The sequence below is a fragment of the Mytilus edulis genome, chromosome 1 (assembly GCF_963676685.1).
Source record: "Mytilus edulis chromosome 1, xbMytEdul2.2, whole genome shotgun sequence".
Classification (NCBI taxonomy): Eukaryota; Metazoa; Mollusca; class Bivalvia; order Mytilida; family Mytilidae; genus Mytilus; species Mytilus edulis.
This window is the reverse complement of record NC_092344.1, coordinates 66,636,186-66,708,274: the sequence shown is the minus strand read 5'-3', so window position 1 is coordinate 66,708,274 and position 72,089 is coordinate 66,636,186. Positions and strand designations below refer to the sequence as shown.

Here is a 72,089-nt window from a genome sequence, read left to right as displayed (position 1 = left end):
AGTGGACGAGTCTATAACGTTTTTGACACATGTGTTGAAACTTATTTTGGTACGAAGATTTTACATTTTTTTTTTTATCATTTATCGTGCTTTTATTATTATTCACCAAGTTTTGATAAAGAGCTTCGGACGTTCATCTGTTGTTCTTGTTTGTGAAATGACGATTTAATTTCGTCTTTGACCGTGTACGTACCCCCCCCCCTTTTCACAGGAAAGTATTAGACAATTTCATTCGAAGTTTACAGCTGAGCAATAATATTTCATCAAACTAAAATTTAAGAATGACAAAATAGTATGTCAAACATATTATTAGAAAGGTGAAATCTATTTTTATTTTGCATATCAGGTTTCTGTCTTGAAAGATTTTTTTTTCTTTTTTTTCCCGACCGACCAACCCGACTTTTTCATGGAGAAAATCAGTAAACCAACAAATTAAAAAACCGTGGCCTAATGATTATTATTTGAGAATCTGTCATCACCTTCAGGATATTTTGACTAATCACAGTGAGTTAAATTAAAACTAATTTGAAGCTACTACGGTAGCCGAGAATGACTGTTTGCACCTGACAGTATAACACCCTCATGTATGTACATGTTTAATATCAGCTTTTCTACACATAAGCCAGTGAGCCGCAATGAACTTAATGGCGAGTGAGTGTAGCTAATGAGGTAATGTGAATCAAATTGTGTACTCAGTGGGGGATATATTAAGGGATCTATATACGAAGAAAAACTGATAATCTGCTTATCATTCTGCCTCACACACTTGTACAATGATGTATAGATTTTTAGCTTATCTACACATGAATATCATAAAATATTTGCCAGTGAACCGCAATGAACATTTAAGGCAAGTGAGCCCAGCTAATGAGCTAAAATGAATCAAACTGTGTGCTCAGTCAGAGTTGGTGATATTTTAAGGTATCTTTACGAAGAAAACCTGCAAATCTCAGAGGTGGATACAGAACTTTTCATAACTCCCATCATGCTTCAAAGATTTCTTACATGTATATAATCAACTAAATTTTCCACATCCCCTTTGTCTGTCTATGCATCTGTTTATCGTTCTGAGATATACATGTAGCACTAATACTGGTTTTTTCCCTCCCTTACTTGGCCCTCGACAGTTGCTTACATGTTTTTCTTTCTATCACTGGCATTTTTAGACTAGAGATTTCATGCATGCGTTTAAACCCGACATAAAAACCCATGTTCTATTGACCCTTTCGGGATCCGGGGTGTGTCTTTATTTGAAGTTCTCAATCTGGAAGTCTGGATTTGATATTTTCTAAATTCAGGACTTTATAAGGATTTCATCTTTTTAATTTCATGATTTCGGGATCAGGACAACTCCGATCCCACTCTTAAATAATGACTTATTTTGACTTACCTTCTAATTTTATTATAAAAAATCACTACTCAGAACAGGAACAATGACACAGTGACTTTATTTAATCTACTTCAACTACTGATCACCAGATATGCAAAGCTAAAAACAGACACATAAATAACATAAAATAGTAATTGAAAGATTAATTGCACTTTAAATGTAGAATTCAGACACGTGTTACATGAGAAGCCGGTTTGGTTACAAATAATTATGTCACATGAAGGGCACTGATGCCACAATTTGCATTGATTTTGCAATACACTACAGTCCACTCATACAGAACCCATTATCATGCAAACATGCAACGTGATTGGTTATCAAATAATACAGAATTAATGCATGTACAGTTTTAGAAGAAATTAGTACGTCAAAAGTGAGTTCGTTGTCTTGTGGTTAAGACCGATGGCTACAGTGCTGAAGGTCCTGAGTTAGATTCTCACTTGGGGTGCTAAAAATATCAGTACATCAGAAGGGTAATTTTCACCCTCTCACACACATCTCTGCGGGAGATTTTGCGGGATTGTTGAAAACTTGCATATTCATCACTATCTGATTTTGTGGTTTTAACAATCCAGACAGACAAATAGCAATAAGGTGTTTAGGAAAACATGACCTAAAACCTCCTGCATATAAGACAAAAAACATGGGAACTCATACTGAATGGTCAAATGTGTTGAATATGAAAATTGCAGTTGAGATGGTAAAATCACAAATCAGCCGTTAATGTAAATGGACTAAAAGTATGACTTTTGCGCAAATTTAAAGGGAAATGACAGGGAAGGGGCAAATTAGCGTTCAAGGGGAGCAAATGCTGTTTGAATTAGTAACGGGTTTTAAATGTAGAAGGAAAGTGGAGTCATCTTTTTAGACTCAAGTATGTAGACTTACCTTCTAATTCTATAAAAAAAACCACACAACTCAGAACTATATCTAATCCACTTGGACTACTGATATGCAAACCTAAAAACAAAAAGAAATATATCATAAAATAGTGATTGAAAGATTCATAACACTTTAAAAGGATAATTCAGACACGTATTACATGTTTGTTTACAAATAATAATGTCACGTGATCGCGCACTGACCTCGCATGTTGCATCCCCCTTACAATTCACTAACACATAACCATTTTCATGCAAACATGCAACGTGAATGTGATTGGTTATCAAATAATACAAAATAATGCATGAACCGTTGAAGAAGAAATTATTTCATCAAATAGATGCGATTTTCCCTTTCGACACGAATCAATGGGTCGAGTTGACATTTCTGTCTTCGGAGATAGTATTGAGATAAATGGGATAAAACGGACCGTCAAAAAGGTCTAGAGAAGCACATTAGTAGAACCTGAACATTAATAAGTAATACTTACCAAAATTTCTCTAATTGATAAACTATATAACTGAAATTTCACAAAAATACCGCTAAATAATTTTGTTGATGGTGATGAAAACTGGTTAAATTGGCGCGTAAAAATATTCTTACTTTTATTGCTTCACGTAAAAAAAATGTATAGAATTGAATTCGACTACAGTTCAGCATAAAAAAACGTGAATATGCAAAAGCCTGGTAATATGTTGATGATAAAGTGTGTATAAATTTTCGTAAACGAGGTTACCCGTATACTTCACCAAGAATTACATTTGAGCGCAAAGATCTGTATGTGTGATTCGGTTTATGTAACATCGTAGAACAATCGGAACTACTCGGCCTTTCTGGTGTACTGCATAGCGAGAATGGCCGAGTAGTTACGATTGATCGTAGAACTCAAGGTCAAGGTACAACATGTTTATATTAACGGATTTTTTTGCGTTGCTATTAAATCATTGAGGCCACGTGATTGAAGCCATCTATTTTTATTGCGGGTTCCACATATTTAAATCGGAATTATAGAAAAAATGGAATGTTGTGAGCAGAATCAAAACAGAAATGATGAACACTGCAACATTTCCAGCAAAATATAAATAGGATGGAGGATCTGTGTATTCACATTATTTGTAAAACTCGCCTTATTCCTGTGAAGCGTGTGCTTTACATCGAGGCTTATTATGCTAATCATCGACGCCACGGTACTTCAACCAATCAGACAATGTTTATTTTGGGCATTCGATCTTTTTTAACTCAGATTTTGGAATATTTTAATCGAAATCATAGAAAAATGGAATGTTGTTAGTACATATAAAATAGAAAATGATGAATACTTTTAGCTAAAGATAATTTGGATGGGGGTTCTGTGTATTCACATTATTTGCACAACTCTCCTTACTGATGCCATATTTTGGAATTTCCGTGACCTAAATGGTTCGCGAAAATTAATATTTTTATATATAGTATAGTAATCATAGATTCCATTGTACAATGTACATGTATGTGCGTATCTATGTGTATACAAATAAATCCACACCTGGCCATGGTGATTTATTTGATAATCGCTTTTTTACAAAATTTTAATCTTGACGTTATATAAAATGACTAGACAATTCCCTTTTTCATTTTGGGTTATTTATAGAAAAAAGTATAAGTGAAATAGTAATATGGATGAATTTATTTTCTCTTTCATAAACTTATAAGATATGAAAGATAGAATAAATACTTTCAAATAAACATGTTTAACCCAACCGCATTTTTGCGCCTGTCCCAAGTCAGGAGCCTCTGGCCTTTGTTAGTCTTGTATTATTTTTAATTTTAGTTTCTTGTGTACAATTTGGAGTTTAGTATGGCGTTCATTATCACTGAACTAGTATCTATATTTGTTTAGGGGCCAGCTGAAGGACGCCTCCGGGTGCGAGAATTTTTCACTGCATTGAAGACCTGTTGGTGACCTTCTACTGTTGTCTGTTCTTCTATGGTCGGGTTGTTGTCTCTTTGACACATTCCCAATTTCCATTCTCAATTTTATTTTAGATTACGATTGTACTGATTATATTCATCGAGCAAATTTTGTAATGCCTTAGATAGAGCAATTAAAATAAGTGCCAGTGTTAACTATGTAGTTAGATTGTGCATCATTGGTACTAAATAATGAGCTTGTGATTACTAATATAATGAAACTATATATATATACATATGCAAATATACACTGTTGTTTTGTGTTACATATATTACACCAAATTCGGTATAAGTAAGGGAAACTCACCAAAGTATACCACAGCACAAAAAGCAACATAACAAACACATTGGCCAAATCAATAATGTTGATTCTTTTATTTTCGTGCGTCCCATGTTTGTGGTTTCAGGAAATCTAGCATTCTCGTGAATATAAGATTCCATTGTATATGGAAAAATATATATATTTGAAAATTTTAATTCGTGTTTCCCTGAAGGAACAAAAAACTACGAAAATTGGTACCCGACGAATAATTACGAATCTACAGTATTAGAAAGCATAATTCATACTCGATTGAAAATATAGGATGTAGCTGTTTAAAAAAAATTCTCGTCTATGACTTCCTAATGACACATTTGAAGATTTTTATTTATAGTGGACTTTGGTGTTGATTGTCACTTTTTAATAAATTGACAACTTTCATTTTACAATCAATTGGGATACTTCGTACTTTGCTTGATGTTAAGTATAAACCTCAGTTTGTAGTCGAAGGCCATAATAATACATGTGAATGGTTTTGGTTTTTTTATGATACGTTGTTCTTATGTTGCGTCGATAGAAAAAGTCAGCTTGGCATTTTTTTCAAATAATTGAAAACGTGATTCTTTGTGCCTAACTTGTATGCATTTCGAAGCGTATTTTGGGCTTTTTATAATAATATTACTGGCGTATTCCTTCCTTTTAATAATTGAATAATTATTTTTCTTTCATGTAATATGATAACTTTAGCCATACGTTTACAAATACACATCATGATGTTCGTGAAGATATATCAAATTGGAGACCAATGGAATTCATTTTTTGATTTGAATACTTGTGTTCTTATTCTACGAAACTATTTAAAATAGCAATCAAAGTGCAAAAGGTATACCTGATCATACATTGGCGATTTCACATATTTAAACATGTGTCAAAGAAGTTAGCGACCATAGACTGCCTCTTTCAATCTAGAACTTTTTCAAAATGTGAAATGTGAATCGTATTTGCGCTGATAGACACACTGTCATGTTTTTGTTTTGTAAACCCCTAAAAATCCCTAGATAAATCAAAACATTGATTATTATCAATATTAATCGTATCATGTACAGATACTGAGAACTAAAGAGTCATATAATAAAGCAATTGTTGACTTTTGTTTTAGGTTATTGCTTTGTTTTTTCGTTCCATCTTGTGTTTCAATCAAATACTTACTTGTAATAAAATTGGCAAAATAGACAAAACAGGTTTCTGTACTCCAGTTATTATATATGAAATATCTCAGATAATGATCTGTTAACTCATCAGATAAAACTAAACAAATTAGCCTTGTATCTCCAGTTCGCGACTAACAACTGATTATTTAAACCACTATAATGAATTGACATAGGATCTCTTAGACCATCAATAACTGTCAATATTTCTCTATGGTGTTTTTCATCAGGGGAGATAACTACAACGTTCTACACATGACCATAAATCGCTACATCAATACCCTGAGGATAATTCAGAACGCTTTCATTTGTGAATATCCATTGCAGTTTACCTTGTAGATTATAACACGTAACTGTGTATGTTTCAGTATTTGTATGATATATTTTGTCCTTAAATGTTGCAATGTAACAGGATTCGGGCATTTGGTCTCGAACTATGTTACTTTTAGACTCGTCTTGCAGATCGATCATTCCAATACAATGTACCTTTGTCTCCACCAGAATAAACCAATCGACTATCTTTCAATGCTATGCCATAACTGGACGAATCAAGAGAAATTGTTTTCTTGATTTTTGTCCTCTCCAAATCTAGGATGCAAATACATTGTTTCTCTGATGAACCAGATGTAACAGCCAATGTATTGTCCTCATTGATGAATACTATATCAAATGGGTTAACACGCAACTTCACCTCGAAGTCTTTTAATCCTTTATCCTTGAATACGTTTACTGTCTGTTTATTGTAGAAAGTAAACGCCATTCTACCATCCAACAGCATGCAACATCCGTATATGTGTTCTCCGTGAATGTCAATTGTCTTGTGTAAAGTTGGCTTTATATGTTTAATAGATATTGGTTGTATCATCATTTGGGCTTGTTAAGCCTTTTTCTTGATCAGAACAATATCGTAAGGTTTAACTCCAATGTGCACTTCTCCAGTTGTTTTTACATCGGACATGATTTTCTGGAAAGCTGTGTTGATCTTATATGAAAGAAAAACTTGTTCCTCGCTTTCTACGAGCGATTGCAGTAATTTGTCTTCGATTAACCTGTGTGTCAGTGAACTTTGCACTACCCGGTATTAAATATTAATAACATATATATAACGGTAACAACAATTTTAGCTAAGGACACATTCCCGGACTCTAAATAACTTTCAACGTAAAATCCTAGATTCCGTTATTTTCAAGTCGCGAACTTCATCGTTTAATGACTTAAAAATATATAAGAATATAGGCAATAATTATCTACTTAAAAATATTAACCTTATTTAAATTCTTTAACCAATATTTAAACCAATTTCTTAAAAAGATGAGGAACTCAAAGTTTTACGTCCGAGTTCTGGGCAATCTAAAGTTTGCTTACCGTTTTGTTTTTCTTCCGTTGATTGACGACGTAATCACGACCCATTTCTCGTTATGCAAATCATTTCGCGGAAGTAATAGCCGTGAAGACAAAGTGAAATAATAACCTTATTTACGTTTCATCATAAGATATTACCTTATTATACAATTCAGAAATAATCATATACAACCTTATATTGAACACATACATCTTAATAATAAAAAGTCAAGAGATTAATCTTTTCAAAGAACGATAACTCAAACGCAAGAGTTCAAGATGTAGATTGGCGGAATTTTAGACACGAACATGAAACTATTAATTTAGTTATAAAAATCCCTTTTAAAGTAAGTTTCAAGAATACACATAAGTTCCACTTTATTTCATTTATCATATCAGTTAAAGAGAACCCGATAAAACTAGTTCAATTTATTACTATTATGTTAATTCCCAATAAATCACTGTTGGTAAGCGGATGGTCGTAACTAAAAGTTACGACCATCTGAATATGGGAGACAACTCTAGGGATAAGTTTTCTTTTCCGATTTTCGTGCAGTAAAAGGTTCATTTGAGTCAAACCGCTTGTGTCATATACACATATCGTGAGTGCGTTGTTATTGAAACCAAATTTGACGCATAAAATCATTCCAATTTTCGTAAAATAGTCATTCAAAAATTCGAGCATGATGGTCGTAACTCTAACTTGTGATGGTCGTAATTTCAACTATAGTATTTTGGATGATGGTCGTAACCGACAAAAGATGGTCGTAACTTTGAAAGATGACCGTAACTCAAGTATTTAGACGAACTTTTATCAAACTATTTTAAAAGTACTGTGCACATGCATAACCATGTCAATAAACTCAGTTGTTATATAAACTTTACTACAAAAAATATTATTTCATTTGTTACTCTGATAATGGTATGCAGAAATTAAGTTAAAGAATTATCAAACATACATTTTTTATATGTTCCAAACGACCATCATTTAGGAGAAACATTGAAAACTAATCAACTCGCATTAAACCAAATAGTATGTTAGGGTTGAGTATTAATATATTTTTTACTGTACGTTAAGGCTTAAAATTGTTGCTTTCAAATTTTTTTTATTTACTACTTTTTATTACCTGCAATCATGTCGGCAGATGAAATTATTGAACGTACAATTTTGAACAATCTTCTTTAATTTTTAATCAGCTATTGCAGTTTTTATAAACTATTGGTTTTCAAATATTCGGCTTTTGGTGAATCATGATTAATGAAAATCCACAAATGCCTGGTGTTTTTAACGTGTTGTCTTTATTTTTTTATCGATTGCATGACGATCTTGCGATATATCATTGATATTTGTTCTAAGTATTGGTTTAGAATAAAAAAAAACTTAATCCATGGTGTCGCAATGAACATTGTGTTAACCTAGAAAGTATGAATAAGGTTGGTATATATTTTACAATGCTACACGCGTTGAATTTAAGAGTACTTAGATCAAATATTAGTAGTTTGTAGACAGGCTTGTAGCCAGGATAATATTACAAGGTAGAAAAAAATGTACTGCGGCAAATATTACATACATATGCAGGTATATATTTTACAATGCTGCACGCTTTGAATTTAAGAATAAGATCCAATATTAGTAGTTTATAGCCAGCCTTGTAGCTAGGATAATATTACAAGGTAGAACTAAATGTACTGCGGCAACTATCACATACATATGCAGGTTGAAAATAATGTTTATGTAATATGTTTATATTGTATGAATGTACTCAGATTTAAAAGACCAGCACGCTGAGTTGAAGCATAAAGTTCTATCTTTTAAATATTATCCTGGCTACAAGCTATGTATGAATACTGTTTGCTGAAATTCAAAAAAATACATTATCATCAGCATATAGTAAACAATGTAAATTGCTAACCCCTTTGATATTCTTTAGAAAGAAGATTAAGGATTCATACTGTGAAGGATTTTTTTTACTCGTGTAGTAATTTTGACTCTAAATATGGCTCCTCTAGTAGTGGAAAGATGATTCCAAATTGCCAAGTCTGTGCCAGTATCTGATCATAGACTTTGCAATGTCAAAATACAGAGTGAATCTACCGAGTTAAGAAAGATTGGCAAAATGTGTTGCTCTTTTGGTAACACCAAGTAAATGTTTACAAAATTCAATGCGTAGTCTTTCTGAAAGAATCTTAGGATAAGCCTGATCTACATTTGTAATCATAGATTTTTTTTTTTTTTGAAAGGGTTGAAATATCCCCAAATTTTAGTACTATATAAGAGAATACATGTAGGTTTTATTGTATGCTCAAAAACATGAAGGCTGTTTTTTAAACTTGGATTCAGTGACAGAATGTTCTTGTGTAGCTTATAGTAGGCTTTTAACGCCTTATTCTCTCTGAGCGAAGGAAAAAAATTCAGATGCACTAAAAGTTATTCCTTAATATTTACAATGTTGAGCACAATCAATAAGTCTGTTATTAAAATAAAAATCATGTTTGATATGTCTGCCTGTCTTGTTAAATACAAGCACCTTGGTTTTAATGGGATTCATTTTTAAACACCGATCTTAATCCATCAAGTTTACTTTGAAGTCCTTTTGCTGAAGTTGAAAAAATGGCAATATCATCAGCATATATATAGTAAAGAATAGACTGGTCGTGAATAAACAACAGCTTGATCAGGGGAACTTTTAATACAATCAGGAAGTTCATTTATACAAATTTTAAACAAATTTGGACTCAAATGTCTCCCTGTTTTACTCCAACTTTAGTTCTAGAGAGAGATCTTACCATACTCTTTAACTATATTCAATAGCTTAAGTTTTATCCCTGGGAGAATGACAGTATCAAAAGCCTTCTGGAAATCAACAAAGCAAGCAAACACTCTACCTTCTTTTGTATTACAATACTTATTAATAATAGTTTTTAGAATGAACTTATGGTCAGCTGGTCGTGTTTTTTTTTTTTGGTAAACCCAATTTGGCTATCATCAATGATATGATATTTATATAAGAATTTACAAAGACGTGTATCTTATTAAAAAAGCTTCCCCAATGAATCAGTAATTGTAATTCCTCGATGGTTATTAAGACCGGATGCATCATTCCCTTTATGAATTTGGAATAAAGAAAACCTGTGGTCCAGGGTTCATGGTATTTTCCATAAGAAAGACAAAGATGTATAGCGGATAGCATGGTACCAATAGGCGTATTCAGAACTTTCTAAAACCACGGGTAATAATTATACCTGAACTTCGAAATTGCACCTTATAATCAGCTTGACTATATATACCAAATGACAATACGACTTCTCAAAATCCAGGCTAAGAATAAGATGTACTGTGGATTCATTTATTTTCGTGGGTACCAATTTTCGTGGTTTGAGGAAAACTTGCATATTCGTAGGTGTTTAATTTCGTGGTTTTGACAAAGTATGCATATATTCCTTTAGAAAATTTGCAATTCGTTGAATATTTAAATTCGTGGTTTCCCGGTACCCACGAAATCCACGAAAATTGGTATCCAACGAATAATGATGAATCCACAGTATGTTCTTTAATTCGATTACGGACCTGCGAATTCGCGGATATGGTCTTGTCTCGATAACGACCCCATACAATTATTTTGATTCCTTACTGATGCTATCTCGACTTAAAGTATCAATTTTAAATTGTAGATTTTTCTTTTAAATTCCACCTTGTAAGTACATACTAGTTTTTAAAAAGTTTATCTTTTCAATACATGGAAAATATAAAGAAAATAAATCAGGATACTGTTATTTCATGTGATGTCAAATTTGTTAAAAGCGCCTTTTCTTAATTCGTAAATAAGAATCATCGGATCATAACCAGAGCTGTGTTTTAAAATGAATTCTCCACTTTTGAGAAATTTATATTGTTATTAAACTTAACCGCTTATAGGTTGCAATTTGTAAATACAGCTGTTTCTCAAAACACGCCTCTTTGGAGGCGTATTCAGAACTTTCTAAAACCACGGGTAATAATTATACCTGAACTTCGAAATTGCACCTTATAATCAGCTTGACTATATATACCAAATGACAATACGACTTCTCAAAATCCAGGCTAAGAATAAGATGTACTAGTATGTTCTTTAATTCGATTACGGACCTGCGAATTCGCGGATATGGTCTTGTCTCGATAACGACCCCATACAATTATTTTGATTCCTTACTGATGCTATCTCGACTTAAAGTATCAATTTTAAATTGTAGATTTTTCTTTTAAATTCCACCTTGTAAGTACATACTAGTTTTTAAAAAGTTTATCTTTTCAATACATGGAAAATATAAAGAAAATAAATCAGGATACTGTTATTTCATGTGATGTCAAATTTGTTAAAAGCGCCTTTTCTTAATTCGTAAATAAGAATCATCGAATCATAACCAGAGCTGTGTTTTAAAATGAATTCTCCACTTTTGAGAAATTTATATTGTTATTAAACTTAACCGCTTATAGGTTGCAATTTGTAAATACAGCTGTTTCTCAAAACACGCCTCTTTTGGGGAGTAATTGAATATTCATAGAAAATTCATTTTGTTTACATACTGGTTCCCAGTTATGCTCTCTGTGTTCCATATCGCAGAGACAGAACTTGGGAATGTTACCAGTAAATAAACACGTGCATATTGTTTACATTGAAATCTGTGGTAACCTTTCATTCGAGGTAGGAAAATTAGTGTAAGTTTAAACTCTGAGAAGTTCAGGGCATATAAACGTTGAAAATATGCCGCACAGCCCTATATTTTGACCTTTGAAAAAAATTGTGGTGCATATGAACTTTCAATTCTAGGATAAGATTTTTTTCAAAACTTCATAGTAAAAGTGGTACAGTTTTAGCCGTAAAAGGAGTTCCTATGGGAAATTGCATTGTCAATATTTACAGAAATGCAACCTATAATTAGTTGCCTCTTGGTGAATGGTCGATTTTATACATTATATTTTAAGTAACAGTGACTGGTCATATCATTTTGTATTGGATTTTTTTTCGATTCATTTCAATTTTCTTTCCTTTCGCACTTTACAGGTATCCCTCTCTTCATCCCTTTTTGTTTATATCATTTAGTGAAATCAACTTCACAAATATATTATATAATATATTCATATAACAAAAGACACATTTAAAACTCTTGACTTGTCTTATTCTGTCCTATTTAATAAAGAGTTACGACCATCACAATTTTAAGTTACGACCATCCTGAACATTTTTGTTTTTTTAGTTACGACCATCATGCTCGGATTATTAAATGATCATTTTACGAAAATTGGAATGTTTTTATGTATCAAATTTTGTTTCAATATCAACGCACTGACGATTAGTATGTATGAGACAAGCGGTTTGACTGAAACATTTTTTTTACTGCACGGAAATCGGAAAAGAAAAAATTATCCCTAGAGTTGTCTCCCATCTTCAGATGGTCGTAACTTTAAGTTACGACCATCCGATTACCACCAGTGAATAAATGAAAAGGCTCGCGTTAATTTTACAACAATACGACTAATAACATTAATGTCAAATACTTATATGACTAAAACTATCAGTTGTTATCTTATAGTTGTTATTTCCTTTCAATAATCGTCCTTATCATGCATGAAATATTTGCTACTGGACGTTAAGTTGACATCAATCAATTGTTCAATCATCCTTATGACATGTGAAGTCTGTATAAGGGCATGTTTTACTAATGTGTACTGATGCATAATTTTTTTGAATGAAACCAATTTTAAAGTATATTTTAAGAAAAATGTGTGTGGCCAACACGTCTATTGTATTATGAGGGGGGAATAATTGTGAGAAATCCATCATATACATACACAGAATTACGGGAAGTCCTATGAATTTAACACACTCTTAAAATGTTTCATGAAGTAACATCATAAAATTTAAGATGATTTCGGCAATATTTGTATGAGATGTTTATGTTGAACGAAAGCAGAGATAGGTAAAAATTTGTACAATGTTTTTGATAAATATTTTAACGTATGTTTAATGCAAATAAATTTGAATGTGCACCAAAAGAAATGGGTTTTTTTCTTTATGTTGTTAGGAATATATAAAAACTCCTGTCGGTCTGTATTTTGTGTTAGATGGTAATATGCGTTGTATCGACCTGATAGGTTAAGCCCCTTGCAACTAATCTTTATAGGTTGTTCTTATTTATGCTGCAAAACCACTGTCCAAGGTTATGTGATGGTTGAGCACTCACAATCATGATTAACCCCGCCACATTTTAGGTGACTGCCTAAAGTCAGGAGCCTGTATTTCAGTGTTTGTCGTTTGTTCGAATTTATGTCTGTCATATTTGTTTTTCGTAAATTGTAATGTTATAAATAAGACCGTTAGTTTGTTTTCTGAATTGAACTGTTTCATATTTTTTCATCTCGGAGTCTTTGATAGCCGACTATACAGTAGATGTTTTCTCATTGTTGAAGGACATACGGTTGCCTATGATTGCTTACATCTACTCCATTTTAATTTTAGTGGATAGTTGTCATATTGGCAATCCTACATGTACCACATCTCCTTATTTTTATACATTTTTTTTTAAAGATTTTCAAGAAATTGATATTTTTTTTAATTTTTTATAGCTATTTAAAGCATCATTGGGTATACCTGGCGATATTTGATAGCTTATCGAATGGTTAAGTGGACGTAGGACCTTTGTTTTATATGTCATTTTGAGTAATTAGCACTATTGATACATGTATTAATATATAAAAAAAAAATCTTGATAATTGCGTTTACTTCTGCTCTGCAATCCCAATCATTTATCTAAACAGTGAAGAAATTTACCTTATCAAGTTGATAAATAAAAGAATCCATTCTAATGTATCTAATGAACTTTTTATTAAAAGAAATATAATTTATACCGTCTTACTATTGTTATCTTGTCGATCATGTTACACCGAAGGTTCTCTCCTAACAATTTCCCGTAATACTAGATGGAGAACTGCACATTGTGGAAGTAAAACTTAGTATATGAATATGAATTTTAATACTAAGTTTTATATATAATCTTTGAATAACAACCAACAACAACTAATGTATATAAATTATATTATGATAACCAAAGGATACATTTTTATAAAACAAACAATAATTATCAGTCCCCGAGGGTATCATCAGCTCAGTAGTCAGTGCTTCGGTACTGAAATGATTAAACAAACTTTACTAAAATTGTCCGTTTATAAATTTTGAAATTATTATGAAACTAAGGTTACAACTCCTTCAGGCAAAGTTGGCTTTAGATGAATTTGGCTATTTATTTTAGGTATTTTTAACATATAGCTCTTCAACGATTTTCGGTACTTATACATCTTCGGATTTCAAATGTTTGGCTTTGAGCGTTCCTGATGAAGGTAAATCCAGAAAAGCGCTTCGGACGCAATAAATTATTAAACGTGTTATTTTATATTTTTAAAAAGCACAACAAACGATCTGTGTATTAGTATAAGATCTGTGAGCTTTCTACTTTTGTGTTTCAAACGACTTTAATTGAAACGAATCTTTAAATCATAGTCGAGATATTTAATTGTCATCCACTTCTCTTTTATGCTGTCGCAATTTAAAGTATCCTTTTTAATGACTGCATGCTGTACCATAATGTATGTTTTAACAAAGCCAAATACGAAAGAGGATATAAATTGAAGAACGGCATTAAAAAAACAACAAAATAAAAGATAATTTCTTGTTATCAAAAGATAACGTCTTGTTCAAAGGAAAACCATATCCTGATACAAAACATCTTTCCAAATGCAAGTGTTCTCTAGATAATTTTATATATTAATAGACGCTAATCGTTTTTCGAGGTTGAATGTACTTTACCTATTTCGGCTAAAATCAGGGATACTCATCGAAGGATATCATAATTAAGTAAAATAAATTATTTTACATCCACCTTGGCCTTCTATAAATATGTAAAAAACGCCAATCAATATTTTTCGATTGAAAAATGTGCCAGTCTCATACGTTTTCTTCTACACGTCATGATTTCTATAAAACTATCTCAAATTAGAGATCAATGAAATTATTTCTTTTTCGTTTGGAAACTAACATAGTTGTTCATATTTTATGAAACTAATTGAAATAACAATAGAAATACAAAAAGGTATGCTTGGATATCTGCATATATACTGTAACTATATTTAAAAGACGTTTGTGGACATGGAATGATCTTTCCAATCTAGAACTTTTTCATAGTCTCAAAACTGAACTCCGCTGATGCCGACAATGTCATATTTATTTTTGTATACTTAAGTTGTCTCATTGGCAATCATACCACATCTTCTTTTTAACATTTAGTGCCATTTTAAACATAAATAAATCAAAACAGTCATATGTATTTTTATTTTAGATCAGTGATCTAATAATTATATATCAAACATTACAAAGAATGATCCAACGAGAGAGTAGTAGCTGTAAACTTTTCAAATACAATCAAACAATTTAGCCTTTTTTATTGTAATTCGCGACTAACAACTGATTCTTCGAATCACTATAATGGAGTGAAATAGGATCGCAAAGACCATCACTTGATGTCAATATTTCTCTATAGTGTTTTTCGTCAAGGGAGATAACTCCAACGTTGTGTGACTCGCTCCCCACCACTTACACATTACCACTATTATCTACATCAATACCTTGAGGATAATTCAGAACACTTTTATTTTTGAATGGCCATTGCAGTTTACCTTGTAGATTATAACACGTAACTGTGTTTGTTTTAGTGTTTGTATGATATACTTTTTCCCTTTAAGTTGCTATGTAAGAGTCACTGGGCATTTTGTATTGAACTATAGTAGAAAGTAAACGCCATTCTACCATCCAACATCATGCAACATCCGTATATGTGTTCTCCGTGAGTGTCAATTGTCTGTTTAAACGTTAGCTTTATATTCTCAATGGACCGTGATTGTATCATCAGTTGGGCTTGTTTTGGCTTTTTCTTGATCAGAACAATATCGTAAGGTTTAGCTTCAATATGTACTTCTCCAAAACTTTTGATATCGGACACGATATTTTGGATGGAGGTGTTAATCTGATATGAAAGAGAAAATTGCCCGTCGCTTTCTACAATGGAGTGCAGAAATGTATCTTTGCTATTAACCTTTTCGTCTATCTGCTTCATTGAAAGAAACATCTGAAGGTCCGTTGCATGTTGCTTGATGTTCGAAATGTTTCTCTGGCATTCTGTTATTTCTTTTTCTTTGCTTTTTAAGGATGACAATAATTGACAATTTTCGAGGGTTTTTTTTTCTTCCTCGTAGAGTTTTTTTCATAAAATTGTCTTGTAGTTTGTCAAGATGGTTGTTGATTTTTATTCTGGTCTTCTTTATTTCTTTTTCTATTATCATTATCTTTTCTTTCAAAGTCGACCGATTGTCCTGTTTATCTACAAGTACCCGACCACGTCCACTTGTATTTGTAGTATTTATATTTTTATCCATCTGATGAGTTAAGCCTCTTTCAACTGATTTTTATAGTTAGTTCTTATGTTGTACTGTTACACCACTGTCCCAGGTTAGGGGAGGTTTGGGATCCCGCTAACATGTTTAACCCCCCCCCCACATTCTGTATGTGTGTGCCTGTCCCAAGTCAGGAGCCTGTAATTCAGTTATTGTCGTTTGTTTATGTGTTATATATTTGTTTTTCATAAATTTTTGTACATAAATTAGGCCGTTAGTTTTCTCGTTTGAATTGTTTTATATTGTCATTTCGGGGCCTTTTGTAGCTCACTGTGCGGTATGGGCTTTGCTCATTGTTGAAGACCGTACGGTGACCTATAGTTGTTAATTTCCGTGTTATTTGGTCTCTTGTGGATAGTTGTCTATTTGGCAAGCATACCACATCTTCTTTTTAATATGTAACATGTATGGTAAATTTATCTTTCATCTTCTAGTGAGTTAACTTCAGTTATTGTTAGAGTGGTGCGTTAACTGAATGATTTTTTAGTTATTTCAATCTCCAATCCCGCCGTTGAAGACTTCTTGTTTGAATAGCATAGAATGGGAGGAGCTTAAACCAGTAATTTAACTTCCATCTCAACAGTTGTTAATGCACAGCCTGGCTCCGCATCCTTTATGTTTCCTTTTTATCACAACGTCCATTGAAACTACACGTTTTTCCAGATTTGAGGGCAAATAAACATGATAGAATAAAAATGTGCATTAACCCGCCATCACCACCCCCCCTTTTTTTTATCTCCAAACCACACCACCTTTTTCAAGAATTTTTGGGAAGACAAATACAACAATTGACCATAGAGTATGAATCCCGACATGTCAACAATTTTTTTAATCTTAAACGTACATTTTTCGGACATACAAATCCAACTGACATCTGCTTCAAGTGTTAATTTTCTTGAAATCAGATATAGTATCACGCCACTATTTGATTGACATATCGAAAAGTGCAGTAAAGTTTTATAGGTCAGGATTTAACCTTTGACATGTGTCATAGCCCATTAATGTTACAAATCATATATAGACACGCCTTTTTCATTAACATATTTAATCCACTCAAAGCTACGCTTTTCGTGAATTAAATAAGTTAATTCATAAAAGGCGTGCTATATAAACAACTTGTCTATTGTTGAAGACCGCATTAAAATGTTATATGTTATGAGTGTCTTTCGGATATGTGTGTCGTTAGGTTAGGCGTGCGTTCCATTAAAAAAAACAAGTTTTAACTTTAACATCAGTTATAATTGGCGTCTTTGTATAAGTATTATGATGCTTGTATTGAAGTTTTCTTAACTATCATATTACATTAACAGCCAGGTCTTGATTTTTAATATCTGAATAATCTATTTTTCTTCAATGTGATATAATGACGAAAGTAAAGCGTGTGCAACTACACGTCAGGGTTTCTACTATCTAACTTTCTGGAATTGGAGATTAATGAAATTTATTATTTCATACGAATACTGTTGTTCCTATTACATGAAACTAATTAGAATATCAATAAAAGTACAAAAAAGTATAGATGTACCTTTGAGATTTCGCATATATAATTATATTTCATATAATATAAACACTTGTTCAAGTTGTTGCTTGTTTCTTAATCCGTTTTTGTGAATGTGTATATAAAATGTACTTGTATAATTCATAATAAAATATTGTTTACACAAATCATATTTCAAAGTAATTTGTAGCCATAGACTGATTTTTTTCAATCTAGAACTTTTTCATAATAAAACAAATGAATTTTGCTGTCATTTTTAGCTCACCTGGCCCAAAGGGCCAAGTGAGCTTTTCTCATCACTTTGCGACCGTCGTCCGTCGTCGTCCGTCGTCTGTAGTCGTCCGTTGTCCGTCGTCCGTCGTCCGTAAACTTTTACAAAAATCTTCTCCTCTGAAACTACTGGGCCAAATTTAACAAGTATCTAGTTTAAAAATTGTGTCCCTTGACTTGCCAAAATAATCAAGATGGCCGCCATTGCTAAAAATAGAACATAGGGGTAAAATGTATACTTTGGCTTATTACTCTGAAACTAAGGCATTTAGAGCAAATCTGACAGGGTAAAATTGTTAATTAGGTCAAGATTAATCTGCCCTGAAATTTTCAGATCAATCAGACAATGGGTTGTTGGGTTGCTGCCCCTGAATTGGTAATTTTAAGGAAATTTTGTCCGTTTTCGGTTATTATCTAAAAAATAATATTATACATGTAGATAGAGATAAACTGTAAGCAGCAATTATGTTCAGCAAAGTAAGATCTACAAATAAGCCAACATGATTAAAATGGTCAGTTGACCCCTTAAGAAGTTGTTGCCCTTAACAGTCATTTTTTCACCAATTTTTCATAAATTTGTGTTATCTTTTACAAAAATCTTCTCCTCTAAAACTACTGGACCAAATTTAACGAAACTTAGCCAAAATCATAATTAGGGTATTTAGTTTAAAAATGTGTGCGGTGACCCGGCCAACCAACCAAGATGGCCGCCATGGCTAAAACTAGAACATAGGGGTAAAATGTAGATTTTGGCCTATAACTCTGAAACCAAAGCATTTAGAGCAAATCTGTCGGGGTTAAATTGTTTATTAGGTCAAGATCTGTCTGCCCTGAAATTTTCAGATGCATCAGACAATGGGTTGTTGGGTTGCTGCCCCTGATTTGGTAATTTTAAGGAAAGTTTTGGCGTTTTCGGTTGTTATCTTGAAAATTATAATAGATAGAGATAAACTTTAAACAGCAATTATGTTCATCAAAGTAAGATCTACAAATAAGTCAACATGATCAAAATGATCAATTGACCCCTTAAGGAGTTATTGCCCTTAATAGTATTTTTTTACCAATTTTTCATAAATTTTTGTTATCTTTTACAAAAATCTTCTATGAAACCACTGGACAAATTTAACGAAACTTAGCCAAAATCATAATTAGGGTATCTAGTTTAAAAACTGTGTGCGGTGACACGGCCAACCAACAAAGATGGCCGCCATGGCTAAAAATAGAACATAGGGGTAAAATGTAGATTTTTACTTATAACTCTGAAACCAAAGCATTTAAAGCAAATCTTACAAGGGGTTAACTTGCAATTGTTTATCTAGTAAATATCTATCTGCCCTGAAATTTTCAGATGAATTGGACAACTGGTTGTTGGGTTGCTGCCCCCAATTGGTAATTTTTAAAGAAATTTAGCCGTTTTTGGTTATTATCCTGAATACTATTACAGCAATAATGTTCAGCAAATTAAGATCTACAAATAAGTCAACATTAACAAAATGGTCAGTTGACCCCTTAAGGAGTTATTGCCCTTTATAGTCATTTTTTAACATTTTTCATTAATTTGGTAAATTTTGGTAAGTTTTTACAAAGTTTTTTCCTCTGTAACTAAAGGGCCAAGTTCATTACAGATAGAGAAAATAGAAAGTAACAAAAATGATCAGTAAAGTATGATCTACAAACACATCACCATCACCAAAACACTATTTTGTGATGAATCCATCTGTTTCTTTTGTTTAATATGCACATAAACCAAGGTGAGCGACACAGGCTCTTAAGAGCCTCTAGTTATATTTGTAATCTGTGCTGAAATTTCTTACAATAATAAATCAAAACAATCATGTACATTTTATTTTAGAATAATAAGTGTTTCTGGACAAATAAGAGGTTTTATTGTGGATTTTTGCTTTGCTTATTCAATCAATTGAGTGCCTACTTATATATAAAACATCTAAAAAAAAAAAGAGAGAGAGAGAGAGAGAGAGAACGAGAGTATTAATGTAACGTTTCAAATAAAACTAAACAAATGAGCCCTGTTTTTCCAGTTCGCGACCAGCAACTGATTCTTTGTGCAACTATAAAGAAGAGAGATAGGATATTGTAGACCATCACTTGCTGTCAGTACTTCTCTATGACGTTTTCCGTCAGGGGTGATAACTACTACGTTGTGTGAATCGCTCCCCGCCACGTACACATTACCATCATTATCTACATCAATACCCCTAGGATTCTTCAGAACGCTTTCATTTTGGAATGTCCACTGCAGTTGACCTTTTAGATTATAACACGTAACTGTGTTTGTTCCTTTATTAGTATGATAAACTTTGTCCTTAAAAGTTGCAATGTAACAGTTATCAGCCATTAGGTCTCGAACAATGTCACTCGTAAACTCGTCGTACAGATTGATCGTTCGTATTCCTTTGTTTCCAACGTAATAAATCAATCGATTATCTTTCAGTGCTATGCCATAACTGTAAGAATCAAGTGAAATTGTTTTCTTGATTTGTTTCCTCTCCACGTCTATAATGGTAATACACTTTGATGCACCAGATGTAACAGCTAATGTATTGTCCTCACTTATGTATACTATATCACACGGGAAAATGGGCAACACCACCTCAAAGTCTTGTAATCCTTTGTCGCTGAATACGTTTACTGTCTGTTTAAAGTAGAAAGTAAACGCCATTCTACCATCAAGCAGCATGCAACATCCGTATATGAATTCTCCTTGAATGTTAATTGTCTCATGTAACATTAGTTTCAAATTTTCAATGGATCTTGATTGTATCATCATTTGGGCTTGTTGTGCCTTTTTCTCGATTAGAACAATATCGTACGGTTTTGCTTCAATATGCACTTCTCCAAAACTTTTTATATCGGACATGATATTTTTGATAGAGGCGTTGATCTTAAATGAAAGAGATAGTTGCCCCTCGTTTGCTACAAGCGAGTGTAGGAATTTATCTTTGCTATTTACGTCTTTTTCTATCTGCTTCATTGAAAGAAACAACTGAAGGTCCGTCGCATGTTGCTTGATGTTCGAAACATTTCTCTGGTATTCTGCTATTTCTTTTTCCTTTATCTCTAAGGATGAAACTAATTGACAAATTTTCGAGTTATCTTTTTCTTCGACCTCAAAGAGTTGTTTCAGAAAATCTTCTTGTAGTTTGTCGAGATGGTGGTTGATCATTATTCGGGTCTTCTTTATTTCTTTTTCTAATTCCATTCTCTTATCTTTCAAATTCGATCGATTGTCTTGTATATGCTGACGAACTTTTTGTAGATTTTCTGCAACTTCAACTAATGTTTCCTCTATCTCGCACAAGGCATTGGAGGTTTTGACATTATGAATGACGTCATCTAAATTTACGATATCCCGACATTCTGAATGGCTTTCAACTATGCACTTGCTGCAGCAGGGACATTCATGCTTCTTGCAATAAATTTGAAACTTTTCATCGTGTTTGCTACAATACTGAGTAATTTTAAGAACATCGGGTGGTAATTTCTGGTATTCAATAATAGGAATCACTTTATGTCTTCTGGATGCTTTAGACAGACCATGATGTTCCTGGCATTCTGTACAGAGTCCCTCGTCACATTCTGTACACCAGACTATGGATGGTTTTGTGATGTGACGGAGGTCACAAACTCCACAACTTTGAGAGGATGCCGCCATTTAACATACACTACAAAAAAATGCAATCATTAATGATAAGTCATAACAATAGTTGTTTATAAAGTTTAAAATATGTTAAAGACAACAATATCCCACCAATCACGTCATCGATGGCTTCATTTTAAATATCTAATATTCCTAAATTGACATCAATCTTATTTATCTCATTAACACAAGTATTTCATTTCCAGAAAAAAAATATATCATATTAGTTGCAGCTTGTGCAGGAAAATGGCAGTTGTTATCTTATAGGTTGTTTCTATGTATGTTGCATTGTCTTTTGTTTTTTGTTGCACGTCAGTGTTTCTGTTGTTTCGATGGTTCCTCTGCTATTTGACGTGTTTCCTCGGTTTTAGTTTATAACCCGGATTTGTTTTCTCTGATTCGATTGATGACTTTAGAACAGCGGTATACACTTTTATGCGGCCAAGCGAAAGGTAGTGCGACGTAATCAGTCAAACAAACTTTATTAGATTAACTCGTAAAGGAACAATCGTTTTCATTGGCCAATTCAAACCTTCGCCCTCACACCTGCGAAAATAGAACACGCGTACTATAAGTTGAATGGACTGATCAGTATTCACGTAGCCGGTCAAGGTTGTTATAACCACCATCGTCGTATTCACGTACATAATGGTGTTCTTGATAATCCCATAGCAATTCTAGCTTTTCAATGATACGTGTATGTGCATGTAAAATTCATTGAATTTATAATTTTGTGCACTAGTAAAATTTGAAAGTTAAAAATCTTAAGATTTTACATCGAAATATTTAATTCAACTTTCTCCTCTCAGTTGTTTCTGGATTAAGAGACCGACCATTTTATTTTGATGGGAGGGTGGACTTTGATGAAACATTTAGTTCTCTTTGTATTCTCTGGCCTGTCTTTTTATTTTTAGTCTATTTGGTCCTGCTGTTTTAGTTTTTATATGGTTGTCCGGGTGTTTTTTTTTTACATAAATCGTTATTCGGTCTTTTTTGCTAAGTTGCTCATCCTGCCTTTTTATATCTTTTGCAAGTTTTAGGTATTCGACTAAGAATAGTGTGATTTTTTTTGTAATTCAGTTTACTTCAGTTAATTTTGAGAAAAAATCCCGAAATTCTAAGTAAATTCAGAACATGTAACCAACCATACTTTGTTAAGAGAGAAAAAGAGATGGCAAACCATGGCACAGTGGAAAGATATGTACTTTATAAACTCCAGCGATATACTTAATGAATTTTATAAGTTAACTGTTTTGATATTCTCGGTTGAAATTCGAACGTAGATTATATATTTGTAAATATCTAAATAGTGACAGAGAAAACAATCAGTTTTTAAAAGCGTGTTTATTCATTAAATGTATTGATAAAAAAAAGTGGACCCATTCTAGTACATGCATTCAGTCATACTTATTAATAATTTCTTTATATTTCGTTTATCAGTTTATCTTACATGTATGATTTTGTATTTCATTTTAAATACGCATGCATACTTCACGTCACTTTGGCGGATAGTTAACAATGTTATGCATATCACTTTCTTACGGTATTAAATTAAAGGAGAGGTTTTTAGCCAATTTAAATCGAAAACAGTACATTTATATTGTTCCTTATAAGCTACGATAAGAATTTTTTTTTAGTTCCACACATTCAAACGAAAAATCTTCGCCGATGTAACATTTCAATCCTTTTTACACCAAAATGCCTTCACTGAATTCATTTGAATTTCGTGGTGATCATGATAGACAGTAGTACATTAGATACTACGTCTTCATTTACGTGCACAAATGATACGATTATAATTTTTGTTTTTGTTTCTATATTTCGGGGACAATTTGCGCCGTTTATGATACGTAAATTCTTCATCACCATTCCAACGCTTAGCTACTGTGTAACTTTCTGTATCTTCGTTTTATAGCATGAAAACACTAAAAGAGGAATATGAAACCCATTATATCTTTTTGTGTGTGTGTAATTATTGTAATGGATCAGCATTATGAGATCCTTATTATAAGTAACAACGACATTGAAAGAAATTAAAAGTGGTTACTTAATCATGTATAAAAGCGGCACAGGGATTTTATTTTATTCTTAGTATGTTTCATAATGCTGTACATTATGTACACGATAGTTATGTTGCTGCAGTATAATATTTCGACACACAAATTTGAAATTCACAAAACATTTATTTAATTCTTTTGATCAAAGGTTTGTAAACTATACATTGTCAAATCCTTGTTATTACGTTCGTAGTAACATAGTGACGTTACGCACGGTTATGCGTTCGGATTAAAATTACGTTATTATATGATTTTAGAACAGCAACCATTTGCCTATAAAAAAAATAAAATCACCAACATCCATATATCTACAGAAAGGCCCCGACATTTTTTTCTTATTCTGAGTTAATTCTGTAAATTTTTGCACCATACATTTATTTTATTGAACTCACAAATCTTACTTTTGCGTTAAAAATTGCATGTCCTGCGTAACATTTCAGATTAAATTAAATGCAATTCTCTATGTTCCGCTGTAATTTCGCACATGAAATCTGCGAAATTTAGTATATCCGCTTCCTACTAGATTTATATTATAACATCATACCCGTTTTTTGGTATTGGCTGAACTTTGAACCAAGCCTTCAACGAAATATTCAGCAAAGGAACCTGTCTTAATGAGTTTTGAGGAAAGTTTATCAAAATTTCAGTTTTATTATTATCCCTATAAAATAATCAAATCATATTAAAACTATACTCAATAGAAAGTTCAGAAAAAGATAAACATTTTAAAAGTTTCAAATGTAAAACAAATCTTTTTCTTGAAGCAGATTTTTTAAAAATCGAATGTCTAGCCACTATGTCCAAACGTTATTTTTGTCCTTTCCTTAGGTGAAACATGATGTATAAATACTAAATGTGCATTTATAATACAAAACTAACATATTTATAAGATACAAACTATAAGTTCATACAAATGGTTAAATGAGTGTGGTGTTTTCACCAACATTATGACCTTACATTTTTTTTCGGAAAGTATTCCCTATGTCTAGCCATTATGTCTAAGGTGTCATTTTGACGTTTCTGTACAGTGGTGTGGCGTCTTTTATACAAATACACACTATCAACGAACTGTTTAGGCAGTTTTAAAAAATGATGCCGGGAAATGTTCATTCCAAAATGGTCTGCTGAATCAAAATAACACTCAGATTAGAAAAACATACACACATAAGGAATAAACCCTTTATAGATACAGGGGGAAAGGGGAGATGGGCCGAGGGATAATTTGTTATGGACAAAAGTTTTCACGCAAATCTAAAACACCTTTATAGATTAGAAACCGATTAGAATCCGAGTTACAAAGGTCTTATAAATTTTAAACAACTATATAAATACGTATTTTTAAAATTAAACCATCAGTGCTAAAAAGATCGAGAAATAGTCTGAAAACTCGCACAGATATTGAACAAGATGAAGTTCAATCTAAAAAAAATTATTTCATAAAAAGAAATATTGCTGAATTATTATATGACCGATTTTTATGAAATAAATACCATAAATTTGTATGATCAATTTGTCAAAAAAATGTTCAGGCTAAATTTATCTTCTCATGTGTCCCTCCGGAAGCAAGATTTTTTAAAAAGATTGCTATGTATTCTATCCAAAATAAAATTGGAAACATTTGCATTTGTTTTCATCTAATCACAGATCAGAAAATAATAACTATCCTAATACGTAATTAATTGCTTTAAACAAGATAAATTTTGAAACATTTCTTCAGCTTATGGTATTTATTTGATAAAAGTCGATCGAGTAGGTACTCCGCTCTTGATAACAAAATGTCAAAGTTAGTATATGGCGTCAAATTTGTCAATTATACATGTTACGTCTTGCGACGCAATACCGTGCGTTACGTCAGTACATTCCATAGTCAGTCACCTGTGTCAATTCACGTGCAAACTACAAATGTTATTGTATATGAATCTTTCGGCCAATGAAATGAGACGTTACTAGTTGTTTGTTTGTTAACAAAAACTTTAAAAGCCTCCCAAATAAATCAAAATTAATATGGTTAATGTCATCTGAGGATAATGTTATAATTAAACTAGAGGCTCTAAAGAGCCTGTGTCGCTCACCTTGGTCTATGTGAATATTAAACAATGGACACAGATGGATTCATGACAAAAAAGTGTTTTGGTGATGGTGATGTGTTTGTAGATCTTACTTTACTAAACATTCTTGCTGCTTACAATTATCTCTATCTATAACAGTACTTTCTGTGGAAAATGTTATTGAAAATCTTCAAATTTTAAGAAAATTGTTAAAAATTGACTATGAAGGGCAATAACTCCTTAGGGGGTCAATTGGCTATTTTGGTCATAGTGACTTATTTTTAGTTCTTACTTTGCTGTACATTATTGCTGTTTACAGTTTATCTCTATCTATAATAATATTCAAGATAACAAAAAAAACAGCAAAATTTCCTCAAAATTACCAATTCAGGGGCAGCAACCTAACAACCGATTATCCAATTCATCTGAAAATTCCAGGGCAGATAGATCGTGACCTGATAAACAATTTTACTTCCTGTCAAATTTGCTCTTAATGCTTTGGTTTTTGAGTTATAAGCCAAAAACTGCATTTTACCCCCATGTTCTATTTTTAGCTATGGCGGCCATCTTGGTTTGTTGGCCGAGTTACCGGACACATTTTTTTAACTAGATACCCCAATTATGGCTAAGTTTGGTTAAATTTGGCCCAGTAGTTTCAGAGGAGAAGATTTTTCTAAAAGATTACTAAGATCAAGGAGGTTATATTAGAAGGAGAGTGAACACTCTGCTTGATACAAAATTAGCATCCCCAGGATAGCAGTTCGATCAGAGAAAAATGATAAAATTATAAAGAAACCAACATGTTTATCACCACTTGACATGGCCCTCTGATGTACCGGGCTGTTACCGCGAGTAGTTCGGGCTATTAGATAAATCGCATATGTCACGTGATTGTTATCAGTGACTGGGTCATTAAAGTTCAGGTGTATTTTCGGTAACAATGCAGTGTATAGGTGTTTATGATATGTAAAAAGATCGGACGCGCAATTTCAAAATCAATCGTCTGTCTACGGTGAAAAAAGATAAAGAAATGACAAAGTTATGAGGGTTTAAAGGAAAGTTAGTGAGCGATTTTTATTCAACACTACATTGCTTTAAACAAAGATTTTCGCTTCACCTGTCAATTTCTGCTTATGAGAATTGGCAGGTAATAATCAGAAAATATACGAATATGCAAAGTACTATAGTTATGGTGACCGGTAACGACCGGAAGGAATATTTGCAATTGAAACATAGAGAAATTTATCGGGAACAACGTAAAAGTGACTTTCTGTTATGACTGTTGATATTAACATTGACGGCAATGAGACGGATATTCGTTTTATTTCTATTGGTAATAAGTTTAATTTTAACATGAAATTTTAATTTTTAATTACTTAATAAAAAAATATCACAAAAAATTTGATTAACATTTCAATAATTGTATATCCGGTCAGTTTATGACACCTCGGGTGTTTCCGTTCTTACTCGGTATGTAATAAGAACAAAATCTCCCTCTGTGACAGAGTCGATCTCAACTAATTAACACCCACTTACAGAAAAGTCGGTAACATTTTATGTGTAATTATCGTCTTTCGTCCTCTCTCCTTCTAATATAACCTCCTTGCTAAGATTTACGAAAAATGGTTTAAAATTGACTATAAAGGGCAATAACTCCTAAATTGGTCAACTGACCATTTTGGTCATGTTGACTTATTTGTAGATCTTACTTTGCTGTACATTATTGCTGTGTACAGTTTATCTCAATCTATAATAATATTCAAGATAATAACCAAAAACAGCAAAATTTCCTTAAAATTACCATTTCAGGGGCAGTAACCCTACAACGGAATGTCCGATTCATCTGAAAATTTCAGGGCAGATAGATCTTGACCTGATGAACAATTTTACCCCATGTCAGATTTGCTCTAAATGCTTTGGTTTTTGAGTTATAACCCAAAAACTGCTTTTTACCCCTATGTTCTATTTTTAGCCATGGCGGCCATCTTGGTTGGTTGGCCGGGTCACGCCACACATTTTTTAAACTAGATACCCCAATGATGATTGTGGCCAAGTTTGGTTTAATTTGGCCCAGTAGTTTCAGAGGAGAAGATTTTTGTAAAAGTTAACGACGACGGACTACGACGACGACGGACGACGGACGACGGACGCAAAGTGATGGTAAAAGCTCACTTGGCCCTTCGGGCCAGGTGAGCTAAAAAGTAAGTTTATTATTGTGTACTTTATTCAAAGAGAAAAAAATTAATTCTAGATACAGTTTAGTCACCGGTAGTTTGTCCATCTATATTATATTGTAAAACTATATGTATATATATCTTTTCTGCAGAATTTATTTGGTTGAAAAAGACTTCACTTTGTTTAATTGTTAAATAATCAATGTAATCAATATGTAATCACTTATCTGAAATTGAACTTAATTGTACTGCTCAAATTATTGGGCGTCATAATTGACAATAAAAAACTTTGTATTGTATTGTATTGTATTGTTTGTGATACGCCAGAATTTTATCAATGAACTATCACGCTAAAGTTGACTGTATTTCAGTGTACTATAGCTACTGTTGTCTTTAATAAACTGATATAAATCGGTCGTTTTAACTTTTTTTAGCGACAGTGGAAAATTGAAATATATACCTGAATAACATAGTTTTAAATAAGTTAAATATCAAGCTTACTATCTCACTGGAGTAAAGCTGATGACCGTAACTGCATTCACGGTCATCCCAAGATGTCGGATGAAAAATTAGGTCAGTTTCTGTATTGTCTGTTAAAGTGTTTCTATATCATTTTCTTTACAAATCATACATTGAAACGATGTAAATTTATAAAAGAATCACTCGAAAATCACTAATTACTTCCGAGAAATGTGCATGAAACAGGAAATTCGATTTGAAAAAATCGTTAAGATGACCGTAAATACAGAGACATATATACACATGTGTATATATGTCTCTGGTAAATCATAATCAAAATATTTTCAAGATGACCGTAACATAAAACAAGGATGACCGTGATTGGTAAAAAGATGACCGTAACTTGTAAAGGATGACCGTAATTTGTAAAGACTGACTGTAATTTATATAGGACGACCGTAACTTTTATAGGATGACCATCAATTCTAAGAAATATCCGTTTTGTATTCAAAGCTTTTTTGTTGAGTTTGTCGATCTCAATAGGGGCTCGGTTAGCGGATATAAATATGTTTCATAAATTTCTTTTTTTAAACTATAATATAATTGGCCATATTTAGGATTTATAACAATGATAGTAAATTGCATATTTCTCGTAAACAATGAAATATTTATTGATATCGACGTTAAAATTTTAACACAAATTTACAGCGATACGACGAAAATTTGAAGAAACATGAATGTGTCCCTAGTACACGGATGCCTCATCTACACTATCATTTTCTATGTTTAGTGGACTATGAAAATGGGATAAAACTGTAATTTGCCATTAGAATTAAAAAGATCATTCCATAGGAAAAATGTGTACTAAGTTTCAATTTTATTTAACTTGAAGCTGGACAAACGGACAAACAAACAGACGAACGGACGAACGTACGCACAGACCAGAAAAACATAATGCCAATAAATGGAGCATTTAAAACATTAATAATACATATGAATATTTGGTAATCGAGCCCATGTGTATGGGTCCAGAGGAAGCAGATTAAAATCTTAATTTGTCTTGATATATGCAGGCGGAAACACTTTTGAAATAGAACAAAAGAATCGAAGCTCTGTGTTTATCGAGAAAGCGATAAAAGTTAACTGTAATGTTTGATATAGTAACAAAATTTTAAAAAGTTAATAGAAACAAATAAAACGACAATTTTCTTATTTTAAAAACACCATTTGCATAAGTTTTCAATGTATCTATTACATAGTAATGCAAAACAATAAGATATCAAGTCGACGACATGGTTCTTATCGAGGCCTTTTATAGCTGACTATGCGGTATGGGCTTTGCTCATTGTTGAAGGCCTTACGGTTACCTATAGTTGTTAAAGTTTGTGTCATTTTGGTCTTTTCTGGATAGCTGTCTCATTGGCAATAATACCACATCTTCTTTTTTATATATAGTATCTATAAGTTGGATGTAGAAAATGCATAACCTCCGGGTTTTTTTTATCACGGACGGAGAACATATCAATCTTTTAGTTCAGAAATTTTCGTGTCTGCCCTTCCATTATGTGAATCAAGAAAAAATTCCCCAAAACAGGTAACGATTGTATCGAAAAGAGAAAAATCGAGTGCACCTTTTTTATGTTAGGGCATGTTTGGGGTGTATATTTTGTCTTTAAAAAGTAAAATCACAAAAATACTGAACTTAGAGGAAGATCAATTGGGAAAGTCCATAATCACATGGCAAAATCAAATAACAAAAGACGTACAAAGCAAGAGTATTTTATATAGCATCTCGCTTCAGATTCTATCATTATTATATATCAAAGCTACAGGTTGACTTTATAACGTAAAAAAATGACAGTACGAAAAGATGAAATATATGGGTCAATTGAGATACCTATCTAATGAATCACAAAAACAGAGTAGGTGTGTTCGAATAGATATTTTTTCTAAAAGTACTTGACGACAGTCTTTTAATTTGGATGATGAAAATGTGTGTGTAATAACTAGGGTTTATAATCTTCAACCACTGAAAATGTTTAGTCTGCCCTTCCACGAAATATTTAATTAGAACTCTTTTAAATGCTTAAGAATTTTCAAAAATTCCATCTGACATCCAAACAGACAATATTTTTAAGTTGAATCAATGCAGACAAGATCATTAACTACTGCTCATTAGCTAGTAGATACATTTGTATTTTAAAATATAACTGACATATAACGATCGATCGTAACACCGCTATGTGGATAAATTTATCAGTTTTCAAGAGCAAAATTGGCAGAGCGTCATCCCTACAATGGTTTCCATTTCTACGACTGTGAGCATGAACTGGCGTAATGGGGAGATAATTTTGAAGAAGTAGAATCCTGACTGTATGAATAACATTTCTGTATATATACAAATTGACAACGTTCCGCCTTGTGATACGCTTTTCGTACAATACTATTTTAAGGATCTACTTTGCTGGAGCTCACCTTCACTAGTTTATTCGAATGATATTTTCAAAATATTTCTGTTATTTTATTTGCACGACAAAATGAAAGACGATATAATATCAGTGGCGGATCCAGAACTTTTCCTAAGGGGGGGGGGGGGCGCTGACTGACCTAAGGGGGGGCCCGCTCCAGTCATGCTTCATTGATTCCCTATATAATCAACCAAATTTTTTCCCACGAAAGGGGGGGCCCAGGCCCCCCCTGGATCCGCCTATGAATATCAATGGGTGTACATGCAATTTTTTGGCATTTTTAAAAATGTGTATTTATTATATGTCATTAAAAGGAATCCCAGAAACAAAAAAAAATCTTTTGTCGAGCAGTTGAAGGCTGTGCACCGCATGTCTTTTGGCAAATTCATTTTAAAAATTGAACCCTCTACTGTAAAAAAGATACATATGGTAATCTTTGCATTTGAAGCTATTTTCTTCTACCTATAGGATAAAACTTTCATGTTAATATGTGTATACCAACACGATTAATCATTTGATACAAAAAGATAGTTATATAAATACGGATATTTCTTAGAATTGAGGGTCATCCTTTAAAAGTTACGGTCATCATTTACAAATTACGGTCATCTTAAAAGCAGTTACGGTCAGCCTTGTTATGAATCGCTGATTCTGTTACGGTCATCTCGATTGTGATTTACGGTCATCTTGGCGATTTTTTCAAATCGAATTTCCTGTTTCATGCACATTTCTCAGAAGTAATTAGTGATTTCGGAGTGATTCTTTTATAAATTTACATCGTTTCAATGTATGATTTGTAAAGAAAATGATATAGAAACACTTTAACAGACAATACAGAAACTGACCTAATTTTTCATCCGACATCTTGGGATGACAGTGAATGCAGTTACCGTCATCAGCTTTACCCCAGTGGGTTTTTAAAACGTACGACAAGTATTTGTTTGAAACACACAGTTGTTTATCGCAATACCGAAGAGCCACTCATTTCCATCGACCATCTGACATTGAGGTCATAAATATTTTGAGCAGGATTATCGTAGACCGACTCATAAGTCAACCTGTCAACATACAGCATTTGGGTTTTCGGGCAAAAATTTTACCAACCGAGTACTAAGTAAAAAGAATAAGAGTTCAGATTTTAGTAATTTAAAAGTTAAATAATGTTGATTTATAATTTATTGTTCCTTATGCCGTAACTACAATACCCTTCCCTTTTCACGAATGTGACCTACCAAATTAGACTATTTACTTGATTTGTAATAACATAAGAACATGACGGGAGCCACATGTCGAGCAGGATATGCTTACCCTTCCGGAGCACCTGAGATCACCCCTGATTTTTGGTTGGGTTCGTGTTGCATACTCGTTAGTTTTCTATAGATATGTTGTGTCTTCTGTACTAATATTTGTCTGTTTGTCTTTTAATTTTTAGCCATGGCATTGTCAGTTTATTTTCAATCTATGAGTTTGACTGTCCCTTTGCTATCTTTTGCCCCTCTTTGTTCATTAACTAGACAAATAAATGTAATTATGAATGTATTAAAAGACTAAACTTAATGCATGTCACAGTTCAATCGGACAAATAGATAAATTTATTTAATTTTCTAAATCATTTCATTCATATTCACAATAATGATTTTTTTTCGCTTTTAGATGGCTGTAAGTAAAAATAATATAACTGTGATATACCTCTTTTTTGTTTGCCAATTTTGTATTTAAAAAAAAATCTTATTTACCGGAGCTAGCAAACCTTTAATATCTATTTGTTTATTTGGTGTTATATAGCCTCAGCTGATCAGTTTTTTTTTTCAATTTCTTTATTTTACATATCATAGGCATGCAAAGTTTCATTATTTAGCTCAATCTTTTATTTTTCATGCAGCATTTGATGTTTAAATATATTTTTATCTGTAGTTCAAACTACCTTGGTCCATTTATAAAGTTAATTGATTTTCATATATACATTTGTGTAATACTAGTAGTAAAATGGAATGAACTTACGTCCAGTAAACTAAGGTGAAGAGTAGTCAATATAAAATTGGGGAGACATAATTGTATCTTCGCCTTTCGCTGATTTGATTTTGTTAATACCAATCCAGTTTTCATGGACTTTTACTTTTGCCAAAAGAGTGGCATCCTGACTGCTTAAGATGCATTACATTAAACTGCAGATTCCGACTTGTAATCGGGGAGAAGTAGAGACAACTTGACTAAAGATAGCGGATTGCCACGTCATGAAAGTCTTTTGATGTACATGTGTTACCTAGTGTGATATTTTTTTTCTAGATATAATAGGAATATTTGTTCATATATTCTTGAAAATAGAGTTGATTTTCAGGGTCTATCGTGACCTGGGACCAGTTAATTTACTTTATAAGGTCATGCATAAGAAACGAGAATTTTTGCCTAGATCTCATCACTTTTTTTCACTTAGTTTTGAACAACAAAAAGCAAAATTGTCTGTTTTAATCATGCATAAAACACAAGACACATACAAGATTTTTGTATATAAGTTTTACGGATCATTTTGATATGATGTTTGAAATCCGTTTTTTTTTTTGTTGTTCTTTAATGATCAAATTTTAAACATTTCACTCTTTCTACACTTTTCTAGACCTACTATGAATAAAACATTTACAAACGGAAGTGAATGTACTTTTTTCATACACAGAAATAAACAACAAATATAGCAAGAAGTAAATGAATTACATATCTGAAAATAAGTAAACTAATTGATAACAAAAATACAAACGCAAATAATTGAATAATTATATACCCATCTCCCCTTTACCTGGTTTTTGTACATGTACATATAATAGAAAAAAATTATCAGTAAATCTCTCTAAGTTTGTATTTAAGACTTTTAGATTTTGTAATTCACTTTACATTCTGCACGACTTAAATTACCATACGAAATAATTTTCTTATTCCATCATCTATGAGACGGCTAGTTTTTTAGAAAAGCTATCACTTTTATTTGAACACATTTTACAATTAAAATAGAGAGTTACTGTTCTTGATTTAATTAAACAAATCCTTTTTTTTTTTTTTTGGAGAAAGGCTATGCTAAATGGTTACTCTTACTTTGTTTTTGTATTAAAGAAGGTACAAAACACTACAGGGAGATAACTCTGTAAAATCAGCTAAACATTTTCACGGCCGACACTCGGCTAACCGAGAGATTGGTCGGTTAATCTATATTGAGTATGCGGCTATATCGGCAGTGGGTCTGTTAATCGGGTTGGCTAAAGTCTGTTAATCAGGTGTTATCGAGAAAATCATTGAAAACTCAGAATGTTTTATTGTTTAACTTTTTAAATATATGTTTATCAAAAAAAATATTTATGTCTGACAAAACTATTCAATGTACTGAATCCAGTGGTGTGATTATTATTTTTCTAGCTTCTATGTACGATCTATAAGATGAAAAGGCAAATTACTCATCAGTAAATTTATACACATTTTACACACACAAAATGTACACAAAATGACACTTGGGTTGAATTTACTTGCATGCAATATTTTGAACATCGAAAAAAGACAGGCATTATGAGTGTTAACCAAATTGATATCATTTTGTGAAAAATCTACACGAAAATCTGTATTTTGGTGACATAAATCAATCTTTATTTAAAACCTGGTCTGTTAATGGGTCGGATGTATAAAACCCGGTCTGTTAATTGGTCTGTTAAGAGTTATGAATGACAATGAAAGTATAATTTTATTACTTTATGGTGTGTTCATTTGGTAGGCTCAAGACGAGCGGCTAAAATATACGGAAACAACACTTGAGCAATGGAACATAAAATATATACGGAAACAAACATGAGCAATGGAATATGAAATATACGGAACAAAACACATGAACAATAACAATGTAGGCAATGGATATTGAAAATTGATAAAAGGGTTTCAAAAAGTGTTAAATTAAAGTAAAATTGATTTTATCCGAGAATGGTCGCATATATCATGTGGATTCTGTTTAATTGTAATGAATGACACCAATTTGTCATCTACATTGGTAACCAGTATATAAATCAGAGATTAACTTCGTGATGTAACTAAACATCAGTATATTGAGATGCCTAAATATAAAGAATAGAAAAAGAATAATGGGTAAGATAAATAAAATGTAGAGAAAAGTAACATAACCATTTAAAGAATACAGAAATAAACAACACCCCCCAATCCGTATCCTCATGGTATACACGAGAATCTGGATGGAGATACAGAATATAAAATAAAAGATAAGGACAGTAGAGAGTGATGCATTGCTAAAAAAGAGAAGAAAACAAATTGTTTAAGAATAAAGACATGAAACCCCCCTGGGTGTTGAAACAGTAATGGATTGCGATGTACTCATATTGGTGACAAATGCTTGACGTTTACATGTGGAGACCTGTATGTTCTCCTCTGCACATATGCAGAAAAGGAACTAAACGGAATAAAATGAATTAAATTTTAATACAACCAAATGTAGCTGCATTCGCTCCTTTCCATTTACTTCTTTAGAATGATTTGTAAACAACAGATGATCAAGTAATAGAAGAAAAAAAAAACAATTGGATGATGCTGACGAATTAGGATTAAGGTGGTACCGAACACTTTCACTAAAATCAATGTGGTTCGTTTAATTTGGATAAAATTTTGACAAAGTATTTAATTTGACCCTTTAACAGTAATATTAAAATTTCAAAAAATTTGAACCAACCGTTTTGTCAGAAAAAGTAACTGGTTATATAGCAGTTTGACAAACACCAATTTTGATCTTCGAGAAGCTTATTATTCCCTTTACAACACAACGTAATTAAACCGTATCACTGACTTTACAGAGTTATCTCCCTGTAGTGTTGGATACCACCTAAACGTCTAGTGACAAATGTCATGTACATATGAGAACGACAACACGTTATATATGTACCCTGTGTTATATTAGAAAGACACGTTCAATCGGATTTGAGAACATGCTACTTTGAGCAGACACAAAAATTAAGGCTGATTAAAATCGTTAATAATAAATTCATGCATATTCCAGCGACCAACCCAGATCACGCTATATTGAAGTGACACACTCTTGAATAAAATGCAAAGAAAGTCAAAATAAAAATGCTTTTACTGGAAGGATAGTGTTGCATCGTATTATTTTTTTTTTGTCGAGCCTTCGACTTTAGTCGAAAAAGCGAGACTAAGCGATCCTACATTCCGTCGTCGTCGGCGGCGGCGTCCACAAATATTCACTCTGGTTAAAGTTTTTGAAATTTTAATAACTTTCTTGAACTATACTGGATTTCTAACAACCTTGGACAGAAGCTTGTTTATGATCATAAGCTAGTATCCAGAAGTAAATTTTGTAAAAATAAAATTCCATTTTTTCAGTATTTTACTTATAAATCATGGACTTAGTTTGTTCTGCGGGGAAACATTACATTCACTCTGTGGTTAAATTTTTTAAAGTTTTAATAACTTTCTTAAACTATCCTTAGTTTGTACCAAACATGGACAGAAGTTTGTTTATGATCATAAGATAGTATCGAGAAGTAAATTTTGTAATTAAATAAATCCATTTTTTTCCGTATTTTACTTTTGAATGGACTTAGATTTTCTTCCAGTTAACATAACATACAGTCTGCAGTTAAAGTTTTCAAAACATTTATTAGATTCATTCACTATCCTAAATTTTTACCAAACTTGGACAGAAGCTTCTTACAATCATAAGATAGTATCAAGAGGAATATTTTTATTGATTGTTTTCCTCATTTTTGTTGAGCCTGCGATTTACAGCAAAAGTAGGCGAGACACTGGGTTCCGCGGAACCCTTACAATATTTTTTTTTACTCAAGAACATCTCATTCTTAACATTTTCAATGGGAAAATATAAAGGTATCACAACTAATTTCGTGGCTAAATAACTCTTAACTGACACAATTTCAATTGTCCAACCCATTAACAGACTTTATTCACATAATTTTCACTAAAACGTGGTATTACTCACGTTATATTACAATTATGAAATATTTACTAATGTCAATTTATATTTAAGAACCAAAGTAGTATTTTGTGTCTTTTAAATGATATCTAAAATTGTTTGTTTTGCCTTTTATTTAAAAATTGCTATGCGTGTAATCATAAATACTTCACACTTGCGCGACGCCTTTTACTTTTACTGAAAACTGCGCAGACTATGAAATGTTTTTAAAGGTGGAAAATGTTCTTTATTATATCATTTTGTCAGACACTATTCTTTTTTTGATTTAATTCTTATAATATGCCAAAAATCTGTATATTTGATAGAGTTTAACATTAAATTGTGCGTTTTACTCTTAACAGACGTATAGCCAACCCGATTAACAGACCCACTGCCGATATAGCCGCATACTCATTATAGATTAACCGACCAATCTCTCGGTTAGCCGAGTGTCGGCCGTGATTTTAATAAGTTAATTAACGTTCAATTGTTCATACATACACCAAAACAGTTTGTTAACTGAGTGCATGATTACAACAAGTATAGTTTAAAAGATTCTTGTATATGACAAAGCCATCATAAATGAAAATAATAAGTGGAACTGGGACTTAACCTTATTATCATATACATAATATAATATTTAAATATATCCATAGCCGGCTCAGAACGAAAGTTGAAATAACACTCTTTATGACAGTTAACATCCTTAGACCAGACTATTATTCAGTGAAATGGAAAACGTAATCCAGGAAGAATTAATATAGAAAAAATAGACCAAAATCTAATAAATTACTTTACCTTTTACTCTAAAATATTCATTCCCGTCTTGTTTACCAGGAAGGTTATCAATCACGTGACTGTATAAGAACATGAAAAATGGCGGGAATTACAAATATCATCTACACAATAACAAATACGATAGGGATGTAATAAACATGAATTCAACAATTAACTACAGATCAGAAAATATTACAGCGACAAGCTTAACAAAAAACAGTGTTCATGTTTTATCAAATGATGTTATAAATCTTTAAAAAAAAAAACTAAAAACTTGTACCAGAGACATATATTATATTGTATTATATGTCTCTGCTTGTACTACTATAACACAGAGATTGGTCACTCTCTGTACTGTCCAGTCAAATCGTATTTTCACGTTGTCCACGGATGCGCGCGCATTCGGACTGATTAGACAAGAAGGACGATCAGCCATTGTTTACAAGCGTGGTGCAAAATAATAACATATGTGGCTTATTAAGGCGTTTTTTATATCAGTAAGTATAATAATAAGATTAAAAATGTTAATTATTGTTTGATTATGTTCACATTAGCCTTGTTTAGTATATTTATAAGCGTAAATTTACAAATGAAACATTGAAAATTTACAGCGTTTGACTTTTCAGTTAGTTAGACCGACTCGAGTTATTTTGTAAATAGGTTAAATTCAGAGGAACAGTTGGTTTTCTAGATAGTATTAAAACTTTCTTTCATATTTTTTCTTTACACTGATGTATACTTTGTCATAATTTGATATACCAGCAAACTGCTATTAATCCCTTTTTGTGGGGAGATTTACCACATGAAGGTTTTCAAAATGGCCGATGTAAATTTTGAGTCAATTTCTGTTGTGCTAGGGTATAATTCAGTTGAATAATTTGTTTTCCCAAATGGCATTAAAACATTCCCTTGTATTTCTTCTTTCTACTAATGTTTACTTTGTCATAATTTGATATACCAGCATACTGCTATTAACCCCTTTTTGTGTGTGGGGGGGGTCCCCATGATGAAGACTCCCAAATGAAAAATGTCAATTTCTGCTGTGCTAGGGTATAATTCAGTTGAATAATTTGTTTTCCCAAATGGCATTACAACATTCCCTTGTATTCTTCATTCTACTAATGTTTACTTTGTCATAATTTGATATACCAGCATACTGCTATTTACCCCTTTGTGTGTGTGTGTGTGTGAGGGGGGGGGGGTCCCCATGATGAAGACTCCCAAATGAAAAATTTGAAAAAGGTAAGTTTGTCCACATTTTAAACAAATCCATCAATTTACCATGGCTATTAGTTTGTTTAAGTAAAGTTGCAGACCCTATTCTGAGTATTCATTTATCATGTTTATAGTCTAGAAGCATAAGTAAGTTTTCAATGTTACTGATTATAACTTTATTTATTGCAGAAATGCCTCTCCGAAAGAAATCCCGTTTGGGACGACCGAAAAAGAACAGCCATCAGAAAAAAGAACCGAAGCATAAAAATGGTAAGTTTATTTTTCAACATGATAACATTTAAATATTTGCTGACTTTGAATACCAATGAATAAGGTTTACTGTAATATCCATTACTTTATACATAGGTCACTGAGTTCATTGCATGTCTAATGTTGAAGAAAAATGCTTCATTCCCTTTGTCATTTAGGTGAACCCCATCTCTAAGGTGGTTATGTCTGAAACACTTGTGGTTCCAAAATTTAATGCCTGCTGTCTGTGGTGTTTTCTCTGACAAATGTTTATTTATCTTTGTCCTTTTGTTGTCATATTGTGAAACTGACATATTTCTTGGTCTAAGTCTTATAATAACAGGACCTATTATGACCTGTGATACTCCTTGTTGTTGAATTTCAACAGCTAATTCAATCAAGTTTTCTGCTATGTCCTTTACACTGGCTTCTGGTGTTATATCATTTCCACCAACCTGTATAAATACTACATGGGTTCGAAATCTTCTAATGACGTGCATGTCCATTCTTTTAAATAATTCTGTGGTTCGACCTCCTTTTCCATGAATGTAGGATTGATGACCTGACAAAAAATCTGAAGATGTGTCTTTCATCCACTGATTGAGATCCCTTACTAGACTATGACCAAATACTAACACTCTCTCTGACATTTTTAAACTTAGTGTTTTCAGGGTCAAATTAATAATGTGAATTACTACTACTACTAAATAAAGTTTAATGGCGACTACCCTTGCGGGTATTGCGCCAGATTACCTTATATAAAAACATTTCAAGTAAATGTTTTAAATTTATCATTATTTAGGTGTTAGCCTATATTATATATATTCATATTATAGAAATTTTGTGAGTTTTTTTTTCCTTAAATTTTATTAATCTTGTGATTTAAATCTGAGCTATAGTGTGTATTTTAATTATCTTGATGATCTATTGGTTAATTTATATTACGAAGAAAAATATATGTGAGCTTATTATTCCGTTATTTGTAACTTAGCCTTCTTTGTATATAAATATTAAATGATTTGGTAGGTAGGTGTGTTTGTTGTTTTTTTTTTAAACATGAAAACTGTAAGTATCATATACTTTTGGATAGACATATCTTTTTTTTTTTCTTTTTTTTTTTTGTATAGCACTCAGATTGTTGTTGACTTTATAGAAAAAATAACGATCATATGTAAAACAATAGCACACAATTTAACAAAACAAAATATAAAAAGTAGCAGGTTATAAAAGATTTGAGTTTAGTTTAGCTGTGCATACATATGCTAAGAAGGAAGTCAAAGGATAGAGTCAAAAATAGATTACAACTTAAATGTAATAAAATTCCTATAGCAAAAACACATTTCAAACATCATTTCAATCACCTATATTAAGGTCGATCCTGATGTTGTTTTTTTTGTCAACTTTCTCATCATTGTGCTTTCTTTTTTATTTAAATTTTATTTTTAACAAAAAGAAACTACTGTACAATATTATTTAATTGTTTGTATAAAAGTTCATCTTTATAATATTTTAACATAAGTATTTCTGATAAATGTTCTTCTACTGGCATATATCTGCAAGCCCAAATACTATGAACATATCCATAAATATACGGAAACAAGTCTGTATCAATATTAAACAGTATACATGTATTTGTATTCATACTAAAATTTTGATAACTTTTTTCATTTTGTATAATACTACAAACTAAGGTTCTGAAATATGTCAAAGTTACACATTTTGTAAATAGATGTTCTAATGTCTCAACATGTTTATTACAATAGCTACATTTATATGTTTGCCTGTAAAACTTTCTCCTAGAGAGCCACGCCCCTGTTGGCAATATCATATGTACAACTTTATAAATGAAATCTCGTATATACATATTGTTTACCCTTTGTAAGTTAATCCATATATGTTGGAAATTTACATTTGGGTATAATATTTCAATCTTGTTTATAACATTGTTAAATTCTAACAGCTGTAAATAAACGTCTTTAAAACTTTTCTTATTAAGTATAATATTACTTTGATATTTAAGATATATGCATTTTAATCTTTCATATTGCCCTATAGTGACCACAGAATGTCTATACATATTTTCTGCTAATTTTGGAAGTATGGTTCTTGTAGTGATTCCTATGAAATAAATGAATATTGATGTCCATACAGATGAATTTCCAGTTAAAACTTGAGTTATTCTATATAAAAGTAAGGCTTCACATTTCAGTTTAATGTCAGGAACTTGTTGTCCACCATCTTTATATTGTTTGGTAATTGTTGTTCTGTTTAACAGCTCAATGTTGTCCCAGAAAAAATCGTAAATCACTTTATTTATTTTCTTTATATAAAATTCACTAGGTGGATATATCCTTGCAGTATACAAGAATTTACTAATTATATAAGTGTTTAAAACTAAAACTTTATGTTTATATCGGAATTTTCTTTTTTTCCATTTGTCTATCTGTTGTATCAGTCCATAATATTTCTTTTTCCAGTTAATTTCAACTGCATTTTTCCCAAACCATATTCCAAGGACTTTAATTTCGTCTTTGATTAGCTTGTTTATACTGCCATAGTTTTTTGTATTAGGATTTCCAATTTTCAAAATTTCGGTTTTGTTTTCATTAATTTTCGAGCCAGATACCAAACCAAATTGATTAAATTCTTCGAGTAATTTTTCATAGTCTGTTAAATTAGTCGATATAATAGAACAATCATCTGCGTGTTGAAAAAGTTTTACATTTGTGTTATGATTAGGAATTTGTATTCCCTGTATATTATTGTTTCTGCGAACTTTACAGGCTAATGCTTCTATTATGACAGCATAGATACTCATACTTATTGGACATCCTTGTCTTATGGATCTTGTAATTTCAATTTTGTCACTAAGTGCTCCATTTATAATAACCTTACTTGATATGTTAGTGTAAATGATTTCAATCCATCTTATAAAGTTTGACGGAAAATTCATAGCTCTTAACACTTGTATGATAAATTCATGTTCCACCCGATCAAAAGCCTTCTCCTGGTCAAATGAAATTAATATACCACTTATGCCATTCAAATCCATATACTCTAATATACTTTCTATAGATAAAAGATTGTCTGATATTAATTTTTCTGGTCCTGCACCTGTTTGGTTTTTATCTAATAGTTTGTTTAATATTTTTGACAAGTTTTTACTTAAGAATTTGGTAAGAATTTTGTAATCAACACATAGTAGACTAATCGGTCGCCATTGTTTCATGTCTTTTCTATTACCCTTATTTTTATATATTAGTGAGATCAGTCCTGTCTTCATTGTTTCTGTGAGTTCTCCGTTTAAATACACATTGTTCAAAACTTCCACCATATCTTCCCCTATTATGTTCCAGAATTTTAAGTAAAAAGACTTTCCTATTCCATCAACTCCTGGAGATTTGTTATTTTTGAATTCCTTTAATAATTTAAGACATTCATCTTGTGTTATAAAGGTATCAAAGTTTGTTTTATCTTCTTCTGTTAATTTATTTAGATTAAGGTCTTCTAAATAGTTTGTCATTGATTGTCTATCAATGTTTTGTGACTTATATAAATCGGAATAAAAATCTGTCACTATTTTAATCACCTCACTTTTAGATGTGCATGATTTTCCATTTTTGTCTAATACACTTTCTACTTCTCGTTTATCTCCTCTTTTTTCCTCTGCTTGTTTAAAGAAATCTATGTTATCTATATCTTCTTCGTAATAATCTTGTCTTGAACGTATTATTGTTCCCATTTTTTCCTTATTTTCTAATTTAATTATAGTTTCACTTAAGTTATCAATGATGATTTGGTCAGGCTGAATTTTATTTTCTTCATTCTCAAGTTTCATATATGTTTCTGAAAGTTCTATTCTTTCACGAGCTACTAATTGCTTGGAGAAACGTATTGTCAATTCTTTAATTTTTTTCTTTCCAATTTCCCACCAATCTAAAATGTTATAGTTACTCTTCCTTTGTTTCCAATTTATCCAAAAGTTATTTATGTATTCGGTATAAAGTTCTTTGTCCAATAAACTATCATTCATTTTCCAATAACCATTTCCCCATTTAGTTTTTTTAAGTTTCAAGGATATATATATGATCTTGTGGTCACTATATTGATAGGGTATATGCTTAAGATCTCTTATCTTATGTTTTAATGCTTCAGATATACATATTTTGTCTATTCTAGTTTTAGCACCTTTATTACCTATAAAAGTATAACTTATTTTTTTTGGATATTTATATCTATAGCTATCTAGTGTATTTAACATGGTACACAATTCTTTATATAACAAAATTACAGTTTTATCAAGTACAACATTTGGGTTTTTTGTATCAATCTTTTGATCAATACAGTTAAAATCTCCCAACATAATATTTCTATGTGATTCTTTATTTACACTTGCACAGTATTCTATCATTTCTCTATAAAAGAAACCTTGTTGTCCTGTGGATTTTGTAGGACTATAAATGTTCAATAGATTTATTACTTTGTCATCAGTTTTGAAACTAGTATGTACCAATCTACCTTTCAATATATTGCTGTTAAAGTAATGGTTTGTACATTCAATATCTTTTTTTACCAAGGTTACCACACCTTTTGTATGTAACTCTCCTTGCGAAAAATATATTTTAAAGTCTGTATTATTTTCTAAATTACTAATAACATGTTGCTTAATATAACCACATTCCTGCAAACAAATGATTTCACAGTCACCATAATCTCTAATGATACCATCTATTTTTGTTTCAAAACTCCTTCTAATATTCACACTTATAATTTTCAAAATACTTAACATTAGTAATGTGCTATAAAGAAATGTTAGTTTAGCATGCATCATTTTAAAGTTTGAGTTGTCGGTGTTTGTACCTTTGTTTTCTTTTGTGTGTGCTCTTGCTTTTTGCCATCTCCGGTTGAATTTCTCGCCCTTTTATTTGCTAATGTAGTTTTGCTATCTGTTTTCGGTTCATCTTTTTTTGTCTTATCACTGTGTATTTCTCCTTTTTTGTGTGTAGTTTTTGAACTTTTTGTCTTGTCTTTATCTTCCATCTTTTCTTCAGTTTTCTTTTTCCCTACTTTAGTTTTGTCTTTCTTTTTCTTAGCTTCTGTATTCTTGTTTTCCATTTGTTCGTTTTCTTTTATCTGTGTATCTATTTCTACATTTTCAACAATATTTTCAAATTCTGTTTCAAAAGTTTGTTCATTTCTGACTATTACAAATATGCAAATCGTGAATTAGTTTAAATACATTCTCTTTTATAGTGTTGGTGAACTGTGTTAAGCACTGGCAGCATAATCAATAAGTGGTGTTCACATATAATTAATTATATAGATTAATTATCCATATTATTTAACCAATTAAAGAAAATAATACTATTTATAGACATTCAGAATGATTAAGTGATTAATTATATAAAAATAAAAGGTTTTCTGTTTAATTAAAACTATACAGCCTAGTACCTTTCAAAGCCAATAAAAACATGTTTGACCTCAATACTTTTTAATTATAATTAATAAATAATAGTTTCAGTCTGTTGGATAAATTTATGAATGGATACCAAAAAAATCCACAATACCTGCAAAGGAAGCCACCATAAAACCCAAATTAGATTTATTTAATAAAAATTACTTTAACTAGTTTAGATTAGATAACTTCTTTGCTTGACAGATTTTCAAATTTTAAAGGATGGGAAGAAATATTTGAATACATATATGTATGATTCTGATGGTGAATTAAATGATAACTACATGTACCTTAACTATTTATTGTCTGCTGTCTGTGGTGTTTTCTCTGTCAAATGTTTATTTATCTGTGTCCTTTTGTTGTATGCATTTATAGGACTATGACACTAGTTGGAATGAAAAGAGCTAGAATAAATTCATATCATAGATGAAATTGAAGAACAGATCAGAAAGAAAGCAATGAAGAAAGAAAAGGACTTAATTTCAAGAGCAGATGTAAGTTAACATATACATGTATAAGTATATTATTAAGTTGCCAATAGAACAATAATACGATTGCAAAGTGAAGGTTAAATCATTGTCTAATATTTATCCTGTTGAATTAGTAAAAAAATAGACAATTTAAAAAATATATATTCATAATATTAGGATATAATGGGAAAAACAGGCTGTAGTTCTCAGAAATCAAGGATTCTGTTTTTAAATATAAAAAAACTTGCATGCTAGTTTGCTATATATATTGTTCCCTTTGATTTATTTGTCTTTTGATGTGAACATTTGTACAAGGTGTAAAGTATTGTCTTTTTAACTATAATGTGTATTTTACTTTTGTAAGAATCATTTTCAAGAAGCTTGTTTAATTTATTTTGATAAGCATGATATAAGAATAAGTGACTGTTGCATAAATATGTACATGAATGTTTCATTTTTCATTTCAGGATACAAAAGTTCACCTGACGACCAAAAGGAACTGTACACCAACATCAAGAGCCTTTATCATTCAATGGACTGACAATTTCTGTTTTGTAGAGAATAAAAATCATCAAAATCTATAACTGTATTTTTTGTTTGCATTTAGTGAGCTTATAAATAAATTATTGAAATAATTTGAATAAATTGTATGTTATCCTCAAGACTAGAATAGAAAATAGAAGAAAAAAAACTCCAAGTTGTATAAAAAAGTGGAAGGTCCATAAAAACTAACAAAATCGAACACTTGACTGCAAATACAAACAGAACGAAGGGGAAAAATGTCATAATCCTGACTTGGTACAGACTTATTCCTTAAAAAGAAATGGTGGGTTAAACTTCGTCTGATTGTTTACAGACTTTCAAAACTTGGTCTTATTGGTTAGACTTTTCTAAACTTAGTCCTATTGTTTACAAACTTTTCTTTGGTCTCCAGGAAGATTAGAATGTGTAACCCTATTATTGTTAATATTATTATTATCATTATTGAAGTTTTCCAGCTTTATAAAAAAAGAAGATGTGGCATGATTGCTAATGAGACAACTGTCCACAAGAGACCACAATTGACACAGACATTAACAACTATAGGTCACCGTACGGCCATTCAACAATGAGCAAAGCCAATACTGCAGTCGGCTATAAAAGGCTCAATAAGACAATGTTAAACAATTCAAACGAGGAAACTAACTGCCTTATTTAATTCAAAAAAATATACAATGCACTATATTGACAAGTAAAATGATGGTAAAAATCATTGCAAGGACACTTAAGCAAATATGTACACGTGTATTGTATATTCTGCAATACAGTGCACTTTTCAACCTGTAGTGCTGTACCAAGTAGTTCCTGTGAAATCAAAGTACTAGTTGCGTAACCGTTCTAAGGTCTAAACACCATATATTTCTAAACATCTGACATCTAAATAATTGTTGAAATCTAAACACTTGTTAAAATCTAAACATGTTTATATGCTAAAGGTGTTTCAAAACGTACACAGAAAAAGTGTTTAGATTTGAATTTAGGATCTAAACCTGTTTTTACAGTGTACGGACCTTTCAAATGAAAAAAAATAATAATTCTCTAGACTTAGAAATACATATATATATATATATATACACATTTAAATGGAAAGTTAGTTTCTTGAGATCATGCACTTTTCAACTATAAAACTTCTGTTAACACAGAACCTACCCAACTCAATGTAGCTAATTTTCGGTTACCCAATGCCAGAAATATTTGCCACTGACAGTCAGTTATTGATTATTGGGCAGAACTCTACTATAAATATTTATATTTATTTATTTACTATCTTAATTTAATGTATGAATTAGAATGATGTGTACATATGTACCACTCTTGATAAACTCATTCGTCAAGATAAAACTTCAAAAAAAAGGAGACTTTAGAAAACATAAAGATCAGCAACGTGACATTACTAAACGTTAAATAAGGTTTTGTTGGTGGCTGTGCTTTGTTCTTAAATAGCCACGGAATCCAGATACTGAAGAATAGGTTTTTCACAATCTGAGCACTGGTATAAAGCTTGACGTTCAGAGTTATTTGCGGTAGTGGCTTCTTTTTGTTTTTTTTTTGCAGTTTTTGCAGCCGTCCTTCAGATTCAATATCTGATGCAGTAAAATCACCAAGTAAAAGATCAAGATTGAGATCACTGTCATACCAAGATAAGAAGTCCCTTTAGTCCCTTTTAGAGGACATTGCGAAGTGAAATTTGCGACGATGTTTTGGGAACATATATTTATAATTTGTAGGTCTTTTGTTTGTTTAATGCACCCATTGAAGTTATAACCCCTTTTGCCGTTCTGTACTCAACTACTTTAAACGATATTTTCTCTCTTATATGATTGCCGCGAATTACGTTGTTTGTAAAAACCTGATCAAAATTGATTGAAATGGTTGACCCTTTTAATTAAGGAAAGACATCCTCATTATTTTTGTATTTGGAAAAGAATTTGATTAGGATAAAAACCCAAGTTCATTACAAAGCATACTAGACTGATTCAAACGGCAAAACAGAATTGCTTACAAAAAAAACACGATAATTTGGTATAATATATCTTTTTTGGGGCATATTTTTTTTTCTGTTCTAAATTTCCAATCGATTATTCTTCAATTATTCCTATTCTATAATCTTGATTTTTTTCATCTATTCAATGAATAACCGTCGAAACCCATCCATACCTTCCTTTATACTTTTTGCCGCCGGGGCCGTAATTAACCTTCATTTGAAAAAAAAAACGGTTAAAACTGAAGCCTTTTTCCATTTTGATTTCTGAAAAAGCTTTTAGTGGAACCAATCATTCATGAAAATTAAAATAAAATATCAAAAAGTATCGATGATGAAATTAATATATCTTAATTCCATTTTAATTAGCATGTGTATACGTGTATCATAACCATATCCCAGCCAATTCACAAATGCACCTGTTTTTACAGGTAGGTAAAATAGGTAAAACATTTGTATATTTGATCAAGGAATTGTTTATATGATTCCTTGATTAGATACAATAAACGGGACCTGTTTCACCGTAACAATTTCGGTTGTCGGATTTATGAGAATTATCTAAACAATCCATTCTCGTCGCAAAGTTCATTTTAAAAAAACTATTAAAATATGTTTATTATGAAAAACTATTAAAATATATTTATTATTAAAAACTATTATAATATAATAATTATTAAAGTAGGTTAATCATAATAATATTCATATAAAATGAATAGTAATGACAGCATTGAAAATAATAATTTGCTTTGTTTTATTCAATTTTAATTTGAACAATTACATGTCGTCTGCTAACGGTAAAATACGAAACTACGTTAAAATAACGTAGCTAGCTTTTTTGAGTGTGTACGGTTTTATAGGGAAATTGAGAGTGACCAATCTCTGTGTTATAGTAGTCTCAGTACCAAAGTTATATACAAATTATAAAAGTATTTAAATATATTATTGTCATATATTTGTTCAATGTAGATGTTTTTGAATTTGAATAATCGAATTTATTTCTTGATATTTGATATTTGATGTATGAAATATTAAGTAAGGCGATGAAATGACATGTTAAAAAAAGTGTGCTGTATCTTTATGTTAAGAAGTGATTTGGTCCAGTTAAAAAAGATAAAAAATTAGTATGTCTGATACTGTCAAACTGAATTTTAGACACCCTTTAAAATAGAACTGTCCATATTTTGAGTTAATGCTGGTAGAAGTTTCTATAATTTTGACATTATTTTAAACATATTCATTTTAAAGTGGATTGGGAAACAAGTTTTGCAACTTATATTAATTCCTTTCAATTTTGCGGGTGCGAGTGCTGCCCTGTAGCGGCATAAGCCTGCTCTTTTTCGAAATCTACAAGGGGGTCTTTAACGTGCAAAAGATATGGCTCTCTCTTAACACGGGTCAGCCATTTATCGTCCCCTTCCGACGGACTATCATCGTTTCCTCGAGACCATACCCGCAAATGGTGTCAAGGGAGAGCCGAAAATTCAGTGCCTGAAATTTTTATCCCAAACGGGAATCGAACCTTTGTGTTAGTAGTCCGATGCACTAACCACTACACCACGGCTCTCTTACATTATTTTTCCCAATAGTAGTACATTACACTGTAAAAACTTTTTTGAGACATTGCAGGTGCGATTTTTGTCTCGCTTGACGGAGTCAAAAAGCGAGAAATAGGTATGCTGTTTCCGGCAGCGGCGGCGGCGACTGCGGCGTTAACAATGTATTAGATTGTGATTAGGTCTAGTTTATGGTGAATCACTAGTGGTAAGTCAAAGATATTTGGTATGCAGTTGTATAAGTATTGGCACATCTCATTACCATGGAGATTATTTCACCCCGCTCCCTCAGTTATGGTCTATTGACTTTGAAACTTTTGTTTAGTTTTCATATATTAATATACCTTGTGACTAGGTCAGTTTATGGGTAACCACTAGCGGTAAAGTAATGATAATTGGTATGCAGTTGTATAAGCTTCAGCATATCTAATTTCCATGGAGATTATTTGGCCCCTGCTTCCTTATTCATGGTCTATTGATTTTGAAATTTTCGCTTAGTTTTTAATGTATTAGTTTGTGATTAGGTCAGTTTATAGGGAACCACTAGTCGTAGGTTAATGATAATTGGTATATATGCATTTGTTTAAGCATTGTCATATCTCATTTCCATGGAGATTATTTGGCCCCTCCCCTTAAGTCATGGTCTATTGACTTTGAAACTTTTGCTTAGTTTTCATGTATTAGTTTGTGATTAGGTCAGTTTATGGGGAACCAGTAGTGGTGGGTCAATGATACTTGGTATGCAGTTTTATTAACATTGGCACATCTCATTACCATGGAATTTTTTTTTACCTTTCCCTCAGTTATGGTTTATTGACTTCGAAATTTTGCTTGGTTTACATGTATAAGTTTGTGTTTAGGTTTGTTTAAAGAGAACTACTTATGATTAGTCAATGGTATTTGGTATGCAGTTGTATTAGCATTGGCACATCTCATTTCAATGGAGATTGTTTAGCCATGTACCTCCAGTCATGGTTCCATGACTTTGTATATTTTCTAAACTTGCATGTTAAAGTGTTGCTATTTTTTATTTCAACATTTGCATTATCGAAATTACAAAAGAGCATATCTCTGTGATAACAGTTTATTTTAATTTAAATGTATTGTCTAAAAGAAATGCACTAGGAATAACTGTATTCTCGGGCCATATTCTTTGGTTTCTTTTCAAATTATGCACAGAAATCCCTATGTTTCACTGCAGTTTGGTACAAACTAAATGTTACCAATAATTCCTATCCCTATCAATTGATAAGACTGACCGACACGAAATTCCATCATTTTATAGAATGGCTTTATACACTCTTAACTTTTCTTTATAGAAATATATTTTTCTGTTAGATGTAATTCTATTTGTATCCATTTAATGAGTTAAGCCTTTTCCAACTGATCTCTATAGTTTGCTTTTTATTGTACTTTTACACCACTGTCCCCGGTTAGGGGATAGTTGCGCGTTCACAAACATGTTTAACCTCACCATATTCTTTAAGCACCTGTCGCAAGCCAGGACCCTGTATTTCGGTGGTTGTAGTTGGGTCATGTCTGTCATACTAGTACTTGTTTTTCGTAAATTGTTTTTTTTTATAAATAAGGCCGTTAGTTTAATTTCTATATTGAAATGTTTCATATATCTCATACCAGTGTCTTTTAAATTCGACCATACTGAGTGGGTTTTTTTTCATTCTTGAAGGTCGTATTATTCCCTATTATTGCTACATGTAACGTTTGAACGTTGGTGGATAGTTGTCTCATAGGCAATCATAAAATATCTCCTTACTTTAACATATAATACATAAAATTTTATTTTATTATTGTGTCACATACTGATTGAACATTGTACAATGACATAATAAAAATTTACATTAAAACAATCAGTACCCAGCCATAAAATTGGCTTATGAAACGTTGGTGGATAGTTGTCTCATAGGCAATCATAAAACATCTCCTTACTTTTACATATAATGATGTAAAATGTGAAACTATTTTATAAAAATTAAACATATTGTTATTTCTCTTTGTCAGTTTAACATGCATAAAGTTTCGTCCGTGTGATTTACTTCTTTTTCTTCCGTTCGATTTCTAGTTGGGCTTCTAAGTCTTTAATTTGCTGTCTTAAATCTGGTAGTATGTTACGTGCTATATTTTCGGAAGACTCTTTGACTTGGAGTTTTCCTTTAACATTATTATATTTATGTTTTAAGTCTTCATTTTCAGCTTGTAGTTTGCTCACTATTTCGTCATGTAATTGTTGTTTTTCGTCGCTTTGTTTCTGTAGTTTTTGCAGACGCTTCCTTAATTGTTTAAGCTGTTGTTCTTTAACTGCAATTTCTTTCTCTTTCTCTTTTATATGCCTTTGTAACTCTGCAGTTCCTCCTTTTTGTTTTCGAGCTTCATTTTGTAATTTTTCTAACTGTTTATTAAGTTTTTGAAGCTCTTCTACTCTTTTATCATGTTGTTCTTGAACATCTGGAATGTTATCCCCGGATAAAGTTATTTCGACAGCCTCCGTGATAAATTTTTGAAATTCGTTTCTTAGTTCACTAACGGCGGATTTGATCAAAGCTTTACCCATTTGACTGAAAATATATTGAACACGATTTAAATTCTAAATTATACAGTTACCGCAAGATGTCTTTTCATTTCTGTGTTTTTTTAGTTGCTGTTTCAATAGTTATTATGTATTTCTAGCATACCCTTAAATTGTTGTAAAATAACAAGCCATAAATCTTTTAAAATACAGGTATGATTTAAACGAATTATTTTGTTTCGAAACCTCCAAATCATACATTATATTTCAAAATGGAAGAATTAGTCCTAAATTTAACGTTGCAACTGCCCTTCCTCCGGCTAAACTTACAGACGAACTTATTTGCTCCTCCTTTATCGATTGATATTGGAAAGTGTTTTGGGTTTTTATGTTGTTTTTTGTTGTTGTTGTAGTTGTTGTTGTTGCTTTAACTTAAACATGTTTAACTGTAGTGTACCTGATGTAATTGGTTCCGAAAACACTTAAATCAGCATTAGTATATAACATGTATTATATACTGAAAAAGAAAAAACTAGTGAACAGTTTACTTACTTCATTTTCTGCATTTCGGAGGCAGTTAAACCAATAGGTTCGTCTAAAAAATCAGAGCTTGTTTCTGGGTCTGTAAAACATATTTAAGTGAAAAATGAAAACATAATGCACTCGTTTACCCCTCAGTTGTTAAAAGCTAAGCATGTTCTAATATAATCATCAACACTAATATATGGTTACCCTTGATACGTAGTTTTTGACAATATTTATGATTTTGTGACGAAATTTTCCTTACATTACGAACGAACTAGATGAATAATGTTAAAATTAAGCATGGGGCATTTACAGATACAATTAATAACAGTATTGTGAATTAGATCGAGAATACGTGTATATAAATCCGGTGATCGCATTAAGCATGGATTTGTCACTGAAATAAACTATTATCTGATTGTGCATGTAATACACGTGCTCAATATCCATGCTTCTTTGTTTATTCATTCCTATAGGGTGACAATCGGTAAACTACGGTATCCAAACACGACAATTAATGAGCTGTCATATTTTTCCTTCATAACAGACAGAGAGAGAACAAAAATGACGATTATACGATATTTTTGCGTAAAAATTGATAAAATCTTGCACAGAAGACTAAGTTTATGATATATATATTGGTTCAAGATTTGGATAAACATTATTTTTTACCAGTCGCTAGTTTCATATGACTTTATTCATTTATAATGCTGCTTACACCTCGTATTGACATAAAACAACTCTTCAAGATAACATAAATTAATATTATCATCTATAATAGATGTTAACATATAGCGTGCATCGTGTAATTTTGGCGTTCATGTATTTAGATGTCACTAATTTCAAGTACGCCTAGATTGTCTAAGTTTTGTGGTCGTATTGTCACATTGTAGTTTTTATATAGATAGCTTTCTTGTGCTAAGAACCAACACTTTAACCACATTTTATAGTTTGTTTAATGTTGTGCTGTAAAACCACTTCTTGGCAAATGCGAGAGTTGAGCATTCTCTATTCTGTATATATGTCTGTTCCAAACAAGTAGCATGCAGTCTAGTGATTGTCGTTGATTGCTGTTTTAATTTTATTAGTGTGATTTGTCTTTTGATTTTTGATTTTTTTAATTTTCCTTATCTCGTGGTCTTTTATACCTTATTATTATCATGATGCGTGTTTTGTTCTTTGGTGAAGACTGTGCGGTGACCTGCTTTTTTTATGTTCTTGTTCCTTGGTCTTAAGTTGATGGTTTTGATCTCATAAGCAATCATACCATATCTCATTATGTTGATTTGTCGGGTAAACTGCACCTGAATTGATTTCTCACCAAGTCTATTTTAAGAAAAATACTTCATTCAAATGAATTCATAGGTTCGCTGCTTCGTTCAAATGGGATTACCAGATTCTTGCAGAGGGACTATTGTTCTCCTCTGCTTCTCCGCCCTCCTCCACCAATTAGGTATGATAAAGCCTAAATAGGAATGTTGATAGTGGCGCTAACCACCAACAATCAATCCGTCTGCATGATGTCCATGGCCATTGTAACTATCATTAATATGGTTCATTGGCTTTTAAACCGTTCCATAGTTAACGTACATTTGTGCAGTTGTATAATATTTCTCACATCTCATTCCCAATGAAATTACATGGTTTTTCTCTTTAAAAATAGTCCATTTTTTACCATGAAACTTTCCCCAGTTTCCCTGTTGTGTTTCTACCAATCTATTCAATCTTTTGTGAATTTACTATCGGTATGAACGAAAGAACTTCATAAGTCATTAGTTGTTCAATTAATAGACTTAGTCGAAATAAATATATGCTCAGGCATCCTAGCTAATGTAACAGTGGACAATATCAACCTGATAAAAGGGGTAGATACCTTATGAATCATAATATATTAAAAGAAATTCAAATTGTCTTACCTTCTTCATGAGACACTGGAGGTTTTTTCTTATCCATTTTCATTAAAATTAAGGGGACAACTTCACATTTATTGCATGTACTAGCTTAATTTATTACCAGTCGGAACAATAATGCTTCCTCTACAATCTTTGTGAATGACTTGTAAAACAAAATATATAAATATAAAAGAATTATATTTAAAACCTATACAATCTTAAATCATAAACAAAACAATTATAACTAGTATTTAAATGGGCATATTAAATGTTTGTGTAGAAAATATAAAACCAGTGTGAATTCTTATTTGACACTGCAAATATACTAGTTTGAGCAGAATCATTTAAATACGGTCATGTTTGTTAACTTCCTAGTTTTTATTCTATGTTGTAGCATTTTAGAATCTAATACGTCGATGCGTGTAACTCAAGGCTGATACCGCGATGTATACTAATAAACACATCATGATAAAATATACATATAAATTAACAACAGATATAAGTACATTAATGAGAAAAGATTGCCTCTTGAAAAAAGAAAAACAGAAACAAGCATCCTTAACTAGTAAATTTTAGTTCAAGAAGATGCGAGCAACTGTTACAGCTTGTCGCAAAAAGATAGCCAGGATTTGTGGCAAAGCATATCTTGTGTAATGTTTTTGCTTATATCTAATAAATATTAATGACAATATCTCAAAACATGAGATAGTTCAGCTAACTAAAATCAATCAATCCATAAGCTGTTTTACCGGGAAAATATTGTATTTAGATATATAGTTGTAGTTAACATACTACCACAAACAAAAAAACAAGATACCAGGCTTATAATTGTGTACACAAGCCTCACGTTTCGTCTACAAAAGACTCTTCAGTGACGATTTTATCAAAAAGTTAAAGAGCCGAATAAAGTAGAAAGTCGAAGTCCATTAAATGCTAAAAATTCCGGGAAAACTGTTTAGTAGATATGTTTATCATTTAGATCTTTTACCTTTTCGGTCATAATATTGTAAGTATTTCTTAACTTTTTAATTTTTCATTATTGTCCCGTTGGTACATGTACTGTCTTCCTCTGTTTTTTTTTTCTGTACTTGTCAACACGTACAATTAAGAATTGAAAGGTTTCTTTTTTAAATTAATAAGAATTTCAAAGCTTTGGCCGAAGGATATTTTGTATGAAGCGCAGAAGAGCGTCATCGAGCGAACGTCATACAAAAAATGTGGGCACAGTTAGCGCTTTTATGACCCTATGAATTTATGTATATGAGACAATATCTGAAAAAGTCTAATTTCCATGTCCCGCACTTCACCAGCAATTATATTTTTATTCAACCATCTTTTTTGAAAATTTTAAGTTTTAGTATAAACTAAATTATATAATGCACCATGGCCTGCCAATTAAACACTCATTCTTATATTTCTTCCAATAAAATATTGTAATTTAAATGTTCAACCCCCCCTAAAATCATGTTGTCCCCTTTGTTTTTTTTTAAACTAAATCATTCAAATAATATCCAAATTAATTAAAAAGGCGTCCGATTCTCACATATATGATATATTATGTAATCAACTTGCCCCTAATTTGTCTTTTTATATTATAACTATAGCATGTAATAAAATTTTGCAAATTTTAAGAAAAAAAAAATTTGTCCCCAAGGGTAATTTCCCTCCTGTTACCACTGTTTTTTTTTTTTTACCTGTGGAAACGTTTACAAGACAAAGAGTTATTTTCCCCTTATGTATTGTGAAGAGCATCATTCCCTGCATGTATTAGTACAAAGAAATAGTTGGAAAGGCGGCCAGGTTTGAAAATTCAAGCCCATCCAAGGTAAGAATTTATAGAAAAATACTTATTAGTGTTCTATCCTGTTATAGCCTTTTTTTACACTTTCTGAGAATATTTTTAAGTGTGCACCACAATATTAAGTGTGTTTTTATATCATCTTTTTAAAAGTTATATGTCACAGGAAATACACTTACATTTAATGTGATAAAAAGGAAAAAAACTATCGCGTAATTCCTTTCTGTTACGTTCTGTTATGTTACATGTACCTGCTCAAAAGTAACAGCATAACCATCATCAGTAACAGGAAGGATGTTCAAGACAATTTCACTGAAGAATCGAACAGTTAATCTACTATATGCCAACCATTTCATTTAATATAAGTTATCACCACCATATCAAATAAATTTCAAAATAATATACAGTATATTGAATAAAAAAATAGGTTTTTTGCTTTTGATAACAGCAGAGAACATTGTGCAATTCTAGTATAGTAGATAGTAACAGAAAGGAATTTATTTTAGAATTTTTCATTACCTAGGCAGATTTTTCATCTTGCAAATACAGTTTCAAAGGATAAATGACATTGTTTGCTGTTATCTTCCAATTGTGACCAATCTAAAATGATTTATTTTTCTTAAACTTTAAAATAAAGCAGAAAAATCCTTTCTGTTAAGAACTCTGTCCTGTTACCGTTGTCCTGTTACTCAAGATTCTTTCATGTTACTGATATATCTGACTATATTTAAGTATATTTCTAAACCTTTTGTATTGCAAATGCTAAAATCAATAATTGGCATTTGATAAACTATTGCAGGATATACTAGTAAACCACAAATAGTGTCTTAAACTTATTCCTTATTCCCATTAGAAACTTTTTAAAATTGATTCACTTTGGTAACAGGAAAGAACTGGATTTTTTTTGTACCATTTTTTAAATTGCCATTGTTTCCTTATTAAACAATTATTTGAATTACAGACAACAGTTCCTAGATCCCCAATGTGTGGTCTTCGATTTGTGCTATTAAAATACCGGGTCTAAAGAATTTTTTTTTTGGTTTTTTCTTATTGCCAAAAACTAGACTTTTTCAGATATTGTCTCATATGTATTAATCGCATAACAGTTATCTGTTTAGAGTGTGCGGTAAGTTACTTGGTTTCAATTTACCGGCATTGTATAAATGTACAAAAGTATGTTTTATACGAAAATCCTCTCTGTTGCAACATTTAATTATATGTAACTAAGCAATCAGTGATAAAATTTTAAAAAATGTGAGCTGAACAATCAACATATATATATCTGATATCGGCTTACCTTTCCGGAGCACCTGAGATCACGCCCGTGTGTTGCTCAGTCTTTGGTGTTTTATGTTGTGCATTGCATACTGTTGTTTGTTTATTGGTCTTTTTTTGTTATTTGAATTAAAAAATATCCTTATCATCAGTTAAGCATCAATATAAATCATAAACCAATAACCATCTTGTAGAATATGACAAGATTTAAATTAATGTTTCATTTACTCATTCAGATGGGTTTTTTTTTCATTATTCAATGTTAATAATGACCAAGTGAGCAATATAACATCTTGTAAAATATTGTTTTGCTAAATATCTTTATACTTTGACAGTAAGTGACCGGGGAATAGGTAAACATATTATCTCAACTAATGATACTAGATAGCTGGAAAAGAATAGCTGATACAAAAGTGTTACCGTCATTTTCACAAAATATTTACAATCTTATCAACATTGGATTACTTATTTTAATGAAATTCAATGTAATATTTTCTCATCTCTCATTAATATATATGTATATGCAGCCATGGCAGCTGACAACTGAAAAAAGTTGCACGGGTTAAACGATGAATCTTGACAATGGGAATAAAAATAGCTGCAGCAAAGACGCCAATGCAAGTAAATAGAAAGAAATATAAGCATGATTTTCATAGTTCAACGTTTAGATTTATGATGTAAAATAATCAAATAGGCAAGCAAAATATTTCTTTTAATATCAACACATAAATTAGATACATTGTTAAAATAAAACTAAATGAAATTGACAATGGCTATATAATAATTCACGCGGTGCATAAATAACATCTAAAAATTGATATCATTTGTCTTTTTCATTGTTTGTTCAATTTTTTCTGTAATTTTCTTTTCAATTCTTCATTTTCTGCCTGTAGTTTTTCATTTTCTTCACGAATTTGGCTAAGAGCATGCTTCGCATTATTGTCACTTGCTAAATTTACAGCAATCTTTGCTTTTAGTTTGTCAATTTGTTTTTTCAATGATTCAATTTCCGTCTTATGTTTCTCTTTTATTTGTTCAATTTCAGTCTTTTCTTTATTTAATTCTTTTTCCTTTGCTTGTATTTGTTTTCGTAAAGCTTTAATACGACTTTCAGCTAATTTTATTTCAGTTTCTTTTTCTATGAGTTTTAAATCTAACTCGTTCTTGTTACCGATCTCATTTCTCAATTGTTCTTGTACAGCTTTCTTTTCTCTTTCAAGTTGACATAATTCTTTTTCTTTTATTCCCAATTCCTTTTGAAGTTTTTCTACATCGTCTCCATATAAAACTTCCTTGGCTGCAATTTGTCCACCTTCTAAAGCCATATCTCGCAACATTGGAGCCATTCTCTCCATAGCAAGCTGAATCATTTGCTCTCCGAATTCCCTATTTAAAATTAATTTTAAAAAACATTAGTCATACCCAAGGTAATGCATATATTTTCTTTCTGTGAGATGTTGTTATATTGTGGTCTCAATAATGTTTACTCCAAATTTTTCTGACATTTAAAGTTTTACTTATATAGTCCTTGACGCTTTCAATTAAATATATATCCATGGCTTTATTAATTGATTGGAATTGGCGTTCCTGATGAAGATTTATCATGAAAAGATCTTAAAAGTCTGATTTTACTTTGTTATCAGTTAATTGAAACTTTGTGGATATAGCTAGTTGACAGGTAGTCTCAAAAGATATCATTAGTCAGTAGTCTAAGTCAATGCTTTGGAACCGAATTATTAATACTTGTCTTAAATCATCCTTTTATAAATTGATAAGTTTCGGTAGGTAGAGTTCTCTATTTTATAGGTACGGTAGCCTCTTCAGTAATGCAACACCTTGAGTATTCCAATTTTAATACATCCCTGGCTTTCCTGGTATTGTGGGTTGAACGTTCCTGGTGACAGTAAAGCTTGGAAATAGCTATTGTATCATTGGCTTCTGTATTTGTGAATTTATGTTCTCGATAAAACGTTTATAAAGAGGAAGATCCCATATAAACCGAATAGATGGGTGAGCGAAATATGAAAAAAAATATATGTTCTGTACCAATCGATCAAGATCCACCAATATTTTAACCATATGAGGAATGAGGTTAATGATTCTCATCTGTCATTATAAGTTAGAAGTATTTTAAGCTTTTTATTTTATTTGCTACCAATGTTAACATTGTTCTGCAATTACGTCCATCAAATATAGGATAGAAGTCCAGAGTTCCAGAGATTGGAATGACGAAATAAAAAGCGTGCCAGGATAAAAAAAAAGGGGAGGTAAGAAACAAACAATCAAAATTACCTAAGGGAAATAAAAGCAACAGTAGTATATACCGCTGTTCAAAATTCATAAATCGATTGAGAGAAAACAAATGCGGGTTACAAACTAAAACTGAGGGAAACGCATCAACTATAAGAGGTTAACAACAGAAACACTTAAGGGCAACAAAAACCAAATGACAATGTAACTGATATAAGAGGAGAACTACGAAACAACAGAAACACAACATTAAAATGTAACACACACATAAACGAACTATAATATAACAATGGCCATTTTCCTGACTTGGTACATGACATTTTAAGAACACAATGGTGGGTGAATCTGGTTTTGTGGCATTCCAAACCCCCCGCTTTTATGACAATGTTAAATATAACATTAAAATGACAACATTACATAACAGGACTGCAATACAAATAAATGGGAGAACATATAGGACAGAGAAACACACGAATAATAGCTAACGAAAGGTACCAGTTTTAAAAATTAATACGACAGACGTGCGTGCATTTCGTCCTCACAAGACCAACCACAACCAGCGACGCCCAGATGGAAAAATGCCGAAAGCCAAAACAAGTACAAAGTTGATGAGCACCGAGGACCAAAAGTTCCAAAAAGTTGTGACCAATACGGGTAGGGTTATCTGCCTTGGATAAGAACATCCTCATTATTAGGAATAATTCATACTTTTGCAAACTGTAAATTTGATAAAATAACTATATAATAGATATATATGATAAATTTTTTTTGTAAATTTATTTTCTTTCTCAATTTTAACGGTATACATGTACCTTTAATCCTGGTATCTATGATGAGTTTATTTACAACAAAATTATTTTTATTTTCCTGTGTATATTTTTGTTTTTGGCAGGTTTTTGTTCAAGGTTATTGTTTTTGTTTTCAAATTGTTTAATATCTCACAGCGGTATATTACTGTTACCTCTATTTTTTCACCCCATATTTTATTTTATTGAATTTGTACTTACATTGTAGCATAGATCAAATTTATTTGTTCGGTGTATGTTCACTTGTGTTAATATGTCTTTTGATTGGGTAAGTTATTTCAATCGATGTTTTATAGTGTGTCTTTCTATGTTGTGATGTTGCACTATTTTTCTGATAAGGGCGAAGTTTGGTACCTATTTAAACGTTTAAACCCGCTGCATTTGTATGCTCCTGACCTAAGTCAGGAATCTAATGTTTAATAGAATAGTTGCCGTTTGTTGATGTGGGTCATAGTGATTCTCGTTTTTTATACAGATTAGACAGTTGGTTTTCCCATTTGACTGCTTTAACACTAGTCTTTTTCCCTTTATAGCTTGCTGTTCGGTATGAGTCAAGGCTCCATGTTGAAGATCGTACTGTGACCAACAATAGTTTACTTTTACGAATTGTGACTTGGATTGAGAGTTCCCTAATTGGCACTCATACCACATCTTCTAATATCTAATTAAGATTTGGTTTGCCGGTAAGCAAATTAACTGAATCGATTGTAAACCAGAACTAGGTCTACTTTTGTAGGACTGATACGACATAATAGTTAAGCTTTTTAAATCATACATTTTTACAAATGTGTTTCATGAGTTTGAATATTTTGAGTTATCTTACCTTTTTACTGTTTTACGGAAACTTTCAACAAAGTCAGATCCATTTTCTACAGGTTCAACTGCAAGGTATAAATGATTTATATTTTACGATTTCATAATTGACGATATCGACTTTTACGTATGAAATAGAAATATCACAAAAGATGTTACCACAATCAAAGTAAAACAAATGAGGATTCATATGAAAATATAGATATACGAACACGGGTGGTTGGATTAATTTCTGAAACATTATCTTTACAAGGTAATCATCAAGAACTGTTATTTCAAAAAGATCATTTTTTAAGCAGTACTTTTACTCTTTAAGGTACATTCATGGTATACTGCCATCTTGGATTGTACAATTGCAGTAAAAAATCGGTCTAGTTATTTGCCCAAATCAGCAAATTTAGAAACAGATTTGCAATTCAATGGTTATTAATATATAGAAACTTGTTAATTTATTATATTATGCAAAATATTTTAACAAATATCAAACTTTTGGTAAGTACAAAATTTATACTGGGCTAATAGGGAAATTTTTAATTTTTACTTGTTGCAAGAAAACAAGTTGGGTAACACCATCTTTTCTTTTTATTTTCTTAAAACATATTATGAAAACTTTCTTCTAACAATTTATTTCAAAATTCTATGTCATAGATTTTTTTTTATGCACTCTTATGTGCTTTTTCATGAACAAACTAACCAAATTTAGGCAATTTTGAACGACTCATAGCTTGAAAAATAGCACGGTGACCCATACTTTTTATTATATTCTTTAAAAAAGCATAGTAAAATCTTCATTTTAGCAAAATATAAGAAAATTCTGTCTCAAAAAACATTTACTTATGATCTACCTTAATTTGGTTGAAAAAAAAACAATACGATTGAAACTGCATACACTTTTTGGTCCACTTTTTCTTTGACATCTAATGTCACGCCTCCGTTTGATTGTACTGCACAATTTTCTTTGAATAATTACTTATATGATTGTTACCCCCTTATAACAAAGAAGAAAAACTTTAAAACGTAGTCCCATGAGTTTTCCAAGTGATGAACTTGAAGTCATCCCTTCGTAAGATTTATGGACGGCATCATGAGTCAGTTGACCGTTATTGAATATCTGTTTCACTGATGATAAATGGTATGTTCGTAATGTCTACGATAGGTACAATCTCGTACCCTTTTCCCGAATTTGACCTTCCGAATAAGACTATTTACCGAGTTTGTAATAACACGAGCACCACGATTGGGCCACATGAAGGATTTTCTTACTCTTCCGAAGAACCTGAGATAATTCCCAGTTTTGGATGGGGTTCGTGTTGCTCAGTGTTAAGTTTCTATCTTGTGTTTTGTGTACATTTGCTTGTCTACTGGTCTTTTTCTTTTTTAGAAATAGAGTTGTCTGTTTATTTTCAATAAATGAGTTTGAATTTCTCTCTGGTATCTTTCTCCCCTATTTTAAAGTATGTGCGGTATTCGCAGCCAAGTACTATTTTATTTCTAAATTTTTTGTTCCATGTTAAGCGTTTGCGTAAACATCAAATTTCAACCTTTGACATCATCTTTCGAAATTTGAACAAAACAGAATTGATAAGAATTTATAGGGGGCAAGGGTTTTCCATTCAGTTGTCAATCTCATGATTTTGGTATGCATGTATGTTATAGATCGATATGCAAACATTCAAAAATTAATTTCATAGCAAAAACAATATAGATTTAAAAATAAGCTTGATGAGGTTCAAATTTTTTTTAACATCTTAAACATTTGTAAAAACTAAAACTTAAGCAACAAAATAAAACAATTGGATATTTTTTCTTAACCACCATGAATGGTTTGAATTACGAAGCTTAAAATTAGATGTCAACACTATATATACATTGTAAAAAGTATATTTTTCACATACAAAAGTATGATAAATTTGCTGACCTATATTCAAGTTTGAATGTTCTGATTGAATTTTCCGTTTTCAAAGTGTGTCTGAGTATTATATGTATGTGTAACTGTAACTTTCTTAAGAGAGTGAAAACTAAAATGTAATTCCTTAAATGTTTCCAATTGTCGCTTTATGTTATTTTTCCAAATGTTTAAAAAGTTATACAACGTGACCCATCTGATTCCAAATGCAATGCAAAAAAAACAGAAGACAACTCTTAATATATATAAAAAAAAAATAAACAAACATTTGTCACCCATTTCATTCAACAACGGTACACATACAACTTTTTTTCTATAACTCATGGCATTGGTTTAGATGACTGGTAAACATCTGTATACTAGTACTGACAAACGGGATTTAACAGTTTAAACATCATCAACAACTAACATTTGTCTTATGGTACTTTTTGTTTTTCCTGTTCGCTTTCATTAAGTCATTTGGTAACTTGCGGAACATCTAATATAAGTATCGTGGTTGCATGGTCCGATCTAATATCTAGTTTTTCTTATGTTAGCACTAATGAAGACAACCTCGTATCATGGGGTTTCGTGCTGTTCAGATGGTATTGTGTTGAATTTCCATTTAAAAAGCATGCATTTTTGTGGTCCTTTATAGCTTGATGTTTGGTGTCCACCTAGGCTCCGTGTTGAAGACCGTATCTCAACATATAATGGTTTACTTTATACATTGTTACTTGGATGGAGAGTTGTCTCATTTACACTCATACCACATCTTCCTATGTCTATATAGTACGAATTTATACGACGTACGAAAACATGATCTGACCATAATATCAAACCTTTACATTTTTCTTTGACATTATTTTTATATCGCGTTATCTTATCCTGCCAATCAGAGTAATTTACACTAACCACCTGATTTTACTTGATCGAGAAGCATGAAATGATTACCACTATATGGAGATAGGCTTTCTGCCATTTCTGGAAGATGCATGATTTTTTATAATTACATTAACTTCAAAACTTTTATAATATAAAATTTTACACAACAACTACTCATCTTACCCGATTCTTCAACCTTTGGCTTTCCCTTTTTATCCATTTTTTTATTATCAGTCATGATGTAACGCAAGTGTTTACAAATGTTAATCTTTCAGTACAGATACAACTTTATACCGGCGACGATCCGTTATATAGACAAGTATATATAAACGACAGAAGACATAAAAATTGATGACCACTTAGATAACATGGCATTCTTCCGAACACGTTATTTTATAATTGTAACAGTAACAAAACAATTATGGTGCTTTAATTAGTACACACTGTATAGTAAATTGTAATTTAAACATAGTAAGGTCATTTATCTTAACAAAGGATCATCCTCCGATCTTTTCATCCTACTATAAAGGCCAGTCTGTTATCTGCCAATACGTCGGTGTAAATGGGATGACTGACAATGTTGTTGTATTTCAAATAAAGGATACAACTTTAAAATGTTTAAATGGGAAAATATCTGAAGTGATGTTTTTTTAAATGTTATGAACGATGACTGAAATCATGCTACAGTAATTTGATATTTTTTACATGACTTTTTCAACTCAAATTGGTTTTTTTTATTAGAAAATAGAAATTAAGTAACAGCCATTATTTTGATTTCAACTGGGCTGAAATGTTGTATATATTTTTTAATTAAATGTCGTTTAATACCTTGCCATGAGCACGTTTCAAGCTTATAACCTCAGTGTTGACAGACTTGTAATCATTAAATATCCATATGCCACCTAGTCTTTATCTGAAAAAATATATCGCTGTTTCAGCGTAGACGAATTGCATTGTTAATCACAATGTACGGGAATACATATTTCTACAAAATCATGTTTGAAATTTTTGTTTTTCGCATAAAATCGCATGTAGGAACTGACTTGGATTGTCTCAAACTAATATCAAAATGGGTATTGGAGTGTAAAACAAAAATATTTAACTCCCAAGCAAATTCAAAAAGTGGAATTCATACTGAATTTTATCAACTCCCATATAGGGGATAACGTTTTTAATGTATAAATGTATATTTTTGTTTTAGTTACAACACATTTATCTGCACTTTGAACATATACATGTATCAAGGGTTGAATTTTTGTCTTTTAAAAAAATTACGTATTTGATTAATCTAAAATAGTTGAAATAGCTCCTATTGCATGCTTTTGTGCTGGTCCAAAATATGAATATCGTCATTTCTTTTTGTTACTCATACGGATATGTTTGTTATTTTTAAAATTTAGTTCTACAAGAATATAGACAAATTGTTCATATGTTATCACGTGTATATTAAATAAAGGCAACAGTAGTATACCGTATATATTGTTTGATTATATTGTGACTACATTTTATTTTATAAGTGTTCTATTTGTTTTGTTTAGCATAACTGTCTCTTGGGCGTATCCACTACATTTCATTTGAAACAAATTAGAATTTAATGTTGATAAGCTATTTTCTTATATTCATTGATGACACACTATCTGATATCTTAATGTGTGTAGCATGAAATTTGCTCTGAAAATGCAGGTCATTCTGCATAGAAGCTCTTAAAAATCTGCCTGTTCTAATTTGATTTGCATTTTTTCCAAATTCAAGATTATTTGACTCCTGAACGTTATACTAAAATAATGACTGACATAATATATTATTCATTAAGAAATTTGACAAAGAAAACATATATTTCTATCATTTAGTTACAATATATATAGGTAATATGGGTGCGTAGGTTAGTTTTTTTTAAAATAATTCTACCAAATATTGCTTTGATTGGTTCTAGACATAAAAGAAATTTTGTAAACTGTCACCAAAGAAGAGAGAATTCTCATGCCAACAATAATATTTCAAGATTGTTATTTTCTTCTGATTCCATAGGAATTGTACTTAACGTTGTGATTTTTTAAACAAAGGGTGCAGTGCAACACCAATGACAAAGGCATACTAACAAATGATTTTTATGGTACTCTTTATAGGAGTTGGCTACATTTTTGTCATACAAGTACACACAGAATAGTGGTAGCAAAGATTTGTTCGTTCTCTTGTCATAGACTCAATGAATGATACTGACTGATACGAAATTCCACTACTATATAAGCTGCAAAGCAAAATTAGTAGAAGAAAAATATACCTGGAAGTCTTATGGTTAGTATTTCATTAGCTATATTTTACTATTTCAATTTGTCTATGTAAAAGATAAAAAGTGTCGGACGCATTGTTTACTTCTTTTTCATGCGTTCTTTTTTCAGTTGGTCTTCTAAGTTTTCGATCTGCTCTCTTAGTTCTGGCAGCTTGTCGCGTGCTATATTTTCAGATGACGCTTTCACCTGAAGTTGTCCTTTCACTTTGTTATATTTAGTTTTTAAATCGTCTATTTCTGCTTGCATTGCTTTAACTTTTTCTTCGTGTATTTGTTGTTCATCGCTGTGTTCCTTTTGAAGCTTTTGCAGTCGCCTTCGTAGCTGCTTCAGTTGCATTTCTTTAAGCTCAATTTCTTTTTCTGTATCTTTTATCTGCTTCTTTAACTCTGAATTGTTCCCCTTTTGTTTACGAACATCATTTTGTAATCTTTTTAACCTACTATGCAGCTTATCTAATTCGTCTTCCTGTTTGTCTAGTTGTTCTTGCAGATCATTAGCATTATCACCGCATAAGGCCATCTGGACGGCATCAATTGCAAATTTCTGGAACTCGCATCTTAATTCTTTGACGGCTGAATTGATCAAAATTTTACCAAACTCACTGAAAAATAATCCAGAATTGCAATTTACACAAGGCCTGACAAAATTGATAAGCAAACTTTCTTTATAAGATTGCATGTCAAGGGTAAGTTTATTGACAATAGTTTAAGCATATTTTTATTTAATCTTAGTAGAAGTGTGTTTCCTATCAAAACATGATTTGCTGTACATATTTAAATGCTTAAGTTTTTTTTATATCATTCGGTTACGTTAACATCTGTGTTATACGTTTTGGGGTGGGTTTTTTTAACCATCCGGGAACACGTGCTTTCGTTATCAAATATATATTTATTCAAATTCCCACTTATTGGAAACATTTACGGTTTGGCTGTTCTTACTAATTCCCGCGTCACACTGTCCCGATTTTAATATACGATGGACACCCGAATGCGAAAATTGTAAGTTCGTATCTCGTTAAAATACCAAAAAGTGACCGAAGCAAGTACGATGAATAACGAAGTCTATGCGATGGTGCCGAAATTATAAACGATAGCAAAAGATAGACATACAAAGGTTAACCGAAGACGGGTATTTAAACTTCATATCTACACGATGGATCAAGAAGGCTACACGATGGATTACGATGATGGCGCGATGGCCATACGATGTCTAAAAGACGTCGTGTACAGCTTACGATGCATTTAAATTATTTGATCAATATTGAATATACATTATATTGTACATTTAATTTCTGGTTTAATCATAAGACGGAAGACCGTGGGCTTGAAGGGTAAAACTTGACTCTGAGTCTCGGCATATAATGCCACCAAAATATGGACTTGTTTTTCTCCTTGAAATAGCATAATACACAGGAAATTGGTTGCTCATTTTTTTACCTGCTGGTTCTAAAGACAATATTAAAGGGTTTTCCAGTTACTGAATGTTTTGGTTGATTTCTAAAAAAATAGTTTATGTATCAAATATGCATATTCAATTTACCATTTGTGTCATATACAAATATAGTGTCCATATTTGTCCCCAATATGTTACATACGAGGGGATGACACGCTCGGCATTGCCTTGTTTGAAATGTAAAATGTGTGCACTAGTCTGAATAATCACCCATAATTACACCCATGTTCAGAATAATGAAGAAAAAGTTGGTTTCCCTATATACGTGTACCTGCAGTGTTGGTGTACGAGGCGCGTTTATGATTTTTATTATGTTACTTGATATGAAGAATTGACAAAATATAATATTTTACTTGTAAAGTAAATCCTGAGCCAGAAATAGCTGCTCTTCTTGTTTCATTTGAATTAATAGAAAAAACAATGTCGCCTTTCTTGTTCTCATAGAATCATATGATATGAGCTCCATGTTTTGTGAACGTCTTTCTTAACTGTCGTATTAGACTGACCAGTGCATATCGCGCATGGCACTTTAAATGTATTTTAGCGCGAAAATAACTTACATTTAGCTGGATTTATTGCCGTCGTAGTTCCATCTTGTCGCCCTCGTACTTTTATTACGATGGTGAAGATGGTGATACGAACTCAATACGAACCCTCAACATCGGACGCACCTTCGGGGATTTTTTAACATGTTAAAAAATTTAGAACCCTTCCCGAAGTTGTCCCCGAAGGCTAGAAAAAGTGGCAGATGGTTCTACGGTGGTTAAAGATGGCACTACGAATAGCCCGATCTGGATACGATCAGTCCCGATTTTGAAAATTTCCATAATCGTGTTGCCATCGGCGTAAAAATCGGGACAGTGTGACGCGGGCATTAAGGGTATTATCCACTAAGTAGCCAGTGCCTCGGTATTGGGATTTTTAAATTGGTAAAAGCGGTGTAATTTTACTTTGTAAAACGTTATTATAGAAACCAAGGTTACAACACACTCAATCGAAGTTGACAACAGACGATATGGCTGTCTATATGACATTTTCTGTTTAAAAGAGTATTTGTTGTTTTCATAGTCATGTCGACCTTCAGCCGGGGGGGGGGGGGTATTCAGATGTTTTGTACTCGTGCACCATAACCAGTAATTTAACTGCTTTATTTTTGTAAGTCATGCAAATTGCATTATTAAACTTTCCATATACTTTTATGTATTTTTTGTACTTCAAATATTTTTCCAAAGAACGGACCATGGATAACTAGAAGTATTTATCAGCGGTCTGTCGATATAACAGTTAATTAAAATTAGTGAAATAACTAAATAAATATTAACAGGAAGAAATATGTTGAGGTTTTTCGAATTCAAAAATGATATAAGAAACAAAATTCAATCAAAGTTGTTCCTGTTGATGTAATGATGCGTGGGATATAGGGAGATGCATTTTCCTGTTGAACACGCATTATCTCGTTTATTTATTTTTCATACTGAAAATTGAAACAGGTAAGGCATTTATACCAAAATGTATTTCGACCTATCACACTATATGATCTCTGATGTTTTCCTTTTCAATACAAGGTTTTTACAATATCTATGAACAAGATGCATGAGCAGGCTCATCACGACGAGTGCCATATGTGGAGCAGAATCTGCTTTGTCGTTCACAAATTCAAGTATGCTCGTATTATTAAACTTGAAACTGTGCATTTTTGATGGGATAAAAAATTGTTAAATTAGCTATCTTTCAATTTCAAAATTTCCGAATAATGTTAATTCCACTATTAAATTAGATACAATTGTATACGCTTATGGATGTTTTCAAACAATTAACACACTAAGAAGATGTGGTATGATTTCCAATAGAGCATATCTCCATCAGAAACCAAATGTCGAAGCTGTAAGCAGTTATAGATCATCGTACGACCTTTAACAAGTAGCAAATAAAAAATTAAAACGAGGAACTAACTGCTTTATTTTCTATACTATATATTTTCTGATATCTTGTTTAATGCTATTTACAATTTGACTCTCTGAATAACTTCAAAATGCACAGGAAGGACTGATCTTGTTATACGCCTTACAGTTGTTTTTATTATTATCATTAATATCATGCAAATTGAGTTTTTCGCTTTTCTTTTGAGATAATTGATATACATATATACATTGTGATCAACAACAAAATATAAAATAAGTTTTGCAATTATTTCTGCATTAAAGACTAAAAAGTTTACTTACTCCATTTTCTCAATTTCCGAAGCAGATAACCCAATTGGCATTCTTTCAATATCAGAACTACTGTGTATATCTGTTAATATAATTGAGACAACAATTTTTTATTACAAATACAAATTATAGAACACCATTTATTCTGTCGTGTTATAAAGAAATTTCCGTTTTAAGTTTCACTTAAGGTTCTGTAGTTTTCTTGCTTTACTTTTTTTCTTTTGTCTCTTTTACCTTTATGCAACCGACTTTCAAAACATACTGATACCATCTTGATGACTATATTATAATTTTCTGTTGCATCATAGACCAAAAAACAGCATTAAAAACAAAAAGAAAAATTGACAACTTTTATCATAATTCTGCGAAAATAAACAGTCTTTGTTTCTTCCAATTTTTGCGCCATTTACTAACACAATATAGGTCCATATGATGCTAGAACAATTGAAAATAAAGAGAATTTTGAATTTTTACTTTTCCCAACGCATTGCCTAGTAACATTGAAATCAAATGCTATGTAACGATATACAGTTCCTGCTCCGATAGTGACATCCATTGTGATTATAATGTCAAATCTGGTAATTTCATCAACAAAGAAAGGATGATTTTGATGAAAGCTACAAGTATAAGAACGTCTTAGAACATATCAATAGTTATCAGTGGCATAGCTATTCCGAGAAAGTCAACCAATCCAGGATTACTACCAAAACCTTTAAAAAGTGACGGCTTAATGTTGACCTTTAAGAACCCATTGCTTAATAGCTTTCATGTAAGCAGCAATATTCTGTAATGAAAAGTGTGGTAGAAAAATTGAAAATTTAAAATAATGAAACTATTGATATTTTAAAAAGAAAAGTCATAAAGGAATATAGAATCGATCAATATCAAAATCAAACTTTTGCAATATTCAACATGCCATTCGTAGAAGTTTTTAAGATTTTTCCAAATGAATATATGACATTTGATCACCAGGAAACTAAAGTTTCAACTACGGTTTAAAAATTATTGTCAACATAAAATTACATAAAAACTTTGATAATCTCTTACCATCTTCATCTTGACTCACGCTTTTTCCTGACGACCTCCGTCTAGCCATTTTGCAGTGAGACTAAATGGAGAATTCACAGTATTTTCGTGGAAAGAGTTATTCATTTACAAACAATAATGCTATATTTACGCTAAACTTGTGAACGATTTATGACAATGATATATGTATATATAAATATAGAATATACAAGATATAAGTATAAAAGAATATTGTTGATACATAAATATTTATTGTCCAAAAACAAAACATGACTTTAAATGTGTTACAAAAGATTTGGGTTAACAAATATAACATCAGTATCCAATCTACTTCGATCTTTTACGTAGCCCAATAAACATTTGTACAATAAAAATCTTATAAATAACATTATGTAATATAGGTCTTCCCAATATCTCTTCTTTGTTGTGGCTTCGGATGCAAAATTGTATGTCAAGTGTTATATAATTTTACTCCCACTGAGTCGATACCGCTGATGATAGGAATTTAGTCCCTCAAGCATTATCATCTCAGAGGTCGGTGTTCAGGAACTTATATGATTTAAAACGTTAGCAATTACATTTTTTTTTTTTTTTTTGAAAAATTATACCCTTTTGTGTTTCTTTTATACATAATGACATGGCTCTTTTTTTAGAAGAAATACACAATAAGCATTTAGACAGGCGACAAGAATGAAAGGTAAACTTCTAACTTACATTCTACAGAGGATGCCTACAGAACTATGGACTATACTATTTTCATACTGTGAACGACAAAATTATATCTCTACCTGTGTGACGTTTACTGGGTGCCACCGATGAGTCTTATGTAGACGAAACGAGTGTCTTACGTATTAAATATTAATCCTGATACTTTTGATAACTATTGATACCTGTGCCGATAAGAATATCATTGAAAAGAAATTCACTTGCAGTTTTTTTAAAGTATTAAAGGAAAAAAAACAGATTTGTCTTTACCTATACATAAATTGCCATAGACATTCCGAGAAGCCTTATTACGAAATTGCTTTGATGACTTGGGTTATCTCTCTTTTTGCTCACTGGGCATAAGTCCATTTTTTAAAATCAAAATGAATATTTTGATATTTAGAAAT

The 72,089-nt window shown here is 31.6% G+C and overlaps 4 protein-coding genes and 1 long non-coding RNA gene across 5 annotated transcripts; 1 reads left to right on the top strand and 4 right to left on the bottom strand.

Moving 5' to 3' along the window:
• Positions 1-20,105: 20,105 nt before the first annotated feature.
• On the bottom strand, positions 20,106-37,965 carry LOC139487572 (uncharacterized). The gene is made up of 2 exons (XM_071272463.1): positions 37,904-37,965; positions 20,106-21,959 (listed from the first exon to the last, which is right to left on the bottom strand). The coding sequence occupies exon 2, from the start codon at positions 21,947-21,949 to the stop codon at positions 20,279-20,281; it is 1,671 nt and encodes a 556-aa protein (XP_071128564.1). The 5' UTR covers positions 21,950-21,959; positions 37,904-37,965; the 3' UTR covers positions 20,106-20,278.
• Positions 37,966-38,222: 257 nt separating this feature from the next.
• Positions 38,223-45,906, top strand: LOC139519907 (uncharacterized). The gene is made up of 4 exons (XR_011663751.1): positions 38,223-38,379; positions 39,287-39,367; positions 45,177-45,295; positions 45,739-45,906. It is a non-coding gene; the product is annotated as an uncharacterized lncRNA (long non-coding RNA).
• Positions 45,907-51,171: 5,265 nt separating this feature from the next.
• Positions 51,172-54,453, bottom strand: LOC139487597 (myosin-6-like). The gene is made up of 3 exons (XM_071272498.1): positions 54,311-54,453; positions 52,422-52,491; positions 51,172-51,918 (listed from the first exon to the last, which is right to left on the bottom strand). Exons 1-3 carry the CDS (start codon positions 54,351-54,353, stop codon positions 51,396-51,398), a joined length of 636 nt encoding a protein of 211 aa, XP_071128599.1. The 5' UTR covers positions 54,354-54,453; the 3' UTR covers positions 51,172-51,395.
• Positions 54,454-58,066: 3,613 nt separating this feature from the next.
• On the bottom strand, positions 58,067-64,317 carry LOC139519899 (fibrinogen- and Ig-binding protein-like). The gene is made up of 3 exons (XM_071312199.1): positions 64,182-64,317; positions 61,239-61,296; positions 58,067-58,745 (listed from the first exon to the last, which is right to left on the bottom strand). The coding sequence occupies exons 1-3, from the start codon at positions 64,234-64,236 to the stop codon at positions 58,193-58,195; spliced, it is 666 nt and encodes a 221-aa protein (XP_071168300.1). The 5' UTR covers positions 64,237-64,317; the 3' UTR covers positions 58,067-58,192.
• Positions 64,318-65,826: 1,509 nt separating this feature from the next.
• On the bottom strand, positions 65,827-71,132 carry LOC139519890 (homer protein homolog 2-like). The gene is made up of 3 exons (XM_071312186.1): positions 70,999-71,132; positions 69,964-70,033; positions 65,827-66,890 (listed from the first exon to the last, which is right to left on the bottom strand). Exons 1-3 carry the CDS (start codon positions 71,045-71,047, stop codon positions 66,368-66,370), a joined length of 642 nt encoding a protein of 213 aa, XP_071168287.1. The 5' UTR covers positions 71,048-71,132; the 3' UTR covers positions 65,827-66,367.
• Positions 71,133-72,089: the final 957 nt, after the last annotated feature.

What these genes read in the sequence shown, in the direction of transcription:
- LOC139487572 (XM_071272463.1), bottom strand. Translation starts at nt 21,949, where the DNA reads ATGGCGGCATCCTCTCAAAGTTGTGGAGTTTGTGACCTCCGTCACATC.
- LOC139487597 (XM_071272498.1), bottom strand. Translation starts at nt 54,353, where the DNA reads ATGAAAATGGATAAGAAAAAACCTCCAGTGTCTCATGAAGAAG. An exon ending in TCCAGTGTCTCATGAAGAAG is followed by an intron (nt 52,492 to 54,310) that starts GTAAGACAATTT and finishes TATGTTTTACAG; the next exon opens with ACCCAGAAACAAGCTCTGAT. An exon ending in TCCGAAATGCAGAAAATGAA is followed by an intron (nt 51,919 to 52,421) that starts GTAAGTAAACTG and finishes ATATATTTTCAG; the next exon opens with TCAAATGGGTAAAGCTTTGA.
- LOC139519899 (XM_071312199.1), bottom strand. Translation starts at nt 64,236, where the DNA reads ATGACTGATAATAAAAAAATGGATAAAAAGGGAAAGCCAAAGGTTGAA. An exon ending in GCCAAAGGTTGAAGAATCGG is followed by an intron (nt 61,297 to 64,181) that starts GTAAGATGAGTA and finishes TATACCTTGCAG; the next exon opens with TTGAACCTGTAGAAAATGGA. An exon ending in TTCCGTAAAACAGTAAAAAG is followed by an intron (nt 58,746 to 61,238) that starts GTAAGATAACTC and finishes AATTTTAAATAG; the next exon opens with GGAATTCGGAGAGCAAATGA.
- LOC139519890 (XM_071312186.1), bottom strand. Translation starts at nt 71,047, where the DNA reads ATGGCTAGACGGAGGTCGTCAGGAAAAAGCGTGAGTCAAGATGAAGAT. An exon ending in CGTGAGTCAAGATGAAGATG is followed by an intron (nt 70,034 to 70,998) that starts GTAAGAGATTAT and finishes TTATATTAACAG; the next exon opens with ATATACACAGTAGTTCTGAT. An exon ending in TCGGAAATTGAGAAAATGGA is followed by an intron (nt 66,891 to 69,963) that starts GTAAGTAAACTT and finishes ATTATTTTTCAG; the next exon opens with TGAGTTTGGTAAAATTTTGA.